Raw genomic sequence first — 56,505 nt, 5'->3', positions numbered from 1 at the left:
ATTTGTAACCCTTAACAGAGCTGACTCAGTGCTATGTAATGATCTAAAACCAGATTGGAACATGTCCAAAATATTAAAAGAATCCAAATAAGACTGAAGCGGCTAAAACACTACTTTCTCTAAGCTTAGGAATGAAAGGCAGTTTAGAGATTGGTCGATAGTTGTTGCACATTTCCGGATCAAGTTGAGTTTTTTTCAACAGAGGTTGCACAATTGCATGTTTGAAACTGGAACAACACCTTTGGCTAAAGAGCTGTTAACTATAGCTGTTACCATAGGACTAATCGTATAAAAACATCCTTAAAAAGACGAGCCGGGATAATATCCAACTTAGAACTTAGAAATATTAACACGTCATGAAATGTTCATGTGAATTGATGAATTTTTAATAACTGACCAATTAATAATAAGAATGTTGTTGTTCATTCCTAATTCAGTCTTAAATTTATAATAAAAGTATGTTGATGTTGTTGCTGATGTGATGTGTGCTGGTTGTTCTGCACGAGAGGAAACTTCTCGTGTCATTTTTCACCTCAATGTGATACTGTTGATATCCATCAGTTGTGTTGAGCTCCTTCAGAACATGTGGAACATCTGGCAGAAACATCTGCGCTGGTAGACATTAAAATTGCCATCAATTTTAGAGCTGCTTATGCAAATTGGTTCTGGCGGCTGAATGTTTGTGACATGGAGTATGAATCTCAGGTATTTCTCACACTTTGACAGGAATGCATCTTCGGAAAGTACAAGCAAAATGAGACAAACACGGGATTGCACACTTAAATAACGATGCTACAAAGGGTTCTTCACAGCAATGCTGTAGAAGACCAAATTTTAGTTCCCCAAAGAAACTAAACCATCTTATGAGAACCATTTCTTTCTTCTGAAAAAAGAAAGAATGTTTTTCCACTACAAAGAATACTCGTGAAACAGCGAGGTTCTTTGGATGTGAAAGGTTTTTTCTTTTTGTTGATATGTTATAGGTGAACATTAAAATACTTTGAAGAACAAAACATGCAATTTGCATTTTATAAAACCTATACAATATCATTACAACACTTACAGCACTTTTAAAACTTCTACAATTTCAAACAATCACAAACATTAAAGATATTGTCTGTCTTGTCTTGCTTTCTTCGTTATATTCTTTTCTTATTTCAAAGAGATCTACCAACTGAAATATGAAGAAGGCCAAATGAAACATTTACCCTGACATTTCTACATTTCACTGGATGTGATCTGATGTGCAGATGGAGGACAGAAACACATGCATGGGTGAAATCTGAATCTGCATCTGAAGCGGCTGTGAAGGGCTCAAGGGCTGAAAGTGTATCAGTAATTGTTCCGTCTCCTGCAAGCAGTTATAACACAGAGATGATCGAATGTCCACAGACTTCTGCGGGATCTGCTGATTTCATTCTTCATGAATAATCGTTTGCTTTCTACAGGCGTGAGATTCACAGAGAACATGTGTGTGCGTGCGTGCGTGTGTCAACAGGTTAATAATACAAACTTAGCATCAGAAGTTAGTGTCAGGTTTCGGACAGCTGCCTGAACACTAAAGCAGAATTATCTTTCGTTTCCTGGAGAGTTTGAACAAAACAAATGTGAAAAATAAGAAGGGTTGATAAAAATAGCAAACATTGTCTTTGTCTTAAATGATATTGTGTGAAATATTTAAGTCATGCCTCAACAACACACCAAATATGTAAGTGTAAATAATATAACTGTACAAAACTAAAAGAAATGCAATAAATAAAATAACCCATAATGTATTCATTTCATCAACTCTTCATGTGCTTACACAAAACAAATGAAACACAACTGATATCTCCATCACATCTCCTGAGCTATGAAAGAGCAACTTCTGAGTATCACATTTTCCTCTGGTATGAATTTATGAATTAAAGTGGCTCTAAAATTAGCCATCATTTTCTTGGTTTCAATTTACACACAGAAATGGACTCTTGGAATGGAAATGGAAACTTCTTTATTTGAAAAAGAACGCAGTAAAGACAGCAAACATCTGATTAAAACCAACCATCCAAAGTTTTTTGATGATTGGGCTCAACGTGGCAAACAGAGCCGTGTGCTTTTAACAGGACTGGAGGCTCAGAACTAAACAGTGTCATAATCACAGTTTTGTGCTTGAAACCGCCGGACGATTCCTCTCGGTACAGACACTCTCGGAGACTCAATTACAGTGAGACCCTGCCGTGAAAATGACAGATGTTTTGGCTTGTTTCGGTGTTTGACGGCTTGACCCGGCTCTAGTGCTCCTCTGATTTTTCTCTTTCTGTGGCTCGGCTCTTACTCTTCACCTGCTGGAGGTGTGTGTTTGTCATTGTATTGGTGACGGCGAGGTAATAACAGGTAAATGCTGTTGTTTGAGCACTTCTCCCAGCATGCTTTGAGAGGGACAGACTTCTGTTGTCAGTGTCGTCCCGTGATTATAGCCAATGTGGGTGGATCGGGACGGGCGATGAAAGCCTTCCGAGCAAATGCAAGACAAACAACATGTTTTTAAAACATATGCACACACGCTTTCTGCCCTAAAAGCCTCCTGGGAAACATCTGACGGCGAGAGATGCGTCTGCGGTGGATTATTTTCATGCTGTATGATACATCGCGACAGGGGTTGTTAATCGTTACATTTGAATAATGTCTCGTGACCATCAAACAAGATTTGAAAAAAAAATTCAAGTTAAATTGAAAACTGCTATTAACGACCATAGAAGGACCATTTGTTTTAGTTGAAATTTGTGTAGAATTTGGACATGGCTTAAAGATGGAACTCCTTGAAAGTCACTCCTTGGAGCCCATTAGGATTTTTTTGCAAAAACCTTTGGAACATTTAAAAAATCCAACTTGCAAAGTGTTCTCCCTACAAAGATAAATACATAACTTGAACATAGAATGTTTAGTTAAAGGAGTCAGATTATTGTTTTGCATATACTGAACAAAATGAGCCTAAACATGTTTCTAATAAAGATAATTTGGTAACACTTTACATTAAGGTATTCCCTTTTGAAGCATTTATAAATGTGTTCATTAATGATTAATAAGTCATTTACAAATGCATCACAAAGCAGTTATAACTGCATGAATAAAAAGGGGGATTCTAACCAAATAACTGCCAAATAGTGAGCATAAGATAAGATAAACAACATAACACCCTACAGTGTCCCGTCTGACTGCCTATATAGCAAACAACACCAAGATAATAATTAATCTGCTTTCGAGTCAAATAAATAATGAATAAATACAGTTATTAAGCATTTATAACATGGCTCGCTATTTGGCAGGTATTCGTTAGAATGCCTCTTTTTATTCATGCAGTTATAACTGCATTTGTAAATTACTTATTCATCATTAATGAACACATTTATAAATGCTTTATAAAGGGTAACGTAATAATAACAAACGATATTCCCAAGACGCATTGCAGCATGTTCAATTCTGTATTTCTTGTTTGTTTTTCTTTTAAAGTGTTTTAGTTCTTGCTGGCTTAATTTATGCTTAAATATTATTGTTACTGTAAGTTATCTGTTGTGTTTAGAGTTTTTTCATGTTGTTACCATGGTTGAGGTTTGTGTGTTCAATGTTGAGGTGTAAGTGCACGACACAACGGCACAACCGGTTTGAATGCACTCAACACAAACTGTTCCACAGATATTTGATCAAAGTTTTGGACTGTTTGAGGGAGAAAACATGTCCAATTCTAGTACAAGACAAACACATTTGTTTATTTTTAAACAATCAATCTATTCCCTATTTTTGTTCAGCCAACAACAAATATTTTGTTCAGTTGTTCATTAGGTAAACTTGACTATGTTGTGACAACTAATGACTCAAACATACATTTTTAAGTTGGGTGAACTTCAGTCTCTGTTTGTTGAGTTAACTCAAAAACGTGCTTGCGACAGGTTGCCTTATTATTTTAAGTTGACTCAACTATTTTTTTTACAGCGAAATGAACAAATGAAAGACATCATTCGAGTGTTTTAAATATGGAATTGAGGTTATCGACGCTAAAGAACATTTAGAGACAGCGACACCTGCTCAAACCAAGCGGCCTTCTGATCCTTTAGCGCCTGTTACAGAAAACGAATCGAAAGACATCGCGAGCGTGTCGACAAAGAGGCCAGAGACCTCTGGAGAGACAATCACTGAGAGAAAAGAAATATATTGATTGAGATGAACAAGACAAACCCTGGAGATGAACTCTGGTGTGAGAGTTTCATCTCTGTGACATCAAAACAATCTGAAGAAACGTCACGAGCCGGATTCAATATAGCGCTGTCACAGCATCAGATTTTCACCATTTGGAAACATCTCCAAGTCAAGATTTTGTTTTGAAACACACCGAAACAGAATGCAGGGGCAGGGTTTGAGAATGTCTGAAAGCACTTTACAGAGATCTTTTCAGAGAAAACTCAAGAAAACGTGTAAGCGGTCTGCATAAAGACCTCTGTCTCTGCTTCAGTTCGGTAAAGTAGCGCGTGTGCTCTGATAAAAAGCTATCGATCGAGCGCACGGCTCCACAGGGTTCGTGTGAAAGCCCATTCATGGCTACAGCTCAAGTAACATGAGATCGGGGGTCTCAATCGGTCATTAACCCCCCTCGGATGGGCAACATTAAGCAGGAGGCAAAATATTTCAATTTTTCCATCAATATTTTATCACGTGCAAAGCCGGAAACAAAGAGCGAGCAGCTTTGAAGGTAATGGCCCCCCATCTGTTTTTATAGATCGGAGAGGGGGGCGGCTTTTGCCCTCTGACAGGAACAGACGTCTGAAGACACAACAGCGCTTGAAAACACAGGAATCAAATGTCAAACAAACAATACGGTGGAAAGTCGTCCGTTTCCAGTAACAACGCGTGCGCAACAATGATAAACGCGCCATTACGACACCACGAGAACATAAATGACCTTCGTTTATTCAACAGTGACATCACCAAAGACAATTTGCGCTCTTGTCCTAAAAGAATCTGAGAGTTTTAAGTGCGTTGCTCTGCAGTTGCTGAGGTTTCTAGACGGTTGCTGTGTAGGCGGTCGCACACCTGCTCACCTTCCAGATGCATCGATGTGGTGTCCTTCAGTGCAGATCTGTGGGAGATTCGTTTCTCTGGTTTTAATGTTTGAAAGGGGAAACACGTAAATCTGATCTTTATAAAGTCTCGATAACTTCAAGATTAGATGAAGAAGTATAAGACACCCTTTAATACTTACGGTAAAAAGTTTGTCGAGTCCCTAATGCGAGTGAGTGATAGAGAGAGCGGCGTGTAAACCCAAGCGTCCTTAAACAGCCTTTTAAACCAGTCTAATGATCGCGTCCGAGTGTAATAAATCGAGTTGTGAGATTATGACCTCATACCCACCCCAGAGCCATTAGTCTGTAGATCAAACCCTCCTGAGCATCTTAACTCCTTCACATCACAGAAAACCTTCAGTCCGAGCACACCAGAACACATTCTAGTCCTTTAGCAACTGATCACAAATCCATTTTTTTGTTGTATTGATCTGTGTTCAATCAGAGTTTTTGCACACAATAACTTTCTTCACGTCTTTACGTGTCAAACTAACATTTCATGTAATTGTCCGCAGACCCTTCATTGCACCAGGCTCTCCGTGGGCTCCAGGGGAGCGGGTCAGTTTTGGGTTACTATAATTGGCCTTAATAAACCCCCTGCAGTCATTGTTCTACGGCTTTTGGGACGGCCAACGTGTAGAACAAAGATCGGCGAGCCGAGCGGCCCGAGAGACACAGGTGAGCAGGAGACCGGTGAGTCCATGATTGACATGAAGCCATTCAGTCTGCCATGTGAGTTCTCTTACCTCAAAAAAGAAATGGACATAATTACCATCTTGGGTAAAATACCTCTCAAAAAAGTCGTACTTTTACATTTCTAAACAATCAGATTTATAATAACTATCCAGCTGGACAATAAAATATTGAAGAAAACAGTAAAACAGCTTTGCTCAAATAAAACTGTGATATCTTGGCATGACCAACCTGTCAAGCAAAAAAAGTTGGCAATGACAATTTCATCCCCAACCAAGAGCAAAGACGGACTTCTGCTAAATTTACAATACTTAGTATTTATTGCTAAACTTGCATCACATGACAGCAGTTTGAAGTCATAGCTGCACTCAGTTACATTACACTGCAATTTCTGACATTCTTACTAAGCATTTCTGCCTTGTTTTTAGTGAAAATATCTAAAACTTCTTAAATCAAGATACAATTACTTGACAAGAAAAGTGACCTAAGAAAGTTAGTCTTGTTTATGAAAAAAGAATGTAAGAATTAAGTAAGTTTATGGTAAAAACAAGCAAAACAACCTGTCCATGGGGTGAGAAAAATAAACTTGAATTTAGTTTGACCTTTTTCTCAAGTACTGATTTTAAGTTTATTTCTTTTGCTTGTTTTTACCATAAACTTACTTAATTAATAAACACCATGCACTGTGCTTGTTTGGCCTTTTCTGTGTTTTTCTTATTTTCTCTTGTAAAGCTGCTTTGGAACAATGCACATTGTGAAAATATCTATGAATAATATATAAATATATATTAATAAAATTGAATTGAATTGAACAATTTCTGACGGAGCACCCTTAGTAGTGGAAGGTTACCGTGGTGATTTTTTGAGAAGGGGAAACGACCTTAGCACAGAGCAATAATGAGGCATTATTATTTTGTGACAAACGACAGAAATGGAATGAGCTCAAGCTGTGACAGAGGTGCTCTTTGTTTAATCTTGACTGACAGACAGCAGAATAAAGCCATTAGGGTTGGTTTTCAATGGCAACTCTTAAACTCTCATGTCTTCCCATTGTGTCTCAGAGTCCCTGAAGGCGGAGGTTAATGAGACGTAATTGAGGGAAGGTCACGGGTCATTAATTCACCTGAACGGGTCGGGATGCTTTCGTACCTCTGCTAACAGGTACAGGCGGATGGAGCTGTCCGAGCAACATGAGACCCGGAAACCATCTGACACGGCCCCTGTCTCGTTCACGACATCCATCAGATCATCCTGACGACACATTCAACGTCTCGGAGTAAACTAACTCTGTAATATCGCAATTATGTCTCCTAGACATCAATGAGATTAAATGAAGAGCAACTTGCTCAAATCTCTCATCTGCGTCTCAGATATTTCTCCAGAGAAAAAGCGTCAGAAATCTGGCAAATGTGTCTGTTGGTAGAGTTTGAGAAGAGAAACTGAGCTCAGATTCGTCTCGTCTGCGATCAAAAGTCAATGTTATTGAATATCTCAATGTGAACTCAAACGTTTTTCATCAAATCCAGATTATTTGACCTCGACAATCTACATTCATTTACACCTCCACACTCTTCGTGTGTTTACACAATTACGTTCTCATTTTGTTTTATTTCTCCTAAACAATTTTAAGAAGAAAAAACCGTCTGCGACTAAAGTGAATCACAACTGAGATCTCCATCAAATCTCCAGAACTAAAACAGAGCAACATCTGAGCAAAACCGTTTTCCTCGGGGAAGTTTCATTCAGTGAGCGGCGGCCATCTTGGAAAAAAAATGAATTAATAAATAAAGAGAAAGAGATGCATTCTGGTTTATCCTTTACAAGTTAAGTGCATTGCATCATGGGATACAGCCCGGACAAATTCAATGAGAGCGGTGCGGCATGTATGCACACTACTGAGAACACGACCCATAGGGCTGGTCTGCGGTCTCCTTCAGCCTGAATGGATAATTCAACAGTAGCTTCATCTCTGCAGAAGAAATGTCAAAATTGTAGCAGGCGCGAGCGATCGCCAGGCAATTTGTCCCCGTGCATGCGCGCGGTTGTAAATAAGGGGCCCGTGTGGTAATTGGAGGCCCGGATCGAGTCGCCCGCCGTGTAATTGAGCAGCGGTGGCGGGGGGTTCTGCTCGGGATGAAAGAGCAGACGTGTCCCCTGCCGTTTATTTCAAACAGCGGGGGGACCCCGGTTCCATCTTCTCCAGCCGGCCCCTCGCTCACGCTGACGTCCGGGAACGCTCAACGACGGCCGCGGGAAATGGAAGAGGTGCGGAAAGACGCAATGGCAACTTGAGAGGAAAAAAGAGCAGTAAATGGCTTTTGTGAAGAAGAGAAAACATGGTTTGAGATCACAGATGTCACACGGTGATGGTGTGACGGCTCACGTAAAATGCTGCTCGTTGAAGAAACCTTTCGTGACTGTAAACCGGTGGAAAAAAATATAAGACGCGAGTATCAATCCCTTAAAAGCAAAGGTCACGGGTTCGAGTCCACACACGTTCTGATGGCTTGAAGTCACTTTGGATAAAAGCATCGAGCACGTGCATACAGGTAAATGTAAGAAAGATCAACACACACTGCTTGTAAGTTTCTGTGTTTTTATTCATTTGTAGACGAGCGGCGTCACAGATAAACATAACAGCTCGATCACGATTGAAATGGTTAAAAACAAACTCAGAGCTTCTGGTGAGCGGCTCGCTGAAGACGGTTGTGTTCTCGCAGCCTGAAACACACGAGATCGACTGTAAAAACCACGGACAGAAGTGTAAACGCTGAATGAAACACATGAACACGCTCTTTTGAATCACATCCATTCAGAGACGGTGTCACTCACCGGACCGCATTGATCTTAATGAAGCCGGACGCGTCACACGGGTCGTAATCTCCCTGCACGTCCATACTGCACGGAAACACAAAGAAATACTGTGAATCACTTATCAAATGCACATCAACGATAAAAATGAATATAAAATCAAATAATATCAGGAGAAAATGAAATAACAGGTTAACAAACAAAGTAACGTTTAAAGGAATAGTTCACAACAGTTCAAAATCTGTCATTATTTACTCACCCTGTTGTTATTTTAAACCTGTGCGATTTTTTTCTTTCGCAAAAAAAGGAGATATTTGGAAGAATGTTGGTAACCAAAACCCGTTGGTCCCTTTAACTGCAATTGTATGGACACAAAACCAATGCAAGTCATTGAGGTTCAGTGTTGTTTGATTGTCAACATTCTTCAAAATATCTTCTTTTGTGTTCTGCGGAAGAAAGAAACTCAAACAGGTTTGAAATGAAAAGAGGGCGAGTATATTATGACAATCTTTATTATGAAGGTGAACTATTGCTTTAATCTATATACTGTACATTATACTGTATATGTATATACGTACACCAAAGCGGAGTCGGTTGTTATGCTTTGTTTTCCCACATTTTTCCACACAATAGTCAACAATTTTAAAGATTTATGTATTATTTAAGTAACTTTTTTATTCCCCAATTAAAATGTAATATGATGGCACAGTTATATGTTTGTCTTAGTCTATAACTTTCCAATGCCTTTTATAGTGAACCCATATACGTATAATATATCACATTAGATTAGTTAGTCATAGTTGGATTTTTATCCTGATACGGAGCTTTAAAACCCCAAAAAATTACACTGAAGGAGGCGGAACAATCGTTTAAGTCAAGAATCACTCCATGACTTTTATCTTCTTCACAAACACACTAGTTCATAAAACAAGATGGCTTGTTCAAAAAAAGAGAAAATGAAAACGGAATTGAACTCTGGTCCATGAGAGAAACACAAGCAGAAATGTAAATCAATTATTATCCATAATAACAACAATCTTTAATGTTCTCTGTTGCATGTAAGACCGCAAAACTCATCCACACCTGAATCGGAGTGTGCTGACGACCTAGACAGGATTTTGTCAAACATCTTTTATGTCCCCAGACTTTCTTCACGGGACACTTTCCCTGCAAGCTTCTCTGTCCCCTCGAGCCAGAATGAGAGGACGAGGAAAGAGTTCGACCTTTCAACCGCACGCCTCCACGCTTAACCGGCATGAAACGCGCAACTTCCCCCCAAACGCGGCTGACAGGGCCATTAGCGGCGCTCGGGCATATGGACCGGCGCTCCGGTCAGCGATGAGATGAGCTGAGCTGCCCTGAGGGGTCAAACCTGAATGAGCTCACTGTTCACGCACACACACACTGTCCTTCTCAACGGCCATTTACACAAGGTGTGAGGTCAGTGCCTTACAAAAAACCCCATTGTGCTGATGGTACCGTGGTAAAGTGATGGTGTCAGATGGCAATACCATGATACAATGATACATATATATTTCGTAGCATTTAAAGATGACCGTAGACCAAAGAATGTCAATAGATTAGAAAATCTATTGCGATTAGAAAACTAACAAGAACCGTTTTCTGTGATTTTCAGTGTGAATAACAAAACTTACAGCCTACAAGTTTGTCTATTTCTAATTCATCTTGGTCTTAACCATTCAGGCATGGCTTTTGTATTTCAAGTTAGACATCTTCATTGTTTTGTGTGAGGTTTGTCCAGGATGAGGATGTGCACGTTGCGTCTCTCACCTGACAAGCTCTTCGTTGTAAAGAGATTTGGGCGACTCGCGGCCGAGGATGTACACGTGGCCCTTAAACACCGAGAGCTGCACACGACCCTCAACGTTCTCCTGTGACTTCTCAATACAGTGACGGACAAACTCACACTCCGGGCTGTACCAGAACCCTGTGTCAACAGAGAGAGAGAGACACACACGAAACACTGAGCATTCTTCTGCTTTTATGTATGCATTCTGTTTTACATGCACTTCTTGTGTTAAACCCACGAGCTTTCGCTCTACCAACTGAACTTTTGTTGCAAAGCACATAAGCTTTATCCAGAAAACAGAATATCACCGAGAGCTTTTGCACGGACGTTTAACTGTGTGATTCAAGTTCTTGATGGGTCAAATGTTTACCGGTCAAAACTACTTGGGTAAGGCAGCGAAATAAATCAGTTTCGTTTCGGAATTGTGATCGTCTTAGGCTGTGTCTGAAACCGCTCCCTATCTCCTATATAGTGCACAATGTTGGGTGTCCGAAACCTGAGTGAACTACTTCATTCTCTACATTCGTTCACTCTTTTTTACCCACAATGCACTCTGATTTTGAGTGTACCCTCGATGAGAATAAACAGATCAAATGAATGTTATAGACAGTGGTGCTTTAGTTTACATATATTCAATTATAATAAACGTTAAAGTGAATAAACGTGGCAACATTTGTTTTTTTCTCTTTATTAAAAACTAACTCATAAACGTTACAAATATGGTGAAAATGAACTTTACCATTTTATTAAGCAATCCATGAAGCCACAAGATAAGCGTTACGTCGAATGTCCGCGACAGAGCTGTCAGACGCAGGTTATATTACGGCAGTGTCTGAAATCCTTCACTCTTTTCATTCACTTCTAGTTCATCCTAAAATTAAAGAAATTCATTTTAAGATTGTATATGATATCTATCCATCTGGAGAGTTTCTAAGGATTAGATTTAATCTTGAAACGATACATTGTAATTTTTTTGTAATGTTATTTTGTAAATACAGAACATATTTTCTTTAATTGCAAATATTCTAGTGCATTCTGGGAAAAATTTCAATAATGGTTAAAGGAGAAAAAGGTGGTTGAAGTGAGTCTTTCTTTTATGGAAATTATGAAGATGGTCAAAAATGTTTTTTGATTAACAATTTACTTTTGCTAGCAAAAGATTTTATTCACAAATGTAGGTTTTTTTTAAATCACACCCGTTTGTTGTATTTAAAAATGATTTAAGACAATATATAAAATCTCTGACAAAAACAAAGATTAAAAAAGCTAGAATCCTATTAGATTTATTTGATAAATATAATTTATGATGATATGTTCCCCTTTGTATGATCTATATTTCATAATATGGTGTTTATTTAATGTGCTTAATTTTTCATTCATTTTTATATTTTTATGTCTGTTTATTTTATTTTTATTTTATTTTTTTAATTGTGCTGTTGTCTTATTCTTCTGTGCCAATGTCCCTAAAAACAACTTAAATTGTTTCATTTATATTGTATGCCATTTTGTTATGTAACTCTGTGATATTTTGTTATGTTCCAATAAAAATAAGAAAATCCTTCACTTCTTCCCCATATATCGACCTTCCTCAAATGTCATTTGCTACATAGGGAAAAGTGAAGGAGTGAGCGGTTTCAGACACTGCATGAGATCGTCATTGTGAGGAATGACTTCATTTGAATGTTATAGAACACTTAAACAGAAGAACTTCCTCTTTCTTTTTATTAACGCTACACAAACGTTTGAACAAAATACAACCAACAGAACATTTATATCCAGGGCTTGACACATGTCCCACGTGTTCACACTTGACTTCTTTTTTGACATGAATAAGTTGACAATGGCGCTTTTTTAGTAAAAAAAAAAAACGCTGATCGCGTTTGATTACAAACAGCAGCCGAACGCCATGACTTCGGAGGCAGCCCAGAGAAACAGATGTAGTTAGAGTAACGGAAGTCTATTTGAATTACAAACAGAGTTCGTCTTGCAATAACTAATCACATATTTAAAAACTTCAATACTAATTTCTCGCTAGAAATGCAATCAGAAGTTGTTGAAAGTGAAAATTAAACTTACATTTATACAAAATTATGCTCCAACGGGCGTTTCGGCCGCCATTTTATTTTTTCGAGTTTGAGCCTTCTCGACCAATCACGTTCCTCGAATGTTGTTATGGAAACGACAGGTCTCTGTCATTGGTTAGCTGTGAAAAAGGAGCTTGAAGTAGGGCTTTTTTTGCCGGCGCAAAAAATGACGGCGCTGGGGTTTGAAAAAGCGCTCAGGACGTTTTTGAAAACACGGTTTACTCCACAGGATTATAATGTTAAACAGACGCTAGCATCTTCAAAAAAGAAGGCAAGTCTGAACACGGCCTTAACACCCGCCAGATTGATTATTTCAGGTTTTATTTCAATGTAAGAATGAAACTACTATGATAACGACAGAAGATAAATAATTGTTAATTTTAGAAAGTTTTTTTTTTTTACTGAAATGAGACAACCTCGATGACGTATGCGTTCGTCAAATGGACCTCCGGAGGACGCAGCTGCTATTGGGAAGAAAGGTCAAGTACAACGAGTACAGTATTGTGGACCTTTATTTTAAATCAAGTATTTTTGCTCTAATCAAGTAATTCAATGTCAACTTTAATCATATGAAATGTAACCTAATTTTCCCAACAGCAAAATTGTGGCCAGTGAAAACGCGGAGTGGCTAGTAACTTTTGAAAACCACTAGCCACCGTGGCCGGTGAGCAAAAAAAGGTCATGTCAAGCCCTGATTATAACCCAATCAAAATGTTTGACGAATATCTTTAAGAATGAATACCTGTATGTGTCAAATAAAAATATTAATATGAATAAAAATGTATAAATTAATCAATAAAAAGTAATGAATTCAAATACAAATGAAAGTGCTTCTAGACCAGTGTTGGCATCTTGCGAAGTGGTCTATAGATTCAAGCGTTACTGTAGCTCAAAAGTGTGTTAGCAGCACAAAACCCCCGTAAACACACATACTGATCAAATGTACAGTCACTGTGGATAAAAGCCTCTGCCAAACGCATGCGAGATTCTATATTTAACTCGATCCGCAAGTTAATTTGTTAATACAGAAAACACAGAAAGCTCTCATCTCTGAAAACACACTGTGTGTGTGTGTGTGTGTGTGTGTGTGTGTGTGTGTGTGTGTGTGTGCGCGTGTGTGTGAGATGTATTGAGATGGATGGATCACAGGTGTGTGATGTAGTCGCTCTGTGGGACGTGACTGAAGCAGGTCTCTGTGGCTTTCATTTCTCAGTGTAAAATTGTAACGAGTTTAATCTGAGCCGTCCGACACCGCCCCGCGCCGCTTTAATTGCAGTGCTTTAGTAATCAGCTGCTAATGGCCCAAATCCTATTATAACAGAGGAGGAGCAAAGAGCGACCTGCTGCTCACTACACACACACACTACCACACCTGAGAGACAGACAGCACATCAGACAGGTTGAGAGTGAGACAGATGTTATGTTGAGTTTGTTGTACCGTTATAAATGAGCTCGGAGAAGTTGATGCTGAGATTCTGTTTGATTTTGCGGACCTCCCGGTCCATGGTAAAGGTCTCAATGTCCAGGTGAGCGTGATGCAGGATTGTTCCTCCGGGCGTCTCATAGATACCTGACGGGGAGAGCAGAATAAATGAACCCTTCACTGACAGATCACACAGAGGGAAACTCACCGGATTATGAGCCACAGCAGCTCTTTACACTCCTGAAGCCAACCCGTCTAGTTCTTTGACCGAAAAACCTGAATCGGACTCCTCATTTTGCTGACAGACACACTGACACAACAATAATCTTCTGTCAGGGTCACTGCAGCCTGCAATTTACACCCTTCACACGTGTGACATGAACACATGAAGGGTCACAGACAACCAAAGGTTTCATGACGAAGAGTTGAGAACAGACCAAAAGAATCCTGAATCATATCAGTCATAAACATCAGAGTGGCTCTTCTTAAACTGCTAAAATCACACGCATTCACATCAATCATATATTCACACAACACACACACAATGAAAACACACACACTGAGAGACACACACATGTACACACACGCACACACAATGAAGACACACACACTCAATGAAAAAACACAAACAAACACACAATCACACAATCACACTCACACACACTGAGAGAGACACACACACAGCACACCACACAGCCAAACAACCCATAAAACACACACACACACACACACACACGCACACACACACACACAATGAAAACACACACACATCAATGAAAACAACAAACACAACACACTCACACAAACACACATGAGAGAGACAACACACACGGACACAACAATGAAGACATACACAACACACACACACACACACACAATGAAAACACACACACTGTGAGACACACGCACACACACGCACACACACACACACAATGAAAACACACACACTCAATGAAAAAACAAACCAACACACAATCACACAAACACACACACTGAGAGAACACACACACACACACACACACACAATGAAAACACACACACTGTGAGACACACGCACACACACGCACACACACACACACAATGAAAACACACACACTCAATGAAAAAACAAACAAACACACAATCACACAAACACACACACTGAGAGAGACACACACGGACACACACAATGAAGACATACACACACACACGCACACACAATGAAAACACACACACTCAATGAAAACACACACACTGTGAGACACACACACACACACACACACAATGAAAACACACAAACACACAATGACAACACACAAACACACACACAATGAAAACACACGCTCAATGAAAACACACACTCGCAATGAAAACACACAAACTTACACACAATTAAAAAAACAGCAACGATTTCTTCCAGAAAATCTACAGAAGATGTTTGGTGTAAAACAATCTCCGTCTCCTCAGGGCAGAACTCGGTCCAAACGCCTAAATGGTCAAAGCTCATGCCCTAAACACGGCTTAGCAAATCATTCATCTCTTAAATCCTGAAAAGTGGCAATCTGACCCATGAAGAGTCTGTGGGCTTTACTGGAGGAGATTTAAAGACTCAAGCCCTCTGATAAAACTCATCTTCAGCTTCACAATCTCAAGAGATGAAAGTAAAGCAGCTTAGATTATGAAGACAAAAGATCCGTCATTTACATTCACTCACCTTTAAACAGTTCAGATGTGTGTGTGTGTGTGTGCGTGCGTGTGTGTGTGTGTGTGTGTGTGTGCGTGTGTGTGTGTGTGTGTGTGTGTGTGTGTGTGTGTGTGTGTGGATTATCATTAGCATTCCACACTGTTGTCCGTGCAGAAGCGTCTCAGGTAGAGGAGCGCAGCGTTAATGCCAGTTTAACACGTCAAAGACAAACACACACTTCATTAACTAATGCAAATTTGTTTTTTAAATACTAATACTACCTTCTTGTCTGTTTTCGTCGTTCTTCCTGTAAAGCTGCTTTGAAACAATGCAACATTGTAAAATGCGCTATATAAATAAAATTGAATTGAATAAACACTGTCATCTGATTTAAAGATCTTAAAGTGATAGTTGACCCCAAAATGAGAATTCTTTCATCATCTACTCATCCTCACATAATGCCAAACCTGTACGAGTTTCTTTCTTCTTCACAACACAAAAGAAGATATTTTGAAGAATGTTGATAATCAAACAACACTGAACCCCATTGACTTCCATTGTATGAACACAAAACCACTAAGACGTTTCTCAAAATATCTTCTTGTGTGTTCCACTGAGGAAAGACTTACAACCACATGAGAGAGAATAAATGATGTTTTCGAGTGTTGGGTGAACTTCCCCTTTAATAAACCAAATGAGCGGATACAGTTCTGATGTCTATAAGATGTTCAAAAAAGAACATAATAGATATTTTATGTATTCCACAAGACAATTCAATGATTTCACCCCTTTGGGTCTTATTATGATGTGTTGTTTTTCCATATTTTTGTGTGTTTACTTTTATTTTTTCTATCGTTATTCTATGTGTAAACTTAAGAGCACAACTGTATGTACAAAGAAATATTAGGCACTACAGGTAAAATGACTAATTGATGTATTAATTGACAGATTGTATTATCGGTCAACAATGCCAGAACATGCATTTATTATTTTTTATTAAGGTAACAATCTGCAGAATGTTCAAAAACGATCAAATTAAAAAGACTAATAAATCATACATATTTTTTAAAAGACACTTGTTTCATTCAATAATCTGTTAAAGTGCAGACATGAATTAAATAACTAACAAATCTTAGAAATAAACAGCAACGGAGGGATGAAATGCTGAAATAATGTAAATCTGCTCTCACACATGTTCAGAACGGCCGGCAGTTTTGCGATGCGTTTTTTGTTGTTGTGTCAAACACCTGTCAACAAGCATTTCAAACCACTGCATCCGTGACGTGAGAATAAACCGCACGCACGCACACACAGAACCTGAGTTGACTTCATTCTGTTAGACCGTGTCAAATAAACACAGGCTGTCAGAGGCCGAGAACGCTGTGTCTTTATTGAATGTCCTAAACGTTGACTTCCAAATTCTCCTCAGAAGTCTGATCTGCTGTGAACCGTCGGGCTAAAAAAACAGCGTTCCGTATTTTCCAATTCCTACCTGCCACTCCGCTGTGAAGTCGGAGACGGTAAGAAAAGTCTATTTGCCAATCACAGCGTTGTGGGGGGCAACCTGTCACAGCTCAGAGCGCCGGAGAAAACAGGGTCCCGAACCCGAGCCGAGACCCGCCGAGAGATACTTTTAAAGCACAACTGAAATAGGAAGACGTTGAATTTGTGACACGTGCAGCATTTGAAAGGGCGTGAGCTGTTTCTGTTGAGAAAATGTTTGAAAGGAGGTTCAAAAAATCTGTAAAAAATTGAAACTTGTAAACTGGAGAAACAGAAATATACCATACATTTTGTTTCTTGTAAAATTAAACGATATAAGAATATATATTAAATAGTTTTTCTTGTAAATTTGCGGTCTTTACTGTAATTTTACGCCTTTTGATCGTATTTTAAAAATCTGTAAAATTCCGTTTTTTTACATTTTACGTGGAAAATCTGTAAAAAGATAACAGAAAAGTTCTGTAAAATAAGGTGTTTTTTTACAGTGTGGATTCACAAACTGTAAATTCTCACCAGACATCCAGACAGACATTTCAAACTTTATCACCATCGTTAAATGTTAAATAAAGCTGACAATAACCGCTTCCAAACACTCCGCCCCTCGTCTGCCATTGGTCAGATAAACAGATCAGATAAAGCTTTGTGTATAATTGACATCTCTCACCTCTTGACTTCATTCCGATGAATCGATTCTCCACAATGTCAATTCGGCCCACGCCATGTTTGGCACTGGGACACAAGAGAACACGTCGTTAATAAACAAATCAAACACGAAACATTCATCCATCACAGCAAAGATCTTCAGAGCGGGTTGTGCTCACCCGATCTCATTGAGGTAACTAAAGATCTCCAGCGAGGTGTGTTTGGATCTTCCTTCTTTGACATGTGTCACTTTGACCGGCACGCCTATAAATTGAAACATACGTTTACTTCAGAAAGAGTTAAATTAAAATGGAAATTAAATGATGCATAATTTCAGGTTTTAGGTCATAATTATAAAACTGCAAATAAAAGTGAATCAGGTCCATAATAAAAGAAAGATGCACGGATAAATTCATTTATAATCTAAAATCAAAATGTTTGATGAGAATCTCCAAAACAGATTTTGACTAAAGCACCTCACTAATACGTAGACAGATTTTTTTGCTCTGTTTTTGGGTCCGCTGCATATCTAACATTAAAGAAGTCGGATAAAATCTTCTGCTCTGCTGTCCGCGTAAATATATTTAAGTCTCATAAATAAATCAGTGTCAATAGTCGACTTATTCCGAGCGTGAAATGAGGAGCTCAGAGGTCAGAGGTGGAGGATGTGAATGGATCGGGCGGAGGGGGAGATTGTGGGGTTAGAAGAAAGAAAAGGCCAGAGAGACTTTTGAAGGGGAAAGAAAAGACTCAGATGGGCGTCTCTATCCACACACGGGTCTCATTAGCATTTAGCATGCTCACAGTTGCCAATCATCACACGAACGCCCGCTTCCCTGTCGCCCATTCATACTGTTACATGTAAAGCTATGACGTGTGAAAGTCCTTCAGAGTGATGTGAAAATGCAAAAATGCAAATAAAAAAAGTATTATGTATCACCTAACCCTATTCACGCAAGCTTTGTGTGAGAAAAAGAGAGAAATCTTTCTCTCGACTGCAACTCACAAATCAGACATTTTACTTGACACCGCATGATTTTTCAATCCCGTCTAAAGGAAAATGTTCAGGTGTTGCTCATTTGTTTCTCAGGAGATTTAATTGTGTTTCATTTAAGTATCACCTTTGCTCAGAAGAAATAAACAAGAAACAAATAAGATCAAGTGTAAATGAATGTAGAGTTTGTCGAGGTCAAATAATCTGGATTTGAGTAAATTTGAGAGTTCATATTGAGATCTTCAATAATATTGACTTTTGATCGTAGACATGACAAATCTGAGCTCAGTTTTATATATTTGTTGACATCTCTTCTCAAACTCTAATGACAGACATGCAGAAGAGACTTTTAGACTGATTTTTCTTTAACTCTTTCCCCTCCATTGACGAGTTATCTCGTCATTTAAAATCCAACGGTTCACCGCCAAAGACAAGTCGAAATCGGTGTTTGTACTGTTGTTCTGCAGGTGACGCTGCTACACATCTGTGGAAAGAAGGTATATATTTGATCTGTTTTTAATAATAATTTTAATCGAATCTGGGCGGAGTCTTTGAGAAAAAAAAGCTAATTATCTCAGCTGTTTAATCAAAATGATGCATTTCTGAAGAAACCTACTCACATTTAAGAGGTGATAAAAAAGGAACAAATGAAGATAGAAGAATACGGTTTATTTTGTTTAAAAGCAGAGACTCTGTTCTTTCCTTTGATGTATTATTCCTCCATATATTCATTACAGAAAATGTACTGTGAGCCCTCACATTTTAGTGAAAATGTTAAAAAATGCTGCCACTGAGTGGCAACTTTTTTTAAAAAGCCTAGCGGGGAAAAAGTAAACATGGATGGATTCTGAGAATATCTCGAGCTCTAATGGGATCTAACGGATCTAATAAATGACAGCGTGACACTGTGATGTGGGTTTATTTAAGACTTTAAACTATTGATGTCGTACAAAAATGTCTAAGACGAGCATTTGGACTGACACGAAAGCGAGTAAATAATGGCAGAATATTCATATCTGGGTGAACTATTCCTCTGACAAATATTTTGGGTGAACTATTCCTCTGACAAATATAAAGGGTTTTTGTCAGACCGTTCGTTCCCATATCCAAAGACCCAGGGCCACAGGACACCCAAAAGAGCAGAAGCCCTATCAGCCAACAAAGCCCCGGCGCCCTTCAGATAGTTAATAATTAGATTAAAAGTTCAACTAAATGAAACACCGCGTGAACACCGACTCTCTCTTCTTCACATTTCTCTCTCTCAACGTGTCTCGGTCTATCCGCGTGGAGCGCATTCACTCATTCTGTCCCTTCTTTGCCTTAGAAAAGCAACAATGGCACAGAAGACACAGTTGTAGGAAAAATTACTGCTTTACATTTTTCCTCTCGCCCTCTCGTTCGCCTTTTGAGGAGGGTTCAGGAGAGCCTGGTTAAAATGACAAGAGGGAAAAGGTTTAAATTCTTTTTTTATCAATGAGAAACTTCTGTGAACGTGTAGAGAGAAAAGAGGGGACAGAATAAAAAGATGGAGCAGTTCTTTACAGGAAGGGGGCCTGACGGGGGGGTCTATTGTGAGAATGGCTAAACCAGCTTTTCTCATGCACACTACATAGTCGTGTTCAAATATCTATGAATACTGATGGCCCATCAAACAGGATCATAGCGCACAATAACAACGCTGTCTGATAGAATCACATTACCCACACAACCATTGAAATTCTAATGCTTGAAATATGGGAAACATTCTTGAAGGATCAAACCAAAGACAACTTTAAAACTTTAACAATCATTCCCGGGTTAGATGCTGGAAGAGAGTGTGTGTGTGTGTGTGTGTGTGTGTGTGTGTGTGTGTGTGTGTGTGTGTGTAACGGATCAGATGGATGTGATAATCATCAACAGTGTGAATAAATCTGGCTGTGATGTAACACTTCCCAAAATATGGAAAACTGTGGATTGCTGGATATAACACATAATGCATAATAGTTTACGTTTGTCATATCTAACAGTCTCTCTGTAAAGGACATGAGATTTCTTTATTTGTTCAAATGTATTTAGGGACAGAAATAGGGGACTTTAACTAACTCACTCAACACATTAATGCATCATCACGAGGACTTTACATGTCATGGCTTTATACTGAGTGAACATCTTCTATTCCCCAAAACCTCACAAAAAACGTTTAGTATCTTGATATGTGCAATAAAATAGCTTAGTTTGTTTATTTGTTAGTTTGTTCATTTAGCTATTTGAATCATGTTGACAGCAGGGATGTGCTCATAATGAATACCTGAATACACTAAATCAGTAGTTCTCAAACTGGGGGGGCCCCAAGATGGATCCGGGGGTCACAGATTTTGTCGCATTTTTGAAATATAGAAATGTATCATACATTTTATGTAATCTAACATTAGAAAAATAAGCCGACCAACCAAAAGAATTGATGTTTCAGCATTGTATCCCTGAACATTTAATTAAATGTTTAATTAAAATTTGAAGTATAAGATCATCAAGTCTTTATTTGGGGGGACACAAAGCGATGCAACCAACACAAAGGGGGCCTTCCAACTAAAATGTTTGAGAACCACTGCACTAAATGCATTATCAGGACATTAAAAACTCATGATGTAGGTCAATCCAGTACACACACGCGCATGCACACATACATGTAGTCACTCACTCACGCACGCACACACCAACCTTTGTTGAAGTCAATCTCCAGCAGGTCTGGCTCATTGGGTGAATCTTCTGGGCTCTTGGTCATTTGATACAGATCTGAAGGCGGATGATTCTGACAAACATCACAATAAAACAATGTTTTGTACTCGGAGAACAGATTGTATTAACACATATGACATTAGAACAAGTGAATGTCTCAGATGCTACACACACACACACTCATGTTAGATTTCTATACGTTGTGGGGACTTTCCATAGGCGTAATGATTTTTATACTGGACAAACTGTATACTCTGTTGCCTTCCCCTAACCCAACACCCAAAACCTAACCACCATTTAGTATGTTTAATAATCCATTTGAATTGTGGGGACCGTCCATCGACTTGTACTATCATTATGGGGACATTTGGACCCTACAATGTACAAAAACAAGTACACACACACACGTAGACGAGTAACCTTCGAAAAGCATCAAGCTTCTAAATAAAACAACAACAATCAATGAACTAGTTTACTACTCTGTTAAGCTTCATGTTTAATCTGCTTTCCTTCATAGCGCGAGAGAGAGAGAGACAGAGATTTGTTTACACTGTTGTGTCTATATAAAAACGTATATACCTTTTATTTTCATCTTTTCTTTTAACCTGTATTTGAGTAAAAATGTTTGTTTAATGTTTCTTTGCTTCGGAAATGTAAAACCAATAAAGCTTTTTTGCATCTTGACGGCTCACACCCTCCGAGAAATAATACTCAACACGTTAACAAACACACAAACATAAAACGGCTCAATATACAAATGAGGAGATGTGACAGCATAAATTAAAAAAAACACTTTAAAGTCAAAATTCTCAAACCCAAAACGGCAAAAACACATCTGACTAGTCACAGACAACAGAGGAGAATAATGCAAAAGTCATCACACAGGACAGGAGTGACATGTACTTCTGCTTGGTGAAGTCGGTCAGTTCGTTCTGCCTGCGGCACGTCTGTGTGTGTGTGTTTTAAGAGGGACGAGGGGGGGTTGTCAGTCAGATGGCCGGACCCCTGCCAATTACCTGAGATTACAGTTAGATGACAGTCCGTGCGTCCTGAGCTGAGACAAATTGCAGGGGAACTATGCAAAATAACCACCGGGTGCATTTAAATGGAAAGCTTTACCAGACAAACATCATCATCTGATAACTAATCTCCCTGGCTCTTTACCGCCGCGTCGCTTTAACTAAACGCCATCACAACACATTCCCTATTTTCTGCTTCACTTCGATCCGTCCCGGTCTAAAACTACCAGACGTGTGCCGAAATGGCACTAAAAGCCATTTGAACATCTGTCTCGAAGGATGAAATTAACGGTTAGAAATCGGACGCGCGGCGAAACGGTGTTTCTTCAGCAAGTCGGAATGCGTTGAAGTGTCGTATCAAGAACTCAAAACGTGTCCGTTAAAAGCGCGAGGGATTTGGAGATCGTTGATATTCGAGCGGAATCGTGCTTAGATTTCTGATCAGAGCGACAAAAGATTTGACAATCAGGTGAAGTTGGACTCTTCATCTCGGTTGCCCCGGGACCGGCGTTGATATAATGTGATGGGATCGATGAATTTCAATTCTAACCCCCCGCTGGTGGATCTGATCTTACCCCGTAACCCTGAAAGAGAAGCAAAGGTAGAAATAATCCACACACACAGAGAGAGAGAGAGAGAGAGAGAGAGAGAGCATTGGTGGCAAGTGGCCCGTGAACGGCACCATCATGTCGCCGGTACGCAGCGAGATGTGGCTTTATTCACCTCTCTGTATATTGTTGTCCTGCGAGGCAGATGAGCAGCCATGCTGAAAGCCACACGCTGCATGAACGTAGAGCAAGTAAATCTCTCTCTTTCCACACGTTAGCTGCCTCATTTGCTTTCAATCAGAGCCCAGAGCCGGAGGAGGAGGATGAAGAAAGAAGATGTCAGATAGTGGAAAGAATGAAGTGAGGAGATGAAGTAACAGAGCGATTCCTGACCACTGGATTGGAAGTGACACTTAAATCACCGTCTCCTGGAACTGAAGCGCTAACTTGTTGGTAAATTGAAAAGAGAAAAATAGGAATCTGTAAACACGAGAGGATCCTTTGGTTTTCAAGTCCACGACGAATGTTTGAATTCCAACTCTTTCAAATAATTCAAGACCGAAACTACAAACTAATTAACTATAGGCATGTGACGATAACAAGAAAGAGATGACATAAAAATGGGCGGTATGCCGGGAGAGTTTATCGCGGTATGTTGTGGTATCGCGGTTTCCGGTGCTTCAAAAGGTTCTTTAATGCCGTAAAAGAACCTTTAACATCTTAAGAACCTTTCTGTTTCACAAAAGGTTCTTTGTGGCGAAACAAAGTTTTTTCAGATTATAAGAAAGTAAGAAAGAGATGGTTCTTTAAGGAACCTTTGATTGAATTCTTCTTTGTGGAACCAATAAAATGGTTCTTCCATGGCATCGCTGTGAACGACCTTTTAAGAATCTTTATTTTTAAGCTTCCGTAATAAAACTCGACATCAAGTTTGGCAGCTCGCGAAAGAACTAAAAAAAACCTTGGATATTTAAATAATCAAAACAAATGTAAACCGTTTCAACCCGATAAAAAAAACAATCCTAAAGAACATTTTCAACCAATGTATAGTCGTGTTTTAATCAATTTGATCAATTGTAAAATCTTTGTTTTTTATACATATCGTGTTGAGGGTCATTTCTTCATTTGCGTCAGAAGTTCTACAACATCGATGTTAAAGAAGCGAATGTGTGTTTTGTGCATGACATCAATACGGTGCGTTATTGAATATCTTACGTGTATAAACGCACACTTTAATGAGCATTCAAGCAACACACCCACAGGACACGCATCCGTCCTAGAAACAATCGGACAGATTTCTGTGTCATCGCCCTTCAGGCAGAAAGCCGCTCATCTTCTCAAAGCCTCGGCCTCTCCAAAGATTCCTGTGTGTTTACCAAACAACCCTTTCACATCTCTGCCTCTGGACAGAACTACACCAATAATCAAGCACAGAACAGCAAACCACGTTCGACTCACACAATTTAAACAAATAAAACGGCAAAGATAGACGAGAACAGACAAGACGAGGTGAGAAAGCTAAAGGATCAAATCTGATAAGGATTGAGAGACGTCAGACTGAGGGAAGGCAGTCATTCTAAAGGTGACATAAGAAGCTCATCGTCTCTCTCCAGTCCACAGAAATGAAAGGACACAGTGAACGTGACGGACTCTTTTGTATGAGACTGTTAACTGTAACATGACAGCGTCACGGTGAACCGGCTCCCCTCCCACGTCGAAGCCCGGGGCCAACAATGCTCTCGGCCGAAGAGCCGGGCACCCCGGAGGCCCAGCTGGATCGCACTCGCACCATCTCGCTCCCATGAAATCCGAAATTACCCCGAACCGCTTCGGTGACAGTTCAGCGTTTGCGTGTCCTCTGCTCTTCCACAAGAGACCATGAAACCAGAGATGAAAGAGATGGGCGGCTGTGTCTCAGGGGCCGAGGGTGCTGACCCGAGAGAAAGAGGTCACATGAACCGTTCAGGATTTTCATTCGGGAGTTATTAACGTTATTAATGGACTTGGGACTTTTATGATGCGTGCACACTCGTGCACTACTTTCTTAAGAAATAATGTAACGCCACAGTGAAATGCAGTGACCACGCACTTTTTCTAACCAAACAAACTAAGGACCTTTTTCTGATACCCACATGAAATATGCAAGTCTCCGCTCCGAATTCTGCGTGAAATACCTTGATGTCAGTATAGTAAATTGACAGACCCATGAGCAAAGAATTTCAGAAATACGACATGCAGGCAAGCGCGTAGACTGCACGAGTGGCATTGTGATAGACGTGGAAAGGTTGAACATCATGCTGTCGAGATCTTAAAAAAAAGTTATTTAAAATCAAAGAAATATGTTTTTAACAGCATTAAAGATAAGTACAGAAGATTGCGAGCAAACAGGTGGTCTCTTACCTTCGGATTCTCCAGAATTCCAGACTCATAGCTGTTGATAAAACACACTTCATACTTTAGTCTTACGTGCAGACCGGCAGGTGAAGATTGCAGAATTGATGGTTTTGTGGATGTGCTGTAGTGCGGTCGTCCTCACCTGATGTGCATGAGATTTGCATCCATGCTCCACGGAGCCTTCGGCGTGACTGGCACAGGAATGCCGTGTTTCTGAGAGAAGTAAACAAAACCAAAGGTTTAAAGTCAATGCTTTATTAAGATTTGATCAACATTTCAAATGAATAGTTAACTCGTGAAAACTAGAAATAACCCCGATGTAACATTGGGATTTATGCTTTGACTAAATAAATCTAAACTGTGTTACTTTTGATCGTGTTCAGTGTTTCATCCTCTGTGTAAAATTTGCGCAAATTTTTCTGCATTTTTAAATAAACAATCAAACATTTAGTTTGATTAAAAATCTATTTATATCATAAAGACTGTTGGCTGGTCCCCACAATGCAGGTGGTTAGGATTTCTGCCACCCTTGTGGAGACATATGAAGAGTTTGGTTCCAAAATGAGATCACAAAAATCCTGTTTTTTATTATGTTATCATGTTTTTATTGTTTTAGTCAGCTGTATTTTTATTGTTATTATGGCTTATATCAAAACAAACCAACTGCAGTTTGATTTATATTCAATGTAATGCACAATAAAAAAATGGACATGATTTTTGAACGATTTTTAAAAACGGAGTTATCTCATTTTGGAACCAAACTCTCAATATTTTAAATGACATAAAAATATATGCGACCTCATGTCTGGAGTGAAACTCAAAACATTAAGTGTATTCATTTTTTTTCTCATTTCTCTTTATTTTACTTTTGCAAAGTCTTCTGATTATACAAATCTTAATTTTCTAAGTCGTAATTTTTTTATTTATGTTTTAAATATTATTTAAAAATATTGTTTTTTGGTTATTCCTAAATTAAATAATTTTAGTGAACCACGCATTTCACTATATAGCCTATCATATTGTTCATAGTCTTTATAGTACATGACAAAAACACTGAGCAATAAAACATCTAAGCTGGATGAATCGAGCTCAGATGTTCATTGGCTTGTGACGAGCGCCCTCTGCTGGTCAACAGCCATTAACATTTCATTAGATTCAAAGGAGAGGCAAAGTTTGGAAAAAATAATTAAATAAAAATAATATTGCTGAGAATCCAGTTGCTAATAAAGCCACAGACAGACACACGTTTAACTAAGAGCATAAAGTCTGGTCCGCTTTCTCTTGACATGCTTTCTGGTGATGGGTTTGATTTGCATAAAACCAGAATAACAGAAACTAAGTGAAGAACGCATAAAAAATCCAGACAACCCAGTTAAACGACCCAAAATGTGCGACGACTGTGATCTAAACTTAAGACATTTGTACTCAGAACTCATGATTATTGACTGCCACACCTCGGCATACTCCATCAGATCCTTTCTGCCACGGAAACGGTTGTAGAATTCTGGAATCCTCCACGGGGCGATGATCTGAGGGTTAAAAGAGACAAAAAATGAGAAACTTCTACAGTAAATATGAACTGATGAACCCTGAAAAACACAACTTACCTTCACTTCAGGGTACAAAGCGTAACATGTCAGTTCAAATCGAATCTGATCATTTCCCTGGTAAAACAAAAAAAAAGATTGTTATTGTTTTCTCATGTATGAGTTATTTCATAAAACTACATGGGCTTCATAAAATTACAATTTTTGAGGAGAAATTGAAACAAATACGGGTGTTTCTGCAACTATGGGCAGTGAAATTTTCGATTTATGTCAAAATTTGTCATATGACACCTTAATAAATATAGTCACAGTGTCATTACACACCTTGACAAAAAATATAATTCATGTGATTTTATATAAAATGATGAAGCATTTATAGGTCCAAACGTCATTTTTGTTCATGTCCCACAACTCTGGTCACACAGTTAAAATACTTGAAATAAGTTAAGCAATTTGACATTATTTCAAAAGTAATTGTTTAATATACATATTAATTCACAGCATCTTAAATTTTTTGTATTAGTTACTGATCATTGTTAAGATTTTTTCAAGTAAATGTGCCTGTCCCACACTTTTGAGTCCTCACCGCAACGCTGAAAAACGGCTTTTATTATGACATTTTATCAAAGACAAACGTCAGTATTTATTGTGTGTCCTTCCTATACAGATTAGTAATTCTGAAAGAACTACATTTTAAAAATAAATGTATATGACTGATTAATTCATGTATATTAAGATGCTAAGAGTCAAAACTAATGCAGTAGACCTTGCTAGCTGCCAGTTAGCGGCAATATTAGCAAAAATGTCATTTCTGCAACACGTCTTTACCGCAGCACATTTTCAATGTTAACAGTATATTAAATTACAAATACTCAAATCTTAATGACTCCATGCAATTTTGTTGACCGTTTTATATGTATTACAGATAAAAATTGGTAGAGTCAAAAGTGCCTGTAGTTGCAGAAACACCCATTATATCACAGACAGTATCTGATGCTTTAAGTAACCCTCAGTCAAATCTCAAGGCAACTGCTGCCATCTAGTGGTCAAAGTTGAACCAACAGAGCCATTAGCCTATGCATGACTCGTCTTTCTTCTGCTCATGTTGAAAGTAATGACACTTTAAGCAGGTTATAACATCCATCATGTCTGCACCTTTCCAGTGGCCCCGTGGGAAACGTACTGAGCCTCCTCCTGTCGGGCGATCTGAACCTGTCGTCGGGCGATGCACGGCCGGGCGATAGATGTGCCCAGCAGGTAGCGGTCCTCATATATGGCGTTGGCCTGCACAGACGGCCAGATGAACTCCTCGACAAATTCAGAACGCAGGTCCTCAATATAAACCTGAAACACACAGAAACATGTCAAATAATGCATTCAACGTGTGTCAGTCAACGATCGGGGTTTGTTGGCGGTCACCTTCTTGGCACCAAGTTTCTCGGCTTTCTTGCGGGCAGCATCAAAGTCCTCGTCCTGTCCGATGTTGGCCTGCAACGTAAAATAAGCGATTTGTGCAAAAGATTGTCAAACAAGACGAAAGACGATTGTGTAGCTGATGGCTTTCTGCATGTTTTATTTACTAAGAGATCATGACATTCCTTTGTTAGTTTTTTTTTAAATTTGTGTTTAGTCATTTAATTCTATTTATCGCTAACTAAAGTGTTGACTATAGTCCCAAAAAATAAATAAACAAGCACTCGACTCAACAATGGTTCATGCAATTTCTTAACACACACACACACACACCTATTCTACACTAAACACACAGAGTAAATCTGTCACTGATAAAACTCCCCCTTTCGAGTTAAACAGCACACATGAACACAAACAAGGACCAGACTACTAATCAGTTTATTACATAACAAACTTTTCACATTTTGCCAGATTTAAGAGGTCTCACACACACACACACACACGCACACACACACACACGCACACACACACGTCGTGCATGTCCATGAATAAACTTTGTTCGTCCACCCTGGTACACGTTAGATAATCAAACACACAGACAACTGACAAACTTCACACAAACACACACTTACACCGGATGCGGCGCGGCGCGACAAGAGAACGCATTAGAACCCATTATAATTTAACATTTGTTCACACCGGACGTGGCGCGGCACGGCGCGACAATCCCATTAGAAAAAACGTGCCGCGGTGTAGACACGGTGTTACACGCCTCTGAAGTGTTTGTCATGTCTCAGCTCGACAGCATGTGTTGAGTCACATTCACAAATACTGATTTATTTATATAACAGTCCTAGATAGAGGAGCAAAATCTGGATAGTATGCAAACGGTACAATCACCAGATAATCAGTAAAATATCTTTTTAATATACTGTTTAGTCTAACAAAATGCTTTGTTATGATGCCATGTGTGTAGTCCTACACTGTTCTCGCGTGGAACTTATCGCCGATTTCTTTGGCCAAGGCCCGCCCAAAAGGCCACATGACTGACAGGTAAAGCAACCAATCACGTTCCGTTTAGAGGCGTGGAAAGTCACCGCAGTAACAGACCGGTGTACATTGACGAACGTGTCAAAAGTGAACTGCAAGAAAATGAAGTTTATGCCGTGAACCTCGCATACTTTTCGTGATGAATTCTTATAGCAACCGTTGTAAACACGACAGCTTACTTAGATCAGACGGCTTCGTGTTGTTTCCAGGCGGACCGTTAAAGAACGCGACACGCACGTCTCCCGGAAATTCGGTAAACTTCAACCAATCAGCTGACGACTTCGAACTCGCTGAAGTGTTTCCAGAAAAGTCTGCCTTTTAGCCAACGGTCCGTGTAATATGTGGGAATTTATGGTGTACAATTAACTACAGATTGTGGAGGATGAATGTTGTTATTGTCTTTTTGTTGTTAATCATAAATCATAATAAAGGATTGAAAAAGAAAGAAAGAAAAAACGGTCCGTGGGCGTGACGTCTGAGGCTGAGACTACTACAGTGTTGAATTATTGCTTTTGAATAAATTAAACAAGACGTCTACCTGCTTACTGTCATGGTTCTGCCCCACCTTGTCTTGCTTCTCTTGACCTAGTGGCAGAACCATGATAGAACCTCTTGTTTTATGTGGAGAGTGACGTTTTGTCCCTGTTGGTCTTCCACTCTCCGGTGTGGCGTCTCTGTTCCCGCCCTTTCGTCTCCTCGTTATTGTTTGTTAATAATTAGTTCATGCCCCGCACCTGCTTCCTCTTGATTTGTCCCCTTTATTATGCCCTTGTGTCTTCTGTCTCGTGCTGGTTCATTGTTCTGTTGCGTCGTGTTTGTCTTTGTGGTGAGTTCTTGTTGTGTAGTTAGTTTAGTTTACAGTGTTCATGTCAAATGTTATTATTTTCAGTCTAGTTAGTTCCTGTCCGTGTTGCTATGTTTTGTTATGTTCCCCCACGTGGGTCCTTGTTTTGTATTTTTAGTTATTATTAAAGTTTGTGTTAACCCCTTACCCGCTGTCTGCATTTGGGTCCTCTGTCCTTGTCTCTGTGTCTCACCCTGAGAACCGTGACACTTACCTCATCAATAACTACTATCTAATTCTCTCTCTCTCTCTCTCACTTTCTCCATTTCTACTACTGCTTTCTCTGTAGAAATAATACAGAAATGTTTCAATGTGTCAGTTTCAGTTTTCAGTTCAGGTTCCTGAGCTCACTGACTCAACATCATCTTTGTTTCGAACAGTCGATTTCTTTTGTGTTTTCTGTTCTTCGCTTGAGTATGAGCAGTACACGTGTTCTTCTCTCTTTCGGCGGGTGGTTGTGTCGCGGTTGAGAGCAGAGAATGATTCACGCCTGAATTCAGAAGTCAGACAGGAGGAAAAAGCGCTTGGTGAGCAAGTTTGTAAACTCAAACCTATGTGTGAATGTGTCCGAGTCTCACACGTGAAAAGATTAACTTCAGGAAACATTTTCCTACTGAAAAACACGGATTTACCATTAAAGAAAAAACAATGAGTTAATGTTATAGGTTAAGATGATAGATGATTCATGTGACAACAGTTAAACAAAACCGGCATGTGACGTATCACTAGTATTACTTGTTATACCCGACTTGTATGTGGTTCTCAGAAGGAAATAATTTAAGCAATTGAGATATCTGTCAACATAGCTACAGGATTGGGTAATAAGTGAAACAAAAGAATAGGTAAATTACCAGGTAAGCGATGACATCATAACCTTGTTCCTTGAGCCAAACCAGGATACAAGAAGTGTCCAGACCACCGCTGTACGCCAAGACCACCGTGCCCTTTGACATCTCTGACCCAAGGACTTTCACTAAAAACACACTTAATATGATCAGGTCCAATGGTCTGACGTCATATAAAAATCATGAGATTCAAATTGAAAGCTGGAAATTAACAGAGCATTCAAGTATTGTGAAAGATTTTTAAAAATGAAACACGTTGATAAAAAAACTTAAATAAAACCTTTTTTCCTTTTAAAGGTGTAGTACCCTTGTTTTTTGTCCTCTTTTTGCAGATTAATAACCATTTGCATTACTACCAAAGTTTTACTTAAAATATTATGGTTAAACTGTGGTTACTGAAGTGAGACAATAGTTAAATTGTGATTCCTATACATTTACTAAATTATGGTTACACTTTGGTCACCGTAGAAAAGTTATTTTCAAAATCACGTTTGTTTTTTATTTAAACTGCAAACTCAAAATACGTGATCGAGTTCAATTCACACATCTTAAAATATGAACATCTTTTCTTTCATTTCTTCTGATGTAAACAACACTCTGCAACGTTTGTAAGCCCCCCAAAAAGCTGCGAGTTTAATGTAAACAAATACCAATGGCAAAAATGTAATTTTAAATAATTTAATTCATGTAAGGAATATAGAAGCTGAAACTCACCAGGAAATAAAATGTTAATTTCTGATCGCACGCTTCTCGATCAAGTCTGTTCGCTTTTTAAAACGGGTTTCACTCAGCAGGAGCGCACATGCACGTTGCTCCGCCCCTCCAGGACAAATGAGCCAATCATATCGCGCTCCGTTCAGCAACGCAGTACATAAACCCGCAATGGATGAGCTTGTGTGAATAGACAGCTGTTGTTTTCATTCATAGATGACGCATCCGACCCCTCCAGACACGTCGACGCGTCCGCCATCTTTGAACGGTCAACTTTTCAGCTGCTACTCGAAGAAAAATCAAAGCAATCGCTTTGAATTCCTGAAGAAATTAAATAACATTTTACACGTGATGCACGTGTGTTGCTCTTCATCTATGTTTATACCATCCATGTGTCATTTTTTACTTTTGTCACAAAAGTCACTCAAAGTCTTTGTTTATTCACATATCAGCATTTACATTCAATTCAATTCAATTCAATAGGTATCTCAAAAGAGACAAGAACAACTTTTGTTCAAATGTTTGTTTTGCTTTTTATTTCACCGCCATGAAAACAAAATCAAGAATACAATATAAACGTCGGAAAAATCAATACAATGACTTTTTTATTCAACAGAAAACACTGAGCATGAGACCAAATCAGGTTGAAGAATAGAACTCTTGTCCTATTTGGCCTGTAGGTTTGAAAAGAAAATTATGAAATTTCACTTACGCTCGACATCTACTGCCGTGACCCAAGACAACGGACTAACTCGTGTCAAAGCTCGAGATGTGTACAGTACAAAGTCCAAATGAGTGTTCTGGTGCTCAACAGAACTGGCGTATAAATTAGGCTCTCAATAACGTCACCGCCTACTTTATCAAAGCAGATTCTGAAGGAAATGTCGGCAAACAGAACCATTAACAATATGAAGAGCGTGTTCCCAAACACAGGCTCTAGAAAGAGGACAAGGAAGAGGTCTCGCAGGAAAAACACTGAAAACTTGCTGAGGGTGATGAAAGAGTACCAAAGAGAAGGTGTGACCATCCATAGTCTCTGTCCAGCAAAAGAGGTTTGTTTGGCAGACAACCAGACGGTCGCTTTCACAGTCAATCCATTTCATTTCACATAGATTACTTACATATATTTCTATAGCACAAATAGACTCCCCGTTATACAGGAACCAAATCCCACTGGGCATTCTGCGTCGCCATAAAGAACGTGATACAAATGATACAAAACCATTCTGAACTCAAGGACCATTTCTTACATGCCTACAGCATCTTCGTAATTCACTGCAACATAGGAGCACATAAATAGGAAAATAAAATTCCAGTATTTAACCTTGCGCTTTAAAACTGGACAACAGTAAGGAGACGTGGATGAACAGGGAAACTCTGCGTTGTGCTGAGCTACTAAAGCAAGGACGTGTGAGTTCTTGAGTCCCGGGCGGTGAAGCTTTTACCACTCCTTCTTCTTCTCATCCATAGAGACGCCGCCCGGGCCGAGAGCGACCACCAGCAGCAGGCCACCGATTACTGACGTGGTCTGAAAGAAGTCGTACTTCAGGAAGTCATGCATGGGTTTGTAAGCGGGCACCGTCCAGAAGGCGTTGAAGTAGATGTTGATGGCCAGAAGCCACACCACAAGCGTGAGAGCCGCCAGTTTGGTTTTAAAGCCGATGGCCACGAGGATGATGAGGGCCATGCCCACCATGTCCTGAAGAATCTGGAAGACAACAGAGAATAATTGAGAAGTTATCAAATGTCTGTGATGCAATATTTGTTTATTTTTTATTAATAAAAAATAAATACTTTAGAAGAATAAGAACAGCTGTTAGACATCAATTTCTTTAACATCAACAAATGTCTATGTGCTACTAAGAACAGCGGTATCATTTTTGGTTTGGATTTTTAAAAGTAATGCCGAGCAAAATAATGTAATGGCGAGGTTGTGAGTGAAGTCCGGCATGAGAGACAAGGATAATAAATACATCCGTTTAAAGCTGTTAATAATTAACACTTTGCATTTATTCACATGCCGAATTTTCAGTATTTTTATTTACGTTTTGAACTGGTTTTACTGCTAAATCATACCAGGCTATATACAGGTAGTGTTGCATTCTCTGTGTTTTCAAGAAGTTATAAGTAAATACGTTAAGCACTGCTGCAAAATTCAGAATCTGGCATTGCGGATTTATAAATATTTGATATATTCTGCTATATTTATTTATATACATGTCTTAATATATTTAGCCATCTTTCCTCATAAGGGAACAGAATGCCTTGTTGTCTTTACTACCAAAAATGAAATGAATTGCAAATTGTCCTGATTCACTCACATCCGTTGCTATGGAGCTAGGAGGGATGCTTTGTCGTCAAGGCAACAGTTCACGATCAGTCGAGTTCAACCCGCTGCTCAAACGCTACACAATTTATCAAGTAAACCCGTTTTTTCGGAATCTCCGTCACACTGTGCCGCTCTGACATCATCTGCTCTGACACAGCGTGCCGTAACGCACAGGAGACAGAGGAGAACTTACAGAGAAGAAGCTGGAATCAAAGTGTAGCAGCGTCATGAACATCAACACCAGCAGAACTCGACCGCCCAGCTGCATGTACTGTTTGGGAGAGCTCTCGCCCATAGACGGCACGCCGGCGAACATACTCTTCCCCTCGGACCGAGACTCGGCCAGCAGCAGCAACAGACCTCCACCCAGAGCCAGATTTCTACCAAGAGAAAACACACCGGGAGTATGTTCTAAATTAAAATAATGAAATTGAGTTGAGTTTAAGCGGAAAAGCAGTACACTCATCACATCATGCATTTCATTGAGATGTAATCTAGGCAAAGTTTTAATAGTCTGAACAAGATCAAACATAAGAACTCCTGTGAACTCACCTCATAAGAAACTTGACATCCCACAGAATGCTGTAGGCAACAGTCTGAGGAAATAAACAGGTGGTGTCGAGTATGTTACAGATCAGAAGACTGAAGTATTACAGCACACAAGCTCATGGCTCACCTGTAACGCAATAATACCAAATAACCCAAAGCAGGCGTACTGTACAAAAGTTCTGCCGAGGACCAGCACACATCCGCCTGCGGGGAATCAAATATTCAACGTCAGATTCACTGAAGAAATCGGATTGTAACTGATGCCACTGAATGAGGATTCATCAGAACAACCACAACGTTTTGGCAAAAAGTGAAGGCTTGCTTTCTTACACAAAGCTACTTTAAGAGACCAGAGGGCAATCTAAATGGAAAGCTTTTCCTAAAAAAGTCATATGTGACCCTGGACCACTAAACCAGTCTTAAGTAGCACGGGAATATTTGTGGCAACAGCCTACAAGACATTGTACCGGTCAAAATTGTCGATTTGTCTTTTATGCCAAAAATCATTAGGATATAAAGTAAAGATAACATTCCATGAAGATACTTATTTTGTACATTTCCTACCGTAAATATATCACAACTTTATTTGTGAGTAACATGTTATGCTCAGGACTTTATTTGGACAACTTTAAAGACGATTTTCTCCGTTTTTTTGCACCTTTAGATTCCAGAGTTTTAAATAGTTGTATCTCAGCCAAACAGTGTCCCATCCTAACAAAACAAACATCAAAAAAACACTTATTTATTCAGCTGTCAGATGATGTATACATCTCAAATTTGATATATTTGGCTTAAAGGGATACGTCACCCAAAAATGAAAATTTACTCACCTTCGAGTTGCTCCAAATCTGTATAAATGTCTTTGTTCTGATGAACACAGAGAAAGATATTTGGAAGAATGCTTATGACCAAGCAGATCTCGACACCTATTGACTCCCATAGTAGGAAAAATGACTTTATCATTTTTTGTTGAACACAAAGGATATTTGGAAGAACCATTCTGGGGCACTTTTGACTATCATTGTATTTATTCCTACTATGGGAGTCAAAATCTGTCTGGTCATAAGCATTCTTCCAAATATCTTTCTCTGTGTTCATCAGAACAAAGACATTTATACAGATTTGGAACAACTCGAAGGTGAGGAAATGATGACAGAAGTTTCATTTTTGGGTGAACTGTCCCTTTAATTGAGCCTCAAGACTGGTTTGTTATCCAGGGTCACATTATGTGTTAGTACTTTCTTTATGATTGTGGAACGATATGAACATACATGATACAGACAGTCTCCGAATTAAAGCACGGACAGAAGAGAAAGAAAACAAGTAATAACAAATGCAAAAACATTTCTGTACGGGTTTCATTTGGGTCAAAGACATACACATAATGTCTATGGAGAGTATCCAAAATTAAACAAACGTGTTACCGATCTGTCCGATGAGGTTGAGCAGCACGAAGCAGGTGGCGAGGAAATATCCGCAGCTCCACGTGGCCTCGATGTAGTCTCTCTGCTCGCTCCACTGGAACCACATGCGTATGCCGTCCTCCAGAAACGTGCTGATGAGACACAGACGCGCCAGGTGAGGAAGATACTGTTTAGTGACCCGTAAGAACTGCAAGAAAAACAGAGCGTGATTGACACAGCTGTCAATCAAATGACATCACGTTTACCCACTCAAACCATTACAGACAGAATCATCTGGTTCCAATCTGTTCGCCTCTCCTAAACAAGCGACACTATTTAACTTCAGCGAGTCATGTTTTGTTTGGGTCTGATTTGTGCTTTCTGTCGTGTTATTGGTCTAGAACAGTCGGAGGACGTCCAGAAGAACCTTCATGTTGTGAAATACAAGCGCTGTGAACTCTGTTCAGAGTCAGATATACAGTACTACACTACAGCTCAGTGTGGCAAAAATAACCCACAGCTAAACCTTCCACATCAGCACTCTCCAGAAGACAACAGCCAATCAGAGATCAGACACGTGAGAGTGACTTACCCGACGGCCAATCAGAGCCCGCTTTACAGCGATGACCCCATGAGACTAGAGATCTAATGTGCTTTCTGCAAGACACAGTCAACAGGTTTATTTCTCATGTATGGATGGTCGTCTTACACAATACAATTACAAAACCTACTTTAGTTTATTGATTTTCTATGCCCCGCTTATATGGCCATTTCCATGGCTTTGTTATTCAAAAATAAAACTTAGAATGTTTATGATTAATTTTTTTTTTAAACTAATTTGGACGTTTTTGGTTAAAGGGGTCATATGGCGCGAACACGTGTTTTTCTGTGTCTTTGGTGTGTTATAAGTTGCTCATGCATGTATTAGACGTGTAAAATTGCAGAAATGAAAGTGTGGGAACAAAAGAGTCATTCTATGTAAAGGCGAATGCTCACCCAGACCTGCCTGAAACACCTCGTGTAGCCACACCCCCACAAATCTACGTCAGTTGGTGGTCTGATTTGACTAAGACCGCCCAAATGTATACGCGAGTAAGGTGGGCGTACCTGTCAGTACAACTGAAGAGGAACCTGATGTTCCAAATATGGTCAGAGGCGTTACATTTCCCTCACACGCTTGCAGTATTCCACCAATCACTACACACTGGTTAACTGGCCAATCACAGCACACCTCGCTTTTCAGAGCCATGAGCTTTGTTTAAAATCTGCGCGTTTCAGAGAGGCGGAGCAAAGAGGAGATACAAACATGCATGGTGTGTGGAAAATACAGCGTTTTTGAACCCTAAATCGTGTTTACACATTGCATTACATCTAAAACAAACCATAATATTCGTTTTAGCCGTGTCATACGACCCGTTTAAAAATGTGTTCGCATTCATTCATAAAGACCTACCAGAGGAAACACACCAGAAACATAATTGAGCCAAAAGGATAAACTCATTCTTGAACTGAACAATTGCTGACCAATCTAAAAAGGGGGTGTAAACATCTATTATTGAATCACTCATGCAGTGTGTACACTAGATAGTCAGTACTACTGCTTATACAGTAACACAATTATCTGACATTCATTCCACTTTTCCACGTTCACCCTGAGACGAGCCATCGAACGCCCTAAAAAGCCAAGTGCATGCTTATATTTATCTGAACGTGTGGCTGCTGTGCATTAAAAGCACAAACAAAACAAGACAAGCGTGCTGTATTCATGTCACTTTCGCAGATTTCTAGTGTGAAACAAAAGCCTCTTTGGACCTATTGTAATCCATCTGTTTTGTAAGGGTTTTTGCTAAACTCGAGGGGTCATTGCGCAAACCATCCACAAGCATTTCTCAATCCGTCTCCTACTTTGATTAAAGACCCAGAGACCCTGAAAAAGCAAAACTGTTCAGATCAGACTCAAGGACTGTTATACATCAGATATTTCTGGGCAAGCTTAATGGAAAATAACTTTTCGGATCTGGAGGCTTGTTTAAAGACGGATTCAGATCTGATAATCCACCTCATGTAATATTACAGTGTGTTTGTATTGACCGGCACATGTACTTATCCACTTTTACAAGCTTTAACTTCATGTGGCAAACAAAAACTGACCAATTATGCAGTTGTCACTTTAAAACATGAACAATAAACGTAAGCAATAAAATCTTGAAACAAGCAGACCTGAAGCTCTGATCATACTGCCATATGTTCTCCATTACACACAAACACACTCATGTCTATCGTGTTTAGCATATCGTGATACACATTTGATAACAGTCACTTATATCACGTGTTTCATTGCAGTGCAGATGCACCATGGTTTTACTATAGTAAAAGTGTAGTAACCGTGCTTTTTTGGTAACGTTAAATTGATTACGATTTGCATTAGCATGGTTAGTTTTACAACAGATGTCATGGTCAAACGATGGTTACCGTAACGTTAGTAAGACACTGGTACATTTTTTAAGTTACTATAATGTTTTAGTACAGATAACACAGTCAGGGGTTACTGTGGTAAAATCATTGTAAATGTTCGTCACCTGATCTGCCACGTCCTCGGCCGCGCTTATCATGTCCTCCTGCCCCATCGCGCGCTGTTATAACGATATAACTCAAAGAACACTAAAATAAATATAGATATAAACAAACACAGAAGTATCGCTGCCTGTCGAGGCCTCCACCGTCCCACAATGCAGCGCGGCGAAACGAAAGTCCCGCCCCCCGCGCGCCCTTTGCCACGCGTACTCAAGAGAGTGAAAAGAAGCGATGGATTTTAAAGGCGACAGAGTTCACACTAATAATAAATTATTTGAATGAACACACACACAAAACACGTACTTTATTCATGCTGCCTTCACGTGCTCTTGGAAATTCTATATTTCCCACTTCAACCTGGAAGTAACGTGTGGATTTAGCAGCCTTAAAACATTACAAGTATCTGCTAACAATAAAAGAGCACCGTTCCATAAATTATTTCCGAGTTGAAGTGGGAATTATAGACTTTCCAAGAGCACGTGAAGCCTACTGTAAGTGAACCTTAAAGGGATACTTCACCCAAAAATGAAAATTCTGTCATCATTTACTCACACTCAAGTTGTTCCAAATGTGTATAAACTTCTTTGTTCTGATGAACACAGAGAAAAATATTTGTAAGAATGCTTATAACCAAACAGATCTCAACACCTATTGACTACCATAGTAGGAAAAAAACAGTGGTAGCCAAAAGTGTCCCAGAACTGTTTGCTGTCCTACATTCTTCAAAATATCTTCTTTTGTGTAAAACAGAACAAAAAAATGATAAAGTATTTTTTCCTACTACAGGAGTCAATGGGTGTCGAGATCTGTTTGGTTATAAGCATTCTTCCAAATATCTTTCTCTGTGTTCATCAGAACAAAGACATTTATACAGATTTGGAACAACTTGAAGGTGAGGAAATGATGACAGAATTTTCATTTTTGGGTGACGTATCATTTTAAGGGAAAGAACTTGTACAGAAAGTGCGTTCTGTATGATATGAGTTCTTGAATTTCACAGTTGAACTTACAAAAGAAAGTTTATAATGGTATAAGCCATACTGTATGTCTCATTTAATCAGAGGAGTCCTGCTGCTGACACAAGCCTAACCAGCTAAACATTCTCAACTTCTAAACTATTCATAACCAGGTTGGGAGATCTGTTAAAACCAGCCCACCTTAGGTTGTCAGCAGGCTATTCTGCACTTTTATGTGTCTTTAATTAAAGTAAATACAGTAAGTATGGTACATTTTTAGTGGAATGACATCACAGAGAAATTGTGTTTGTGAACACTTTCCGACAGGTTTTAGGACACTTATTTTTATCCTCCATATACAGCCAGTTTGTATTTTATTTTTGGGGAATTTGGGAGAAATTTTGGTAAAACTCCACATATACCGTAAAGATCACAATATTTTTTTCTGCTCAGAATAACAATGTATTTTATAACCTTCCAGACCAGAGGAGGTAGATCACACAGAAAAGACTAAAAGACAGGAATCCAAATCATTTCCTGTTGCTGAATTCTGACTCGACTCAAGTCGTCTGTAAGGCAACAACTTGCAGAAATAAGATGTTACAAATGTGTCTAGATCACGGTTACGTCTGTTTGCTATTTGAAAGACAGATCTGTCATTTCTCTAAAGCAGCACTTACCATTATTACAGCGGCGCTTACAATAAACAGACCTCGAGTCACATTTTATATCATCCCAGACAAGGTCACTACAGAGAAAACATACTGCTCCTGGATTCTGACTTCAGTGGTATGGTGTCTTTAAATCTGAGAAATCTCAAAAATATTCATTTTTCAGTTAAAAGCTCTTTTCACATCATCAAATCTAATTCCTCAAACTAACAAAGAGATAGAGATCAGACTTTTGCAACAAGATAGAAACTTTATTATCATTTTCCTTTAACTTTGCCGACACACCTAAAACCTTTTATTCTTTTGTTCTTCTTAAATCTCTTGGTAGATGCACCAGACTGCGCCTGAAAAGAAAATAGGACAATTAAATTTTCAATAATTTTCTGACATTATTTTTTCAGAAATATTTGTATACATGTCCATGTACAACTGCATCTCAAAATATACTTTTTAATTTAAACTGTATGTATGGCAGTTAATGTATCTACATGGCTACCAGTGGACAGCACAGGTTTGTTATTTACACATGAGTAAAACATGGAGTCTCAAAAACAGTCAAGATGAGAATCCGCTTTTTTCTAACACATTCGAGTTTATTCGTTTGTGGTAGCCAAGCAATGCAGCTTGCACATTAAAGGGACAGTTCACCCAAAAATGCAAATTCTGTCATCATGTACTCCCCCTCAGATTGTTCCACACCTGTATAAATTTCTCTGTTCTGCTATACACAAATGAAGATATTTGGAATAATGTCAGTAACCAAACAGATCTAACCCCCCATTTACTGCAATGAGATCTGTTTGGTTATTAACATTCTTGCGAATATTTTCCTTGGTGTTCAGCAGAACAAAGACATTTTTACACATCTGGAACAACCCGAGGGTGGGTAAATCATGACAGAATTTTCATTTTTGGGTGAACATCAAATAAAACTGATTTGCATTCAACTGCAACTCATCCAATCAGAATTCAGAAAAACACTGGTTCTTTAGATTTATAGAAACAAAGCAAAAAAGTGATATAAACCATGACTTAAAACTACTTATATGATGATTGAAGACACGTGTTATATTATCTGCCTCTCAAGGTAAACACATACTGTGTAAAGAGGCATTCTTAAGGGAGGTAAATGACCATTATATTTCATGACTGGGCTGTGAAATTAAAAGCTAAAGACAACAGCAATCAACAGATATATTGAAAAATCACACTGTAACAGAACAGTAACTGACCTTTTTGCGTTTCGGCATCCGGTTCTCTACTTCCATTTCAGTTACTTCATCGTCGTCAGTCTTGAAATCATCTTCCTCCGCATTTTTCATACCCTCTTCATCATCTTCTGGCTTTAAAGTAAACAAAGACGCTGCACAGAACAAGGACACATAAACACAACGTATTCAAAATGATAATTTCTCATGGTCATGTGATAATGCCGTTTATGCAGCTCCACAACTCCAAAACATGCAAAATCATCAATCCGTGCCGGCGGCCAATGAAATCAGAGCATCACTAACATGGATAAAGGTCTGACATGCTGTCTTCTGAATCGCTCTTCTCCTCATCACTTAAGCTCGGATCCCAGATTCCGCTGTCCTCCTTCCTCTTCCCTCTATTATCACTTCCCGTGACATCATTATGCTCTTTGGGTCTCTTTTTCTGTCGGAGACACGCCGGGACAAACTCCACACCCTGCCGAACACACTCCTCATCTGACACAAGAACACACAACATGATGCTTAGATATCCGGCAGCGGACCTTGTTGTCTTGACATAGGGTTGGTTACTTAAGAGTTTCTTGAGAAATGTTACTTAACAACATCCGTAGGAAGTTCAGATTTAGAACTTACACTTCTCTAAAGCTTTCTTGTATTTTTTCCCGCTGACGTGGCGGAGAACGTGCTGCGGCACACGATTGATGTGACGTAAGGTGAGCTTGCAGAAGAGATGATTGCTGAGGAAAACAGGAAGAACGTGTTAGTGTGCAGGTCTCAAAAATACGAGTAGCGAAACCACACAGTTCACAGCCACCTCAATAGTGCACAATATATGAAGAGTTTGGTTCCAAATTTTTCATTTTTCAAAAATCATGTTTTTTTATTGTGCATTCCAATTAATATCAATCAAACAGCAGTGACTTAAGCCATAATAACTAAAAAAATGCAGCTAACTAACGCAATAAAAACATGATTTTTGAAAAAATGTAAAAACGGAGTTCTCATCTAATTATGTCTGGCCGGATGGTTCACGTTAGTTCTGGCCAGTGTTGGGTGTAACTAGTTACTAAGTAATTAGTTACTGTAATTTAATTACTTTCCCCTTGAAAAAGTAAAGTAAGGGATTACTCTTATTTTTCTGTAATTTATTTACAGTTACTTTTGATGTAATTAAACTAAATACTGTGTGTAATATATGTGTGTGTAATAGTGGAATTGACATCAAAATTCAGAGTCTAACTTTAAAATCTGTGCTTTAATGTTTAATTCTCACATTTGTAATTCTTTGGTCAGTTAATAATAATACTTTATGTAGTTTAATATTATTTATTTGAATGAATTAAAAGAGCCCTTTCATGTCTATCCTTGAATCACTTAACTAATCAAGGTTGATATAGGATATAGAAAGTAATTAGTAATAAGTAACTAAATACTTTTTGGAGAGAGTAATTTGTACAGTAATCTAATTACACTATTGAATATGTGATTAGTAACTAGTAATTAATTACTTTTTGAGAGTTACTTACTCAACACTGGTTCTGGCTCATTTGTCAAACTGATAAACAGCGGACAAGCTGAACCCACGGCATTGTGGGACACATTAACGTTACTTCATGTATTTAATAAACTCTTAAGACATTCACTTGTGTTTTATTGTGTTGGATTTGTAGGTTGTACGTACGGTTGTTTGGTGCTGCTGACTATATGAGGCTCATACTGATTGTAGTCGAACTGCGCGTCTGCGGACAGCTGCTTATATTTCTTTCCTGAGGTGAAATGCTGCAGTTCAGCGAGGCTGCAGGGAAACTCGTGGCCGTTCAGTGTGCATTTGATCTGAGAAGATATAAACACGCTGATATTTACCCTGTCTGCCCACCTCACCCTTCACCTGACACCAAACACAGTCAGTCACACACAGAACTGTACACAGTAAACGTGCATGGGTTTGAACGATTTACCTTCTTGGAGTCTGTGAGCTGAAGGAAAGGATGAGTCTGTAGAAATGTTCTCAACTCTTCTGATAAACCTTCCATCACAGCAGAACTAAATGATCAAAAAAGTCAATGTGAAAAAAGACATAAACGCACAATGTTATCATCAAAACAAGATAATAAACAGCGGCGCATGGTACAGACAACTACGCTTCGACGTCAGAAATAACGCGCCGCTGACGGCGACACGAAAGACCTTAAACTGGAAAAAACAGCGCTTGTCGCAACGCCTGAAGAAAACGAAATAACGACCGATTAAACAGCCATCACAAATGGACACGTCCTGTATTATTTATTATACTAAATATTAATAATCATTATAATTATTAAAATATTTCGAGGTGAGACTTGAGTCTCTGAGTATAAATTCTGATCAGGCGGATTTTATTAGACAGCTCTTACCAGTCAGCTGATCATGTGCAGCTCGCTCGTGTTATGTATTTATTAAATAAAATAAAATGAATTAGATTGTGTTTAATACACAGAGATATACATATATATATATATATATATATATAGATTATATGTTTATATAGTGTTCATAACGTTCGCTCGATTCGTGCGGTTGTCGAGACATTAGATCTAACAGAGCATTATTTTACTACTCGAGCCCATCTGTTATTAGTTTTACATTGAACAAGTATCTTTCTAAAGTCTGTTGTGGTGGATATGTCTGGACCAAACGGAGATCCCAATATTTCAGCTGACGATGGAATAATCGATGATGAAGACGAATTCAATGATGAAGGTAATCACGCCATTTTGCTTTATAATAATAGTATAGTCAATATTACAATGTTGTAATACATATATACAATTACAATGTACGTTACTTCGTCTATAAATGGCATCTATATTACACAATATTTCAAATATGATTATTGTGAACACATACGTTTGTAGAGTTAATCTGTGTTTTTAAATACAGAATATGGAGCAATCAATTCCATGTTGGATCAGATCAACTCCTGTCTGGATGATATGGAGGAGAGGAATGATGCGCTGAATGGCAAACTGCACGAGCTGCTGGAGTCTAACAGACAAGCCAGACGAGAGTTTAGAGGACAGCTTCATGATACAGAAGATCAGCAGGAGCAACCTCCTCACCCTCCTCCACCGACTGAGGATGTAAAATCCAGAGACTCACACACTGAAGACTAGATGATTCCACCCTTTTGTTTTATCTGCCTGTCTGTTTTCTGTTGATGTTTCAGAATCATTTAACAATGCATACAGATGTAAGTCACATTGATGTCAAGTGAATTCCTCATGTACTGTATGTTTAAGGACCAAAAGAGTAGAATGTATTTGCCTATTTATTTCTGTTTAAAATGCGTTGTTTTAAGTATTAAGCTACTAGAGTTTGTTGCGATACAGAGATTTTATTTGTTCAAAGGCAAAGTGCAGAAAACCTTATTTACTTTGTGTAAAATCACTGTAACACACCAACCCAAAGAGCTTACAGAACAGCAGAGAGCAATACCATAACAGACTGTGATGTGCAATAAACATTTCATGTATTAATATTATTTGAAATCTACATATATATACACAAAATATAGTTCATTTACTGTAGACTGCTTGTGGTTGGCAAGCATTAATACAGAATGTGCAGTTGCATTTTGTTTATGTATGTAGCATTGTGTAAATAAACCAAAGCCCTTGTAATCTGCAAATATTTTAATAGAAATTAAAATGAGTCAAATGCAAACAAACAAAAAAACACGAATCTCTAAGTTGCTATAAAACACTCGCTTGTCCTGTTCAGCTGATGAACAAATTTTACATTTTTTTTATGCATTTGGTAGACGCTTTTATCCAAAGCGACTTGCATTGCATGATACTATACATTTGTATTGGAGTATGTGCAATCCCTGGGATCCAACCCATGGCCTTGGCGTTGCTAGCGCCACGCTCTAACCACTGAGCTACAGGAAAGCTTATTTTACAGGTCCAAATACAAGATGCTATACACACAACGTCCTTCTGGTAGTTTGAATGAACATGTACGAACACCACGGCTGCAGGTGTTTTGACAGGACTGACAGATCAACAAGTTTTACTGGCCTGCGTCCCTCCGTGTGTAACACATCACGATGTCCCAAACCAGCAGAAAACAGCATGGTCTGGATCTTCATGCAAATGTGAAGCAATGCACTTCCATGAAAACAATTTGTCAAAACAAATTGAGCTTGACATCTGAAATAAGAGTATAAGCATCACGCAATCATCGTCATGAACATGAAACAAAAAGAAAATGTTCTCCGTTTTAAAGGTGAATCTCACAAAACTGGTCAGGAACACTGTTCAAATTTCACATTTAAATTACTTTATGCGAAAAACAATTTATTTCTGATTTTGGGTGTGAAATGTGTCTTTGATGAGATTCTGCTCTAAAAGTCAGATCACAGCGCCTGATAGTGTCCTCAGTACTATCTTTCACATCTCTTCCATTTGCTACATAATGCAGTTCGTCTGAAATCATTTACTGATTTCCTACGAGCTGTTCTCAGAAGACAAGAGTTCTTCCAGTGTAGACAGTGAGGTGCTCTTAAAAGAATACATTTTATATAACTAAAACAAACAACGTTCCTACCATTATGAATCAAAAAGCCTCTCATGGAGACCAGTATAAAGCGGTTCCTGTTTTAGTGGCAAGAGATGTGACAATCATCTGAGCCATCAGGGCATCACACACATTAGATTACAGCAGCAGATTAAACCATTCATATTACAGACTAACGTCACATCACATGTCCAGGTCCCATTTCAAACAATCATTCAAGAAAGAATGAAAATGAAATCAGGGCCGATGTTGAAGGACGGTGAGATTATTTACATCACAGACAAGAGCAGAATGCATGTGGGTGCTTGGGTTTGTTGCTATCATTACTCTCAATGATAATGATTCTTTTAACTAAACTGAGATCGGAACAGCTATCAAGGGAAGTCGGTGTGGGAAAATCTCAAATATTCTATCATTTTAATGTGTCAAACTGTAACATATGATCCCAGATCAATATTCCCACACTTGTGATGAACGCTGGGAATTAACATTTGAGATCCAAAGTGCACATCGTGAGTGCTTGTTGCGTTTGTGGTGAACACAAAGCCGGTCTCGGCACCTTCAAAACAGTGAAATTCTCAAGAAAAAGGAATACTGTAACATGACTCACGGTCCTGCCCGTCTGTCATGAACGGTGAGACGGCGGTCCCGATGTGTTCAGCAGACTCCCCCTCTCAGCTCTGTTCAACAGCCATAAAACATGTTAAATGCTGGTGTTATTTTGCTTCTGTTAAACTAAATCAGGCAGAGACCCGAAGCTTCTCCATTCAGAAGTCTTTTAAAGAGGTTTATTACAACTCACACAACAGTTTCTGTGTGCCGATTCACGCGTGGGGCTTTACAATATCAAAAGAAGACAAAAACCACCTCTCACGAACATATCGTTTCGCTTCAGAAGACATTTATGAACCCACTGGAGTCATCTGGATGGATGAAGGATGTGTGGTTGAACTGCTTAGCTGGATTCAAATCTACAATCACATTTCCACTTGTGGAACATTTCTGCTACATTCTATGTCACTACAAACGCCTTCACATTTCACCCCAGCATTCAAAAGGAACAAAACACATTACTGTACTCTGCATAAAGATTTTTTGCAGAGTTTAAATGAGGCTAAAAACAGGCTTCGAATCGTTCTTTATGCAAATTATCATTTGAGTGAACTCCATCAAGAAGAAGCTCAGAATAAAGACTGCACCGGGGTTCTTAATACAAACAGGTTTAGTGGCACAAACCCTTCCACACATGCTGCCTACGGAGGCCTGTTTTCACTGCAGTCCTGTGCTAAAGTGGTTCCTCTCTCAGGATGAATAGCAGCTCTGATCATCTCCTCTCCCCCGAACCGTGACGTCAGTCTCAACGCCGCCTTCCTCCTCGTCCTCGCCTCTTCCCCGCACCACGACCTCTGCCCCTGCCGGCCTTCTCCTCCGGGACGCCGACAGACCTCTCGTCCTCCTTCTCTTCCTCCTGCTCTCCCGTGCCCTGCTCTTCCCCTGCGATGGCTTCTGATTGGCCGGGAGGAGCGGAGTGTGTTTGTGAGAGGACTTCCTCCGGCTCCTGCTGCTGGTTTGGGGATGACGGCTGATGGTCCTGATGCTCTCTCAGGTTGCTGGTGCTCAGTCTGTTAATGCTGATGACGGGATGAAGGGTTTGGAGGGGTGACGTCGGGATGAGGGACTCGGGTGAGGTAAACAGAGGTTCAATGGTTTTATCTGGACCGATGAGGTCTGCTGGTGGTTCTGAGGTCGCAGCCGATTCTTCATGTTTCTTTGAGGCTTTATATTTCTGCAGACAAGGACACAAATCACACGACGAACAACAGCAGAGGACGTTCGACTGTTTCCCTACATTATTAAATCTTCAGCGTACCTTCAGGTTGTGAAAGTGTTTGGGGGTCTTGCAGTGCGCGTGTCGAGCAGAAGATTCAAAGTGATAGAAATGATTACAGAGACGGCAGAGGAAACCGGCCACGGGTACCACGAAACTAGACCCTGTGAGAGACATTATCACACACACACAACATCATACATCCATTCATGGACGGTCGCATTTAAGAAAGTAAAAAACACACTAAAACAAGAAGCCTTATTATTACTTGCAGATCCGGTCATGAATGTTTATCTAGTATCCCTCCTCCTAATATATCATTTCAGTATGTATGATGTCGTACAACTGATCTAGAATATTGAAAAACTAATCTACTTTAAAACATCTGAAACACTAGGACACATGACACACTCTGATAATCTCAACTATTACCCACCATACAGGATATCAGCTTCAAACTCCTCGTTCTCTGTCAGATCTTCCAGCGTGACCTCCATCTGCGCAGACAGACCCTCCTACGAGAGAGAGAGATTGGTGAATTAACACATCAATACACACATTTGTGAGAGACGCACATGTTTTACCTTCCCGTCTTCATCCTCCTCCCTCTCGTTGTCGCTGATGTCATCATCCTCCTCGCCCAATACTATCTCAGCGTTCAGCTCCTCCACACCGTCCTTACCAGAATCCCTCCACAACTGCAACGTTACAAACAAAACCCACTCAGTTTTTAAAGCTGTAGATGTAAATGCAGGTTAGTTATTGTGCTTTAATGTGTTGCCAGCCCTGATCAAATCCTTTCTAAAGCAGAACGCATATGCGTGAAGATGAAGAAGAGAGTTCACCTGTTCGACTCGTTGCTTGTGTTCTTTAGTCTTCATGTGTTTCACAAACTCTCTGGGTGTGGTGAAGTCCTGTTTACAGACGGTGCAGCTGGAGGTAGACGAGCGACTACACTGCTGTACGAACACAAAACACATGAAGACATTCTGTATGGAATGATTAAACAACACAAACTACACTGGAGACAAATGAAAAATATATACTGTATATGAAGGCATCCGATACGACCCTGTTAAATCCAGTCAATGATCAGGCAAAGGAAATCCATCAAATCAGTTTGAAAACGCTGGATCGCTCACCTTGTGCTCTCTGGTTTTGCGATGCTCCATCACATTGGTGGTGAAGTGAGTCTGGCAGGTGGAACACCATCTCTGCAGGCCTGGTCTCTTCTCTCTTTTAGTATAAAACAGTGCAAATAAAGGCTGTTAAAGGAGTAGTTCACCTTCGAAATGAAAATCCTGTCATCATTAACCCAAAAGAAGATATTTCGAAAAATGTTGGTCACAGACCCGATTCACTTCTATTGTATGGACACAAAACCAATGCAAGTGAATGAGGGGCTGTTAACAACATTCTTCAAGATATCTTCTTTTGTGTTCTCCGGAAGAAAGAAAGTCACGCAGGTTTGAAATGACAAGAGGGCGAGTTAACGATGACAGACTTTTCATTTTAAAGGTGAACTACTCCTTGAAGAGTTAACTAACAGAGCTAAGTTCACTGTACAGAAACTTTATCTGTCTTGAAATCAACACACAATCGCATTTCAATAACATACTTCAAATTAGCCGGAAAAATTAAGTTTTTAAATAAATAAATAAATTGTTCTTAATTTCTCATGCACAAATAACTAAAAACTCGTCGTACCGATAATGGTATAGAAAAACAGACAGACTTATTTTAAAGTATTTTGTTTTTTAATTTATAAATGATTTTTTTTTACCTCTAGTCTAGAGTTACACAACCGATTCAGTTTAAACCTCTGTGACATTGCATACTGGATCTTTTATTTTTAAGGCAGGACTGTTACTGTACATGTATGCTGTACTGCACATATTACTTAAGTTTGGCTTAAGACTAGTGCCAGACTAAAATGAAATAATTGAGCTGTCTTAACTGAAAATAATCTTAAAATATGTCAGACGTGCCATTGTATTGTCTGAAGTTGCACACCAGTGATGTTTTTATTTATGGCATTTTAATAAAATCTTGACTTAAGCTATGCCTTGTCTGTGAAACCAGACCTTAAATAGGTAAACGGTGTCTCAGCGCTATGAAGTGTCTGGTTTGGGTCAGAAACTCACCCGTCTTTACGAGTCCCCTGTAAAGACTCCTGGACTCGTGGTAGCAGCGTCACGAGACACGCGTTACTCATGTGCTGGATCTCCATCATCTTCTGCTGGTGACTCAGTCCGTTCATGTGGCTCTGGAAATTCTGCAAACCCATGACACACAATATTGGCTCCTGTTCAAACTGAACTTTCTGATTTTGAATCTCGAACATCCAATCCAAATTACAGAATTACAGTGGCACTTTGAAGAAAGAAAAATCACACGTGATCTCTCAATACACTCTTGTTTGTAAATGAAAGCTACATCAGATTTAGCCTTGTGATTGACAGGCATCACAATTGTGTAGACAGTGTTGAGAGGAACATGCCTGCTGGTTATGACAAGTGATGTTGCAAATATAGCAGAAGAACTTGTTGGAGGTCTCTTGTGTTCCGTCTCTGATCTCCTCTGGACCTCTGGCAGAGACTGTGGGCACATCACTGGCGGCACTGAAGCCCATGGCGTCATCTTCAACGTCTCGGTTTTGCTTCTCTCCGTCATGAACTGACGGTGTGGTGCATTCCATCTGCTGCAAATACAAATCGAAAAGGTAAGATTCAGTTTGTAATTTTAAGTTACTGATGATTTAATTTCTTTAGGCAAAACATAGAATCATATTTATTTCTTTTGAGTTTGGGATCACTTACTCTTGGCTGGTTTGGTGAACTGATAATAAACACTGCACAATATATTAAAAGAATTGAAATGTCCCAAATGCGCATATCGCAATGCATTGCAATAACTGTATATAATTAATATAAATATAATAATATAGTCTATTTTAGGTAGACGCAGATAGCAGAGACACTGATGCTTTCTTCTTCCACGAGGAATGTCAAACATGAATGTTAGTTATACAATTTTCATTCTTTAAATATACTTTACAAACGTATAATTTTCATTTATTTATTTAGCAGACGCTTTTATTCGAAGCCATTTTGTACATGTTGCATGTATGATTTATCACATATTGTGCATCACGTTATTTAACGTTTCTCTTTGATATCATCGCAGTACTGCACTTTTTCTTCAAACTCATGCGAGACTAGAGTAAATCTTCCCCAATAACATCTTCAGTATTATTTCTAACTAACCGTGGCCACTTGACTCTGTTCATGTGCTTCAGCGGCCACCGGCTCCTCCACGCTCCCTCCCTCCTGCAGCGTGCACTCTGAAACACAACGGACATGTTCACACTCGCATTCGGTGTTTATTACAGCAAAATTCTACATTACTGTAAACCTGACGGCCACAACAGGTCAAATCTCCTCTACCTTCAGGATCTGGACTCTTATATTCAGCGCTCTTTACTGATTCTTCCGTGTCCACGGGCTCCTCAGACCTGCACAGAGACGGTCATCGCATGATCACATTTACACATCTATCCAAAGTCACTTACAGTCAAGACATCCGTTGAATTGCTTTGTGTTCCCTGAGAATCCAACACAATCCGGAACACATGATAAACAAGCTCACAACACATTTTACTTTGAATAACGTGAAACAACATAGTCAAGGAAATGGGACAAATATTCATTTCAACGCGGTTTATTCACTGACTCGTACCCTTCTGTTCTCTGTTTTTTGGCCGCTGGCTCTTCAGGCTGATCTGAAGTGGCTACACCTGCTGCATCATCCACTGAATCAAACAGAAACACAATTCATGACACTGATTTCCATGCAGAAACGTCACAGATGTAGTGATGTGATATCTCTGCACACCTCTGCTGCCGCTGGCTTCTGATTGGCTGCTGCTGCTCCCCGTAGGTTTCTGCTCGATCTCTCTCTTTCTGTCTGGTTGACGTGACTGAAAATCCTGCTGAAATTGTGTTAGAAAGACAGTGTTAGATCAAACACGTCATAGCGTAACAATCCCCAATGAGAGCATTGAGAGCCCCCAATGCGGCACACATCAAAATAAAGACATTACACTTTAATTGCCCAACTATTTTCTCCTGAAATTCTTTAAATGGACTCCACTAACTCAGGAGACGGATGAAACTGGAGCTTTATTCATTTGTCAACCAGTCATTATACTCACATTGCTGAAGTAACGAGCGTGTGGGCTGAAATGTCGCGGGTATCCCATATGTGGAGTTTTGATGGCCACTCCCATTGGAACAGGCCCGAGGAGAGACGCTCTGGATCCAGGAGCAAAGAACTGTGGGAACTGCTGTCCACCCATGGCAAATCCACGCATGCCACCGGCTTGAGAGAGGAGAAAATCCCCATTACAAATCAGCATAACTCACCACAGCTACAAGAAGATGCTGGAGGCTAAAACGGCTGAATTCAAAAAGGCTTATTTTCCTTCATGTAACATTTTTTATTTTCTATAGACAGAGAGAATCTTTCAAACAGGAAGGTCCAGGTTTGAACAACTCTTTAGACTTGACTACTTGTACTATGCATGTGACACGTGCCGTTACCCTGTATCTGTTGCATCAGCAGAGCCCCTTGCAGCATGGGATTGGGTCCGATGATGGTTTGAGTCGCCGAGCAGAGGTTGACCATACGGGCAGGAGGTGGTGCTGCGGTGGGCACACCCATAGGCCTGTATCATAAAAACAAAGCCATGCATTAGATTCTCAGCAACAGACGGGCTGTTGAAAATGTACAATAAGATGAGACAAATAATAATACACATGTGCGCTTTAACAAACAGTCAATCTTTCATTAACTTAGAAGAAACCAGAGTCAAAACCAGAATTGTTCGTTTCCCTAAGATTCCTGCGGCAGCATCTTACCGTGCGGCCTGATGGTGATGGCTGATGTGATGGCCAGGTGGAGGCTGAGGTGGTGGAGGGGGTGGTGGCGGCGGAGGGGGCGTCTGCTGCTGAAACAGCTGCTGCAGCTGACGCAGATGCTGATGAAACTGCTGCTGTTGCTGATGAGAGTTAAACATGCTGATGTCTGACTGTCGATATCAACCGCCGCACAGATTCACAACTTCAGACACTGAAAAGTGAGGGGAAAAGAAAAACAGTTATACCATCTTTGATATTTAGGGATTAAGGCTCCAAGCATCTGTTATGAACATCAGCAAACACTTCATAACAATTTTATAATACAATGGACGACCAAGGATAGTTATGAACAACTCATTTGTTTCTTGTGCAATGACTTAAGTAAACCTTATGGGAAAAACATATTGCTACAGATGTGTAGAGAATATTATGGTCCTTAGTGAAACATGAATCATTCATTTTGACTTTATTCGAGAGCACGTGCATAAAACAAACCCCAAAAGGTATTCCTCAAAAATCAAAACAACCTCCACAAAAAGAAACGGAGTCCATCATTTACTAAACAACAGCTAGATTACAACGTCTGGTCATCTGCATCAGAATCTAAATGAAAAAACAAAAATAAACAGACTAACGGTGTCTCAAGACCTCGCTGTCTACATAGACAACATAATAAAGAGCAGCCTGGGTCCCAGACTGCAGCAGATGTCAACAAATTCTATGTATATAGGCGACTCATCAGACTTTGACAACCAGTCATAATCCCTTTATGTGTGCTGTGTGCTATGTGCTAACTGCTAGCTGTCATAACACACGACAACACCAGCTGCATCCGTCACACTTTTTTTTTATGTTCACATTTGGCAGTACGGTGTCGATGTGTGTGTGGTGTAAACTCTACTCACGAACTTTAATCCCAGGGTGAAGAGGTTAAAAGAAGAGAAAACAGAGGTAGCCTGTTGAAACAACTCTTGTCATTAGCGTCTGCGCTAACACTCACTCGCCGGTAGCAACAGCGGCAGTACGAGAGCGACAGTGACACATCGCTTAGTACAGCGCCCCCACAGGACTGGAGGACACGCTATATAACAGGCTACTGCATGATCTCTGAGCTACACTTCAATTTCTAGTTTCTAACCAATAGAACTGTGGGTAAAATAGTATAACCCATATAAACAGTTGTATTCGTTTATTAAATCATTAATTCAAAGGTCATGGGTCCGATTCCCAGAAAGCATAAATGTAAAAAAATCCGTAAAATCCGTAAAAATGTAAATGCATTTGTATATGTGTTTGTATGTTGTTACTTACATTAATATGATCAAAATCTAAATATGTTGTTTAGTCATAGACTATTCCTAAATTTTGAATCTAGATCAACATTTTGTAAATCATGGAGAATTTAAGTGATTTTATTTTAGGTTCTAAGTTAGTGAGACACAAATTTGCATCTCTACTGTCAAAAAGGAGCATTTGAAATCAATTGTTTTAGGAGTGTCTAAAAAACTTAAACAAATAGATAAACATAATGGAACAACAAGCTGCACTACCACAGACATTTCAGCACCATGGACAGGTCACATAAATAAACGTATCACAAAAAGTAGTCAAAACACTGATATTCTTAAAAGGGTATTTAGAAAATAAAATAACAACTTAATATATAACCAAATTGTTTGATTTCCCTTAAATGACTAGATATTTCCCTCACAAAAAATGCCATTTAATAATAAGAATTTTAACAAATTATAAGTAAAAAGGTGTGACAATGGAGTGCTTGTTAGTAGTATTAATGTTAGAAAAGAATCAAAAGGACTCCATTTTAATTTTTATGAAGTTATTTTAGCCTATGTTCTGCAACCTTTGACAGAGGCACTGTTTTTATACTTCTATAAAACCCCTCTTTAATCATTTATTGTGCTCAGTATAACTATTAAGCCATTATTATATTTATTAGTCTATAATGGTGAAAGGGATACTTCACCAAAAAATGAAAATTCTGTCATCATTTACTCACCTTCGAGTTGTTCCAAATCTGTATAAATGTCTTTGTTCTGATGAACACAGAGAAAGATATTTGGAAGAAAGCTTATAACCAGACAGATTTTGCCCCCCCCCCTTGACTCCCATAGCAGGAACAATTACTGTTGAACACAAAAGAAGATATTTTGAAGAACGTAGGGCAGCAAACAGTTCTGGGGCACTGTTGACTCCCATTTTTCCTACTATGGTAGTCAATGGGGGGCAAAATCTGTCTGGTTAGAAGCATTCTTCCAAATATCTTTCTCTGTGTTCATCAGAACAAATTTGGAACAACTCGAAGTTGAGTAAATGATGACAGAATTTTCAACCCTTTAACATCTATATATTGGGTTAACCATTAAAAGAGGTATTACTTGCAGCATTTGCACTTCGAAAACTGCGCCAGCTAGTGCCACAAAAACAGCTCTGCAACATGTGTGTGTGTGTGTGTGTGTGTGTGTGAGAGAGAGAGAGAGAGAGAGAGAGAGAGAGAGAGAGAGAGAGGGGGGGGGGGTAGGGAGGTGGTGGAGAGAGAGAGCGAAAAGCAGCTCATCATCTCAGAGGGACTGCAGAGACACAGAGCCTCAGAACAATCAATGCAGAAATAAAGCAGCACAAAGGCGCAACATCACCTGAACATCTCGCGCAGGGTGATCGGGACCGTGTTTTTTCCGGGAAGAGCTCGAGCAGGTGCGGATCGTCAGGATGGGGAACCGCGGGATGGAGGATCTGATTCCTCTGGTGAATCGCATGCAGGACGCGTTCTCGGCCATCGGTCAGAACGCGAATCTCGACCTGCCGCAGATCGCCGTGGTGGGCGGACAGAGCGCCGGCAAGAGCTCCGTGCTCGAGAACTTCGTGGGAAAGTGAGTCGTTTATTGATGACGTTTGCGTATTTTTGTCGTATTCGCAAATAAATACAATATCTACATCGATGTTTTAAATATTTGCCTATATAGAGATAAAAAAAATCTAATATAGGCCTATAAGTACAATATATACAATATGGCGACTGCATTGACTGAATCTATATGGATCTATATTTAATATTCTGTATATTCTATAATATTTCAAATTCCTCAATCGTGCCTGCAGTTATACTCGATATTTAATAAATAGGCCTATGTATTTATGTAAATGGAAACAGATAATATATAAGTAGAATATGCAATGTTGCAAATGATTCATGATGAAGTATTTTTACACAATCTATACATGCATTTGTCGTTGTATGTTATACCCCTAGAGTAATTCTCCATTAGGCTTCAATAATATTTTAAGGTCACTCTGAGGATCCTAGATAACCTTTAGATGTTATTGAGTCATGATGAACATCCTCAGCATCTCTTCCTGTGTTCAGAGCAGCTCTTTGTAAATCTTGTTATGTAATCCATCTCAATATTCTTTTAAAGGTATAGTGTGATTCTTCACTGTTCACTGGTGTGTGTGTGTGATGTATCTGGGTGTTTTCCTGTGTCATTTGCGTCTTTATACTGCTAATAAATGGGCAAGGTCATAAAGCTTTTAAACAGATGAAAATACAGTAACCTTCAGCAGTTCTGTGCTCACGATGGAAAGCCAAACGCGGATGCGGTGATGTGCTTTTGCTGCTTGTGCGGTACACGATGGGCCTCCAGGATTGTTTACTGGAACCAGTGACAGCTTACAAGCAAGCAACACA

At 39.3% G+C, this 56,505-nt stretch overlaps 6 protein-coding genes across 18 annotated transcripts in view; 2 read left to right on the top strand and 4 right to left on the bottom strand.

The window, feature by feature from the left end:
- Window positions 1–1,973: 1,973 nt before the first annotated feature.
- Window positions 1,974–31,930, bottom strand: ass1 (argininosuccinate synthase 1). The gene is made up of 15 exons (XM_057361561.1): window positions 31,806–31,930; window positions 31,098–31,219; window positions 28,359–28,427; window positions 28,095–28,283; window positions 27,000–27,056; window positions 26,847–26,921; window positions 25,535–25,605; window positions 25,399–25,429; window positions 21,414–21,504; window positions 17,902–17,986; window positions 17,745–17,809; window positions 13,930–14,061; window positions 10,389–10,545; window positions 8,619–8,684; window positions 1,974–8,507 (listed from the first exon to the last, which is right to left on the bottom strand). The coding sequence occupies exons 2-15, from the start codon at window positions 31,197–31,199 to the stop codon at window positions 8,459–8,461; spliced, it is 1,239 nt and encodes a 412-aa protein (XP_057217544.1). The 5' UTR covers window positions 31,200–31,219; window positions 31,806–31,930; the 3' UTR covers window positions 1,974–8,458.
- Window positions 31,931–32,295: 365 nt separating this feature from the next.
- Window positions 32,296–38,843, bottom strand: surf4 (surfeit 4). Its single transcript, XM_057327319.1, has 6 exons — window positions 38,663–38,843; window positions 36,105–36,291; window positions 34,808–34,884; window positions 34,684–34,727; window positions 34,325–34,511; window positions 32,296–33,510 (listed from the first exon to the last, which is right to left on the bottom strand). The coding sequence occupies exons 1-6, from the start codon at window positions 38,708–38,710 to the stop codon at window positions 33,244–33,246; spliced, it is 810 nt and encodes a 269-aa protein (XP_057183302.1). The 5' UTR covers window positions 38,711–38,843; the 3' UTR covers window positions 32,296–33,243.
- Window positions 38,844–40,495: 1,652 nt separating this feature from the next.
- surf2 (surfeit 2) lies at window positions 40,496–43,669 on the bottom strand. The gene is made up of 6 exons (XM_057321586.1): window positions 43,457–43,669; window positions 43,180–43,331; window positions 42,132–42,235; window positions 41,799–41,993; window positions 41,517–41,647; window positions 40,496–40,628 (listed from the first exon to the last, which is right to left on the bottom strand). The coding sequence occupies exons 1-6, from the start codon at window positions 43,529–43,531 to the stop codon at window positions 40,542–40,544; spliced, it is 744 nt and encodes a 247-aa protein (XP_057177569.1). The 5' UTR covers window positions 43,532–43,669; the 3' UTR covers window positions 40,496–40,541.
- Window positions 43,670–43,880: 211 nt separating this feature from the next.
- bbln (bublin coiled coil protein) lies at window positions 43,881–45,157 on the top strand. Its single transcript, XM_057324894.1, has 2 exons — window positions 43,881–44,237; window positions 44,418–45,157. Exons 1-2 carry the CDS (start codon window positions 44,159–44,161, stop codon window positions 44,648–44,650), a joined length of 312 nt encoding a protein of 103 aa, XP_057180877.1. The 5' UTR covers window positions 43,881–44,158; the 3' UTR covers window positions 44,651–45,157.
- A 127-nt stretch (window positions 45,158–45,284) lies between these two features.
- Window positions 45,285–53,939, bottom strand: ciz1a (cdkn1a interacting zinc finger protein 1a). Of its 3 annotated transcripts, none has more exons than XM_057324891.1 (16): window positions 53,708–53,939; window positions 52,803–53,013; window positions 52,485–52,609; window positions 52,097–52,263; window positions 51,778–51,874; window positions 51,622–51,694; window positions 51,330–51,397; window positions 51,150–51,226; window positions 50,384–50,584; window positions 50,028–50,158; window positions 49,026–49,119; window positions 48,729–48,839; window positions 48,468–48,581; window positions 48,320–48,398; window positions 47,926–48,047; window positions 45,285–47,841 (listed from the first exon to the last, which is right to left on the bottom strand). In XM_057324891.1, the coding sequence occupies exons 2-16, from the start codon at window positions 52,958–52,960 to the stop codon at window positions 47,413–47,415; spliced, it is 2,046 nt and encodes a 681-aa protein (XP_057180874.1). In that variant the 5' UTR covers window positions 52,961–53,013; window positions 53,708–53,939; the 3' UTR covers window positions 45,285–47,412. The 3 variants fall into 3 exon arrangements, with proteins under 3 accessions (XP_057180874.1, XP_057180867.1, XP_057180860.1); XM_057324884.1 differs by having other exon boundaries at window positions 48,729–48,842; window positions 51,778–51,871; window positions 53,708–53,938; XM_057324877.1 differs by having other exon boundaries at window positions 48,729–48,842; window positions 53,708–53,934.
- A 1,399-nt stretch (window positions 53,940–55,338) lies between these two features.
- dnm1a (dynamin 1a) overlaps window positions 55,339–56,505 on the top strand; it is a 55,376-nt gene continuing 54,209 nt past the window's right edge. For 10 of the 11 annotated variants that reach the window (XR_008962595.1, XR_008962597.1, XR_008962599.1 and 7 more), the window contains exon 1: window positions 55,339–55,690. Coding sequence is in view for 6 of the 11 variants with exons in the window: in XM_057329048.1 (XP_057185031.1) it covers window positions 55,530–55,690 (161 nt within the window). In the remaining 5 variants the exon portion in view is untranslated. The remainder of the gene's footprint in view (window positions 55,691–56,505) is intronic. The other variant, XM_057329051.1, reaches the window with a different exon arrangement.

Source organism: Triplophysa rosa, linkage group LG2, assembly GCF_024868665.1.
Source record: "Triplophysa rosa linkage group LG2, Trosa_1v2, whole genome shotgun sequence".
Lineage (NCBI taxonomy): Eukaryota > Metazoa > Chordata > Actinopteri > Cypriniformes > Nemacheilidae > Triplophysa > Triplophysa rosa.
Note: the sequence above shows the minus strand (reverse complement) of the source record. Positions and strands in the feature narration are given on the sequence as shown.

What these genes read in the sequence shown, in the direction of transcription:
- ass1 (XM_057361561.1), bottom strand. Translation starts at nt 31,199, where the DNA reads ATGTCAAAGGGCACGGTGGTCTTGGCGTACAGCGGTGGTCTGGACACT. An exon ending in ATGATGTCATCGCTTACCTG is followed by an intron (nt 28,428 to 31,097) that starts GTAATTTACCTA and finishes TTTACGTTGCAG; the next exon opens with GCCAACATCGGACAGGACGA. An exon ending in AGTTACCTCAATGAGATCGG is followed by an intron (nt 17,810 to 17,901) that starts GTGAGCACAACC and finishes CTTGTGTCCCAG; the next exon opens with TGCCAAACATGGCGTGGGCC.
- surf4 (XM_057327319.1), bottom strand. Translation starts at nt 38,710, where the DNA reads ATGGGGCAGGAGGACATGATAAGCGCGGCCGAGGACGTGGCAGATCAG. An exon ending in CCGAGGACGTGGCAGATCAG is followed by an intron (nt 36,292 to 38,662) that starts GTGACGAACATT and finishes TTTTTCTTGCAG; the next exon opens with TTCTTACGGGTCACTAAACA. An exon ending in TTGATTCCAGCTTCTTCTCT is followed by an intron (nt 33,511 to 34,324) that starts GTAAGTTCTCCT and finishes GTTGTCTTCCAG; the next exon opens with ATTCTTCAGGACATGGTGGG.
- surf2 (XM_057321586.1), bottom strand. Translation starts at nt 43,531, where the DNA reads ATGGAAGGTTTATCAGAAGAGTTGAGAACATTTCTACAGACTCATCCT. An exon ending in GTCAGCAGCACCAAACAACC is followed by an intron (nt 42,236 to 43,179) that starts GTACGTACAACC and finishes TGTTTTCCTCAG; the next exon opens with CAATCATCTCTTCTGCAAGC. An exon ending in CAAGAAAGCTTTAGAGAAGT is followed by an intron (nt 41,994 to 42,131) that starts GTAAGTTCTAAA and finishes TTCTTGTGTCAG; the next exon opens with ATGAGGAGTGTGTTCGGCAG.
- bbln (XM_057324894.1), top strand. Translation starts at nt 44,159, where the DNA reads ATGTCTGGACCAAACGGAGATCCCAATATTTCAGCTGACGATGGAATA. An exon ending in AGACGAATTCAATGATGAAG is followed by an intron (nt 44,238 to 44,417) that starts GTAATCACGCCA and finishes TTTTAAATACAG; the next exon opens with AATATGGAGCAATCAATTCC.
- ciz1a (XM_057324877.1), bottom strand. Translation starts at nt 52,960, where the DNA reads ATGTTTAACTCTCATCAGCAACAGCAGCAGTTTCATCAGCATCTGCGT. An exon ending in ACGCTCGTTACTTCAGCAAT is followed by an intron (nt 51,875 to 52,096) that starts GTGAGTATAATG and finishes ACACAATTTCAG; the next exon opens with CAGGATTTTCAGTCACGTCA. An exon ending in GCAAAACCAGAGAGCACAAG is followed by an intron (nt 48,843 to 49,025) that starts GTGAGCGATCCA and finishes GTGTTCGTACAG; the next exon opens with CAGTGTAGTCGCTCGTCTAC.